General features: G+C 46.1%; 4 protein-coding genes across 4 annotated transcripts; 2 read left to right on the forward strand and 2 right to left on the reverse strand.

Moving 5' to 3' along the window:
* Positions 1-9,663: 9,663 nt before the first annotated feature.
* Positions 9,664-12,985, forward strand: T265_09138 (hypothetical protein; the record flags this gene model as incomplete). The annotated part of the gene is made up of 2 exons (XM_009175135.1): positions 9,664-9,726; positions 12,686-12,985. The coding sequence occupies 2 exons, from the start codon at positions 9,664-9,666 to the stop codon at positions 12,983-12,985; spliced, it is 363 nt and encodes a 120-aa protein (XP_009173399.1).
* T265_14768 (hypothetical protein) lies at positions 11,021-12,384 on the reverse strand (the record flags this gene model as incomplete). Its single annotated transcript, XM_009175143.1, has 3 exons — positions 11,021-11,228; positions 11,841-11,949; positions 12,353-12,384. 3 exons carry the CDS (start codon positions 12,382-12,384, stop codon positions 11,028-11,030), a joined length of 342 nt encoding a protein of 113 aa, XP_009173407.1.
* Positions 12,986-18,717: 5,732 nt separating the features above from the next.
* T265_14769 (hypothetical protein) lies at positions 18,718-60,435 on the reverse strand (the record flags this gene model as incomplete). The annotated part of the gene is made up of 12 exons (XM_009175144.1): positions 18,718-18,762; positions 23,526-23,939; positions 26,040-26,340; positions 47,158-47,523; positions 49,327-49,433; positions 49,762-50,013; positions 52,571-52,908; positions 53,180-53,292; positions 54,868-54,932; positions 58,684-58,785; positions 59,011-59,304; positions 60,291-60,435. The coding sequence occupies 12 exons, from the start codon at positions 60,417-60,419 to the stop codon at positions 18,718-18,720; spliced, it is 2,526 nt and encodes an 841-aa protein (XP_009173408.1).
* Positions 29,666-29,911, forward strand: T265_09139 (hypothetical protein; the record flags this gene model as incomplete). Its single annotated transcript, XM_009175136.1, has 1 exon — positions 29,666-29,911. The coding sequence occupies one exon, from the start codon at positions 29,666-29,668 to the stop codon at positions 29,909-29,911; it is 246 nt and encodes an 81-aa protein (XP_009173400.1).
* Positions 60,436-63,126: the final 2,691 nt, after the last annotated feature.

A 63,126-nucleotide genomic window follows, 5' to 3' on the forward strand; every position in this document is an offset into this window, starting at 1 on the left:
CTCAACTCAAAATCCTCAGGTTTTACATTACTTTTTTTCGAAATCATCACTAACGACATGTACTCGGATTTTCTCTGGCTCCTCTCGACAAACAGATACACAGGTGTTGTGATCCTGCTCAAGTGCAAATAAACTGGCTTGCTTTATTACAGCCATACCTGGTTTGCCATAACATTCTAAACCTTACGGTAGCCAGCCCCAACTCAAACACAAGCATCACAATAAAATAAACTACTATGAATCAGGAAGTGCATTCTCTCTCAATCTATATATAGAGTTTGTCCTGAAAGCTGTCCCAGAGCTGCTCCACCTTTAACCAGCTACCATGTTCGGTCCTACCGTGTATTATTAAATTGTTCAGGCTGTTCATTCACTTGACGAGTCTAAGCCTCTTCGGGCTTCGCTGGCCTTGATGCTATCGTGACATTATAGTGACATTATAGTTAAAAAACCCGAAGCTTGGTTAGGAACAACCCGATGAACCGAATTAAAGACGTTAAGCACGGTCCTATGAGGCCGAACCCCTCTTGGGACGGACTATGTAGCTAAACACAGTGGAGAGGTTTCAGCTAATTTCACTCACCCAATGATCCGCCTAGTGAGTTTGTTTACAAATAGTTCAAATGTGGTGCGGCATGGTACTTTGAGAAAACGTTTAAGAAGGGTCATCATACGAATATGACCTGCGCTTTGAGAATGTTCAGGTCTTTGTTGTAGTGATCCAGTTTTCCCGCCACAGCAGCACTTGGTCTGTTGATTACAAATGGGGGAATTCAGGATAAAGCCCGTCTTCGATTTCTAATTCAAACAGACCTTAAAGAGCAGATTGAATTCGATTGGTTCGTATGACCATTATTTTACGACAGGTAGATGAATAATTTGACTACACCATATGAATAAAAGCGATTTGTAGTGGCGCATACAAAATGTTAACACAACCATTCCGGTACTGACGGATTGCGGGCTAGAACTCACGAACTCTGAAATCATACTCGAGATGAGGACGAGGTATCTGAAAACAGTAGAGCCGCATCAAGCACTTCGAAGCTATGGGTAGGGGGGTGGGTATTACTTCAAAGTGCCAGTTTCTTATTATGTTTTGATTGCAAGCCAAATGTAGCTGAAAATGATGGGCATACCTAACAAAGACAGTGCTGATCAGTCAAAATTTGTGCAGTTATCACTTTTCTGTGCACTTCACACCAAAATAGATATACTAGCTAACATCTGTGTGTTCCTTGACTTCAAGGGTATGTACAATTCTGACGACAAATCAGTGGGTCTGACTACAGTTGCTGAGAAGTGGATGCTCCAGAAGATTGTGGATATAATGCGAGCCCTATATTCACGCAGTTCTGGGCACGTGTGTGATGAGTTCTCGAAAAGGTTCTCTGCAAAAAGTGGTGTCCAAAACGAATGTCCACTCTATCTTTTCTTGTTCAGGTTCTTCGTCAATCAACTAATGACGCAAACACCGGAAGGTCTTCAAAACTCCGGTGTCCAAATCACTGCTGGTGGATACCTTGTTGATCTGGAGTATGCAAACGACATCGTCCTCATCTTTAAAGACGAATAAACTGACCACCGTCATACCATCTTTCGGCATTCGCCTTGCACTTACAAAGTGCAGGACATTCAGGACATCTTCTCACTGAATCTGCCCCCAACAATTCAGGGAGAGGCACTGAAGTTTTGGAGAAATTTACATACCTCGGTAGCTGTACTACTGGCTCTAATGGGAGTGTCCGATGAAGTCAGTGCACGAATCCCAAATCATGTTTGCCAATTTGCGCCACTTGTGGCGTCAAAACGGCATACCACTGGGTCTTAAGAGTCGTGTGTACCAGGTCACAGTAAGGGCTGTATTATGGTATGTTCGCGAGAAATGGTATCCGCGACCAGATGATGTGAGGGGTTTTCAGCTTTTTTTTTACCACCGATGATTCAGACCAGCACCAGGTCCCATCCCCTTACCCTCTCTTCCCTTGGCTGTAGGGTTCAAGTAGAACATAAGGTTGACGGAAACTCGGGGACTGCGCCTACCTGATGAGCCCCAAGAAGGGCAGAACCGGTCGTGGGCTGTCAAAGGGTTTTCAGCAACCTTGTGAGTGGTTACTTTTATGAAAATAATTAGATAATATTTGTGTTCGTATGGAAGGGAGGCGTCCGTGTCAATGCTGACGTTGCTGTTTCCAATGGTGATGATGACTACCTAATCTAACGCAAAATCTCGGTCACTGTAACAGACGTCCGACAGGTACTTAAAAATAAGCGTTGGCTCATAGGTTCCCTAAACGCCTCAGTACAAATTTGTGCCTTAATATTTTATGTTTGACACAAACTAACTAATCTTTTGCATTTGAACACATAGACTAAACCCTCTAAAGGGGACATCCTGCAGGTTAAATGGGTTCTCGCCCGTTGGTGTCGCATTTTAGGGGGTTTCCTCTGAATTGCTACAGCCATACCGAATTGAGGGACATTGGATGGTTGAACAAAATAATGAATCATGTGATGGGTCGAACTGACCATTACTTGTGCTACAGGAATTATGTGACATGTCATTCAGTCACCTAATTCACAAATCCGACTGGTAGTGAACAACTCATAACTAGTCGGCTCGAATTGAATTACAACAAAGGCGATGCCAAATTCTACGATACTATCATAGGACATGCTACCAAACGATAGTAAAAAACAGGCTTCCAGCATGGGTCATCCGGGTGGAAAAAACGATGAACATGATGGGGAGTGAATAAAAGGAATTGCGAAAGAGCGTCCGAACACGAACGAATCGTTATGACGAAAAAAGACAAACTGGTAGCTGATTGGTTAGGGAAAAAAGGGACAAAAGGGAGAAACAGAGCCACACTGATCTGGCGGTTCGGTGGATGACATTCGCTAGGAGGAACGTGTCTGACAGGTCAAAAGATCCGATCGATACATGTTCTAAATCGAAGCCACAAGGCCAAAGTTTGGTTGGCAGTGAGATAAGGGACAAGGGGATAAACAGAATAAGGGTAATAAATGGATAAGAACGACTTGGAAGCACGTCCGAGGCGAATTTTCTATTTGCACACTGTGCGAAAAGAAAAAAGCTGGACGGAGATTGAAGTAGTTAGACGTAGTCTACCAACTGCTCCACCTTAAACATTATTTGTCATCTGGTCATCGGGCAAAAGCTTGGAAACCAAGCCCATTGAATCCAGCAGGCAGATGTGCCAGAGTGCTTAATTATCGGATGTAACGACACTTGATCACAATCACCACATTGCTAACGGATTGCCGGAGCTCAACAGTGCACTCACTCGTCAGAGCAATCGACATATTGTTTTATTAGTTCTATTTCTCCATAGTGACATTTTTCCATATAAGCTGTCGATCTGTTTGATCACGAATTTTGATCTTAGGATGTTCAGTTTCTGTTTCTCAAATTCCATCCTAATCGATCAGTTTGGTTGCATTTACATTATCGAGCGTATTTGGCCACAGTCGAACCAGGACATTAAATACACCACGAGCTGGTTCGGTGTCATAGTGTAATGGTGATACTACTGATGGGAAGGTATGCGAGTAGTACGTTTTCTCGTGAATCCGCTTTGCGTCTCTTGAAAAGTGAGATTTATTGAGGAATCTGTGGAGTCCCTTTGTAGCATTTTCTTGGACTTGAGCAACAGTCAATGAATGTCCAGGAAAGTTCAGAAAGATGCGTCCAAAGAGAAGATGGATATTCAGTTTTTATAAACAAGATGCACATGCTTCCCTGTCCAACGGTCTCTAAATGATCTCCGCAGCGAAGGCCGTCTTCCTTTCAATAGTAATACGAAAACGACACTGTAGCCGAACTTCACCAAAATAACTTTTCGTTGCTAGTGTGAGGAGATTTGGCAAGACCACTGGAGATCTCGTCGTGTCAGTGAAACGAATCTATGCTGAGGAGCATTCAAGCTCCTAGTTGAGAGGTCACCGTTTCGAAACTCCGAAGAAGATCTTCATGAGGTGCACACTGCTGGTGATTCCCAGTAATGATGAAACAACTGCACAGTGGTTCTTGGCTTGGATTCACTGAAAGGATGAAATCTCACATGACTATGAAACAGTAAACAACTCAAAGTAAGGGTAATTCCACTAGATGTGTGCAACTTCCCCTGGAGAAATCACCACTTGAGCAATCAGTCAATACGTGACCATATGGTGCCGTTTCCGTGATTGAAGGATGCGTGGCTCTATGCCCTATCTAAGTGAGGGCTAATTGCACAGCTGATCAGTCACTCGTGGCCAAACAGTTAAGTGTTCATTAACTGGCCGAAAGGTCACGGGTTCAAAGGTCTCCGATGTGCCGGTGATTCCCAGCAAGGATGGAAAAGCTGTACAGTGCTTCCCGGCTTTTCAGCACAGATTGGCCTCACTGACTGGACGAAAGAGCTATTGAATATATTCTTATGGCCCATCTATCACTGAGGGTGAACAAAAATGTTACTCAGTAAACCGAACATGCACATTCATTGCACAAGTAACCTGTATGACAAGCTGCACCGCATTGAACTGTGGTACACACTTATATCTTTTCGCTTTTTTTTACTTTTATTTTAGGAATGCTTGTAACAGTGATGAAACATTTGTAGTTTATATTCTTCCATTCTGTCAGTTCATACTTTCCGCCCCGCATACAGCCAACTAATTCAGTCCAATTAATACGATAAGGCGCACGTGTTAAAAGAGGGAGTGCTTCAAGAAAGCGTGAAAGACGTTCTCCCTGAAATTGACCTATTTTTCAGTATTTTGTCTACAAATCTTTTATTACTGGGTTTTAAAAACTGTCCACCGTGTTTATAAGGCTTTAAAAAGACCACCTGCGATTTTTTTTCACTTCTCTGAATGGTCGAATGGGCTTTCATTGTACCAACGAAATTTTTTCTCAGCGCCATTGAAGTTGCATAAGTAATAAGGGGGCAGTGAAATCATCTTCGGTTTGAAGTAAATATACCCTCGGTTGATGTTCACCTCTTCTTTCGGGGTTTTCGGATCTATCGAGCGTTCTGAAATCCTGATATCGTGCTAGTCAATTAGAGTATTTTCCTGTGTGCGTGGCATGCTCAGGAGACCGTCACCTATGCTATCAAGCCACCGTCGACTAACCGTATTTCACCTCGTTCGTCCGTCAGTCTCCAGAGTACCGATTGTTGAGCTCACGTGTAGTTCCATCGCGCCGTGCGCTTAACCGAATCTAATGCATAGAAGGGACTTTATCCAAAACACGGTTTTACAAGTAGGTTACTTCCACGTGGGTGATTGTGAGAATTAAGTTTCGTACGTATATCGGAATGACCAGACGAACTAGAAATCCAGAATTCAGCGAAGCGTAGCAACCAGCACGTATGTATTCGAACTGGCGAATATGTATAGCATAGGGAATATTAAAACAAGAGAATAATGAATAGAGCAATGAATAGAGTATCAGTCATCATCAGTTCATCACAGTGATGAACTTCGAGGTGGTTCAATCGTCACTTAAAGCTCACGAAGAAGTCAGCTGCCAAATCACATCTTTCATTGGTTCCATTGGACCGGGAAACTCGCCCGTGCACAGTCTTCAGGACTCTCCGTAGTTTGGGCCAATACATTGACAAACGTTACTGGGTGGTGTGCAAAGCTCAAGGTACGAGGACAACCATGGGACAAAATGGTCTAAAACGGCTGTCTCTGTGATACACCCGCTATAACACTTACCATATTTATTGTTTTCGGTTGGCTTCGTGAACTTCAGAGACAGAACAGGGATCGAATGGGATCCAGGTTCACACGCGAGTTGTGCAAAGCGACTAACACGAAATGATCACCAATGACATAGTTCACTTAAACTTTCAAAGACACCAAGCCAAGCATGATGCCTCTGGCTTAGATTTGAGTAGTTCCAGCCGTTACCGTTTTTCCGGTTGCTTTAGGAGGCCTCACCTCTGAGTCTTAGACTAACTTCCCCTCAAATTTGACTGACTGAAATCCAGCTAGGCACATGGATACAGCTATAGGATGGCTCAGGGACAGTAGACCCCCTCCCTATGTACATGTGTGATCCGAGAGTGTGACAGTAACATCGTGAGATGCATTCTAAATTCTTATACAAAGATCGAAAATCTCCCGTTTAAATCCAAAAAAAGGATAGCCCCATGCAATATTTTCCCTTGAATTCCAACAACCTAGCAATGATTGATAGATGTCAGACATGTTTTGATCCTTCAGTGAGGCCTTGGTGGAAATCAAATCATGTTGGAACGACGACCTGTACTGACCTCTCTGAACACAAGTTACTTGAAACGCCCTGTAGAGGACATGCCCCGGTCACCTCAGGGTTAGAAGCAGGATTCGACCAGCTACCGAGACCATGCATATATGGGAAAAAAGAATGGTACTTTTTTATACAAACCTCACTGTGCATTGTACAAGCCCACACCAGAAGTCGATACAAACAGACCGAGTAGAATAAAAGTCGTCTTTTTGGCCTGACGAGTCTTTGTGTCGTAAGCAGAATGTTTCCAAACAATAATTTCACCGATCGGACCTTTACGTAAAGAATATTCCATAGTCAGGATTCGGAACACTTGAATATATTCATGCTCTAGCAATTGAAATTGTTAATCGCAAACGTGTAGACGGGTCCCAAAAAATCAGCCACAAGAGAGGGGACTTTCAGTAAACTGGCTACTTCTCAGGATGGCGTCCCGACCAAATACACACACACAGCTGAAGACCTTGACTGCATGTGTGATCCCTAGTCCCTGCCCGATGACCACGAAGAACTAGGCGTCTTGTTCGACTGAATATATCAAGATTCGAAAGCTCTGAGCCGATCGTTCGCTAATTATCAGGTCTTTCGCGACAGTCATCCGTGCAGATTGTGATCTGCAGTTCATGATGCAGAACTTTGACTAGAGTAAAACCAATAAGCAAAACTCAATTAGTAAGGTTCTATGAGCGTCCTCAATCAGGGAACTGTGTTTCAGACAGTGTGTCAAGTGCCAAAAAACCTGGTCAAAAGTGATCAGACTACGCGATCTCATGATTGTTGTTGACCACGCAACACATGAATTTTCTGCACGGAGCAGATCTGTCAAATCCCAACGGATGAAACTGTCCAGTCTTCGCCTCTTGTGTGGCGATAGTACACGATACATCATCTCTCTTGACCTCTCATGATCCGAACAATAAGGTGTACGTTAGATCACCTGAGTAACACGCAGTCTTTCCTACCTTGTTTTGCTATAGTTGGTTCAACTTTATTACGTCTCATCGTACGTGAGATCTGTATTCACCAGAAAATAAACCCATGAAAACGTGTTCACCTAGTGTAACCCTTTCCAATATCCTATAAGCGTTTGATCCACAACACAAAAACCTATGATCGTCTAAAGTAGCTGCGCAGTTGGATCTCAGCTAGACAGATGGAACTCCAGAAAAACTGTAAAGAACCACCAAAGTGAAAGGAAAGCGAGTCGCTGGTGAGGGCTAGCTTAGTGTTTCATGTTTATCAATATGAAAAGTGGAAGTTAGCCTGCAATCTTGAGACGGCTGTTTCGCTGTCGACTATGCAGTCAACAAATGCATGCTCTTTTGGACGAGCAGAAATCACAATGCAGCCTGGAAACATCACAAACGAGAGATTCAGCTGGATTCCAGGTGACAGTGTCGCTTCACATTGTCCGTCGGGAAGATCGATTTATTCCTACATCACATACATATGTGTCGCTGGACATCGGGACCCCACTCAACCGGGTGTTAGCTTGGCGTCAGCCGGTGAACAGTGTACCTTTCACACAGTGTTGGTCATTTTCGAACCTCAGAACACACGTCAAACGTGTTGCTAATTTCTCAGAATCGGGATCACCATACACTACTAACGGGATATCAGTAGCCGGTTGGATTTTCTACTTTCACAGAATACAACGAAATCCCCCCCACCGATGCAGTACAGCTAGATAAATAGAGCGGTACGGATACTTTATAATCTCCTCGTGGACTTAGAGTCGAAATTCTCATAAGTTTTATGAGAATTACTCTAGAAGGAAATCGTGTTTCTATCAGGCGTATCTTACTTGATGTCCCTTGCAATATGATTCGCGTTGCGATTTTTTATACTGCCAAGTCGCCCGAGCCTAGAAAGGGGAAGTAGAGTGGCGCGTCATTCAATTGAATGTCTCCATGTCAAACACCCCATATTCCAATTCAGAGAAAACCGTTCAGCTGTAGCACTTTTTCGGTTCTTAGCTGCCATGCTCGAGATAGCCGTAGATCAGGCACCAGCTAACGGACCGGAAGGACCGTGGTTCGAATCCAACCTCAGAAACTTGACTGATTCTGTCTAGGTATGAGCAACCTGGTAGTATCCCAGCTTTTGTGCCTCTTTTCCGCTGGAATGGCAGCAAGGCACCGAAAAGGTGTTGTAGCTGAACGATTTTTCCACAGATTATTCCGACACAATGCAGCTGGAAACATCACAAACGAGAGATTCAGCTGGATTCCAGGTGACAGTGTCGCTTCACATTGTCCGTCGGGAAGATCGATTTATTCCTACATCACATACATATGTGTCGCTGGACATCGGGACCCCACTCAACCGGGTGTTAGCTTGGCGTCAGCCGGTGAACAGTGTACCTTTCACACAGTGTTGGTCATTTTCGAACCTCAGAACACACGTCAAACGTGTTGCTAATTTCTCAGAATCGGGATCACCATACACTACTAACGGGATATCAGTAGCCGGTTGGATTTTCTACTTTCACAGAATACAACGAAATCCCCCCCACCGATGCAGTACAGCTAGATAAATAGAGCGGTACGGATACTTTATAATCTCCTCGTGGACTTAGAGTCGAAATTCTCATAAGTTTTATGAGAATTACTCTAGAAGGAAATCGTGTTTCTATCAGGCGTATCTTACTTGATGTCCCTTGCAATATGATTCGCGTTGCGATTTTTTATACTGCCAAGTCGCCCGAGCCTAGAAAGGGGAAGTAGAGTGGCGCGTCATTCAATTGAATGTCTCCATGTCAAACACCCCATATTCCAATTCAGAGAAAACCGTTCAGCTGTAGCACTTTTTCGGTTCTTAGCTGCCATGCTCGAGATAGCCGTAGATCAGGCACCAGCTAACGGACCGGAAGGACCGTGGTTCGAATCCAACCTCAGAAACTTGACTGATTCTGTCTAGGTATGAGCAACCTGGTAGTATCCCAGCTTTTGTGCCTCTTTTCCGCTGGAATGGCAGCAAGGCACCGAAAAGGTGTTGTAGTTGAACGATTTTTCCACAGATTATTCCGAGGGCGTAAAAGAGAGCCGGCATGGCCAACAACGGGCAATAATCTCCTTGCAAAACCGCTCAGTCACGCGGAGGTTGCGTAACGAACTTCTATAAACCGAGTTGAAAAAAACTAACAACCCATCCAGAGGTTGTAGAGATACAAGGTCTTGGAAACCCCGACTGTCAATATTGCCCATTGTCACGTATTTAATTTATCAATAAAATTATGCTGCCAGTAGCAAAAACCGGCCTAAATTGGGAAATATATGCAACTTTTTCTGGTATTCAGAGCAGGGCGTATCAGAATGAATAGGAGTAAATACAGTTAACTTCAACATATCAGCTATAAACCGTGTACCGTGGATACAATGGTCCTAGCTGCTACAGTTTCGATCATCGCTGACCTTCCTGGCATGGTTGAACCTTTAGAAGTGAGTTCCAGCAAGTATGGTCCACAGGATCATTGCAGCACACCGGCCCAACCACCGAGACAAGGTCAAGAAATAGAAGTATATACGTACCATTCTGGTGCACAAAAGTACACTTGGATTTAAGCAACTGAACAATAACCACAAGCCACACATGGGATCCAAGCCACATGGGAAACACTTTTAACTCTTGAAACCCATACGTTTCAACCAACCCCCAACAATTGTGTTTAAACTATCGCGCGAGTGATAGGAATATAAGCAAGGTGTTACACAAACTTTGAGCACCACGACGGTTTACGCTCTCTGGAGAGTTAGCCCAAAATTTACGACTTCATTGACAGCCAATTACGTCCATGCACTTGTGATTTTGCAGCGTTTCTTTCCGTTCTGCTGTCGACAGTAGTAAGTCGGAGGGGCGAGTCATTCCGATGTCAATCAATACGACCATATCGATTCCCAAACAAACCTTGCCACTCGTGGCTGTCAAATGCAGGCTCACGTTTTACCCACCCTTCTGACTGAGGACGTTGAAGCAATGAGAGAGCCTCAACGAGACATTCTGAGGAACAACTCGACCCAGGTCAGCTATATAGTTTCCTAAACTAAACTACGATGTAGGTACAGTTGCGAAATACTGAAATGGGACAGTGGTCCTATCGGTGATATGAACGGAAACTCGTTTGACGGCGGTAATCGACAATGAGGAAAAGAGTTAGATTATCGTCTGAAAAGCAAAAGGAGACATGCACACCGTGAAATCATTAGTTGGAAGCTGATGGTACCTACATTCTAAAACAACACAACGTGACTGGTCAGCTGTCAGCACATATTCCAAATACGTACGCGATTCCTGAAATCCGAGGACCAATCACTCCAATGAAGAGTCAACAAAAACCACGAAGTATGCGACCCCACCCACCGCCAAGAAATGCCATCCTCAGGAAAGGCTAAATAACTACTTGCCCTGTGGCGATCATTGTTCACAAGGGTGAGTGCACATTTTACACTATATTTTACCCGATCAGCAAGCCCTCTAAAAGGGCAATAACACCCAATGGATATGTGAAGACGTTGCAACAAGCTATATCCAGTTATATACTTCAGGATACTTTCTTATTAGGGAGCGACCACGCAAATGCTGGTGTTCTGCTGAAGCGATTATTACCTGAGGAACAGAGGAAAGTTTTACCAAGGCACATATATCTCCACCGGGCTTCTCGGCAGGCTCAAGAAAGCGTGATTGAAAACCAAAAGTAACATGGTAAAAGTGCAATCAAAATATATTCCAGTGAGAAAAAAAACTACCGAATGAACCAACTAGGGAGCTTCTTATGACTGATTGGGGGCTTTGTTTCTGAAGGCGAGGAGGTAACTGTGTCCGAGTCAGTCGAAGATTTAGATGTTGTGTCATCTGTAGCTCCTGTGGATCCAACGACATCCATGACAGAAGAGGGTCTTTTGGTCTTGAACAAATTCGGAAATTCAAACGTGGTCCCTGGGGGCTGGAAAGTAGAGCAGAGAGGGGGTAACCCGGGTTACAAGGACAGTTTAACTTTCCGCAATCAATTAAACAGAAGGTACTCAGACTGGTACAGAACGACCAGCTTACAGAGTTCAAGGCACGGGTTATAACGAACAAAGATGCAAAATATACACTCACAAGCCGGACGTATGCCAGTTTTTCATAGCGTTCTGGCTTCGGTGGTAGTAAAAAAGGGTCTAATGCACGTCGGAACATCTTTATTGGCGACTGATCCGTGGGTTCCACTGCCAAAGTAGGTAAAACGAATGTTAGTCAGCTTACAATCGTGATAACACATTTTCAATCGAACGTGGAGGACAGAAGTGTTGTAAATCTTTTCCAAATACTGTTGCACATCGGATGCCGTCATCCTTATGGGCTAAGTCACTGATGATTCGAAAGGTAACCTACTGCGGATGAACTTTAAAGATCACTTGGTCCGTGGGGTTGTTGGGACCAGGGTAGATCATCTTCATCCAGAATGGGGTGAGGAAACATCGGATGGGAGGATCTCCAGGAGTAAATTTCGGGTATTCTATGTGGCGCTGCCACAGTGGGCTGAGCGACTCTCGACACAGGAATGGGAACTTACACGTAGTGCGGTGTTTTTGGGAGATAAATAGGTCGGATGAAAATCACCGGTCGCATTTTGATCTCTGCATTCAATTAGTAGAACATAACAGGATCGGTTTACGGAAATGCTGAAAACAGGATAAAAAAAGTTGGCATTAGGTTATCTGAGCAGGATAAAGCGTGTTGTGCAAGGCAAGCATAACCAAATACAGTCGTGAAGTGAAACAGCGAATAAACTTTATTGCAGAGAGTGATCTTATCAGATCTGCCACAACAACCCACACAGTCATTCTTCGCCACAGTGCCTGGCTAAGTATATGCAACCACCTACTGAGTGCCCACAAACAAAAAGGGTAACCAGTGAAGATCGACACTGGCGTTGCTGACAATGCGGAAGGTAAGGCGACGTACTGATTTACGATCTTGGAATCTGGAGGATCAGTACTACCTTTATTCCACCAGGGTGCCAATATGACGTATATTGATTAGGGCAGAACCAAATGAATGTGACATTATATTGTTTGAACGTACAATAGACTAGACAGCAGGCTGTACGTTAACATAACAGAAAGCTATCAGAAATGGGAATGTCAAAAGAATGCCTCAAGTGTCCAGAGAAACCAATAAGGTTCACTATTTGGACCATGAACGTGGTTGTGCTGTACTAGGCAGACATTTTTACATTATTAACCTGCAGTCATCATCATCATCGACAGCATGACACCAGTGTTCAACACCGATGCTTCGCTGCCGTAGAACCAAGATTTGTTTGAAAGCCTTATTGTAAAGAAAAGAATAAAGGTGGACGGGAAAGGGACGTGCTGCTAGCATACCACAATCGTTCCGAAGTGCCTACACTTCCAGACATTCACTCAGGCAATCTGGATAGAAACTGACAACAAGAACGCCACTGACATCGGCTGGCAGCCATATCCTGTAGTGTCTTCAACCAGGCGCAGTGGGATCACGCGGTTCCCATCCTGGAAGCGAGTAGCACCGACAGCACCCAAGCATTTCGTGACCTACTTCATACTCCCCGCCAAGTCAACCCGCAGTGGTACGTTCCAAGAACAAATTCTGCGTATGGGACAGTTATCTCCATTGAACAAACCTGAATGCATAGGAAGAGACAAAATCTACGACGGCAGCACTCGAAAACCTTAATGAAATGTTTTTGTGACCCACTGCGACTGGAGTGACCAAAGGTGGGAAGTTGGACCTTAGAGAAACCACGGGTTAGACACAAGGGAACGACAAAACTCTACGGTGTGCGCTTTTCAGAAATACGGACGAAACAGGAGCACTCGTGTGACTATTCGCATCCAAATCATCATCGTCATGGACAGCCTGACATCAGTGTTCAACACTGGTGTCAGAGGATTCTATCGGACCAGAAGTTCGGTGGTGCATGAAACAGCGTGTGCAGTCACAAACCTCGGAGGCAGTAGGGGGTTCCACATTCACCCTTTAGGTTTCTACGTTAGCTGTGGGCTCCATACGAGCGGCAGCTGATGACCACGATAACTGCTGTCTGAAGTATTCGGCCCAACGGTCGAGGCGTTCTTTATTCGATATGGTCGCTTTATGCTAATCCTTGATGGTTTCGCCCACACGTGGTTTTAGGGGATCAGTCGAACGGACCAACTTAAATAAGCTTCGGGCATTTCCGGCTTTCTGGCTTCTACCAGACTTCATGGTCAGCTAGCACACTCACTTTGACGTGATGCCTGATAATTCCTCGGGTCGAAAGATATATGGGAATGGATGGGATATTTTTTCGAGATCCAAGCACTAGCACCGTTCGGTCTGATATCGAGTGGCTGAGAGGGGCGGGCAACGCCGTGTTATGGGCAAAACTCCCAGTGCTGTGCAAAGAGGTGGCGATCTCGTCCCAGTATGAATTCACATCTGATAGTGGAGCAGTTGGCAGAATCCAGATGATTCTGGTAAATCCGTCAACTATCCGGATCTGCAAGTCCATCAGTTGCCAAACAATTTGTTCTCAACTTACTCAGCCCCAGATAACGAAGGGAATAGCGAACGTGGACGAATGGTCGGAATCCACAATGTGTTCGAAAACGACCGGCAGTCAGTTGTTGATTCGGGCCATCGGTAACTGATGGCAATGTGATCAAGTTGAGCTCGTAGCTGGCAAACCGTTGAAGGGCATGCGGCCAGAAGACTTTGGCTATTTCGGAAGCTAGTACGGCATGAAAACAGCCTGCAGTCAACACACACTTGAAGCAATCGTTCAACATTGTCCGTAGTACCTTGTCTAATCCATGTCGACCACCTAAGTGAGTCTCAGATGCGCTAAGCCTGCCACTTACGCATTCAGATCTCCGGCAACCAAACGATATCTTAAGTTCTAGCTCACCACGATTGGGCACTCCGGGTGTCTTACGCAGTTCATCTGGACCCAAAAATTTGCTACGATTGGGTCTCTTATCTTTGTGTGTCATTCGAGGGGTCTGTTAAGTTGAAGGTTAAAAGGGATCAAGTGGACCCCCGACCACAACGCTGCACCTACAAAAAGGTAGAAAACATGGCAACCATTTTAGTACTATCCGGGTTCGTCAAAGTCTCACCCACAATCAAGCCTTGGACTAGATGCATTTGAAGTATTTCTCAGGTTCCGCCTTTATTTTTTCTGACTACCTGGTTTCAACGATCGTTTCTATCGCCTTTCTGACTCGATCTGTATTTGTGAGCTTACTTATAGTGAAGAAATCTGCTAATTCATCTGGCATCCCCTAAAAGTGTAGCATTTTTCATTGTGGGCTCAGCAACCCTCTAAACTACACCAAAAGACTCATTTGCTTTCAGGTCATCATCATGAAAGACAACATCAGCGTCGACATTGATGCTTCACTGCCGTACAACCACAAGGTTTGTCTGAATACATTTGAAGCCTGGGTGAAAACCGGATTATGTTATGGAGGGGACCTATTACTGGTCAGTGTCGAGCATTTTGAGGTGTCTACACCTCTACATCACTCAATCAAACAACCTGGGAAACAACTAATAGCAATAACACCATTGCCAGCGACCAGTCGCTATTTCTTGCAATGTCTCCAGGCAGGCGTAGGAGGAGGTAACGGGGACCGCACCAACAACACCCAAACTCTCCGTACTCTCTTTGACATCCCTTTGCTAAGTCATACGCTGTTCACCTCGCGGCTTGCATCATTCTGAAGGAGGCACGGAGAAGACTCACCTCGGTAGACGGTGCCTGAAATTGATAAAGATTAAAGCCAATCATTCGGCAATCCTCGTTCTCATTCGAGTGCGCAACAATTTAATCTTCTATCAAAATACAATGGAACGATTGTTTCGACCAGATCGGTTTGACGCCGACCCCCAATCCTCTTCTGCTTCAGAACAATGGATCCATTGGCACGAAACGTTTACGAACTTCCTCTCATGCATCGAACTCCCAAACGTTGACAAAAGAAAACTTTTGGTAAATTTCCTTTCTCCGTCCGTCTATCAACATGTTTGTGATTGTACTACTTACGAAGACGCCATCCAGACGCTCGAAAAGATGTACATTAAACCCAAAAATGAAGTGTTTTCCCGCCACGTGCTGGCTACTACCAAACAAGAACCGGGCCAATTAGTCGACGCGTTCCTGCAAAAATTACGTTACCTTGCCAAGGACTGCAATTTTCGTGCGGTTTCTGCCGATGAACATCGGGATGAGGCTATTCGAGACGCTTTTATCACAGGCTTGCAGTCTAATTCCGTTCGCCAACGACTACTAGAAAAACACACTCTTAAGCTTCAACAAGCTTTTGACGAGGCACGTCTGCTTGAACATGCTCAACAACAGTCACTCTCATACGACTCGTCTTCTCATGTTCCCTGTGGCGCCGCATCTATCAAAACTGATAAGCCTCTTACTCCTGTTCGTGATGCTTTTATCTCTCAGATGGAATCTAGTGACACGATTGCAAGCACATCCTTATCTTGCTTCTTCTGTGGCAACGGTAAGCACATTCGTTCAAAATGCCCGGCTCGTGAGTCTTTCTGTCATTCTTGCGGCAAGAAAGGTCATTTCCAAAAAGTTTGTCGATCCAAACTGGGTTCAAGCCGTATCACATCGACGGTGAACCCTGGTGTCTCATCCATTTTCAACATCTCTTCATCCATGGGACTTTCCAAATCAATCGTTGATGTTATAGTGAATAATATCCCACTTCACGCACTTATCGATACTGGTAGTTGCGAAAGTTATATTTCTTCTGACATCGCACTAAAGCATGGTTGGACAATAACATCCTCTAAGAGCGCTATCTCGATGGCTTCAACGAACTTATCGTGTGTTACTAGCGGTCATCTTTATGCTACCGTTCTGTACAAAAGCACACTATACGAAAGTGTCAAACTCTCGCTCTTATCCAATTTGTGTTCAGACGTCATCCTTGGCTTGGATTTCCTCAGTCAACACCAAAGTGTCATCATACCATTCACGGGTAAGCGGCCCCCATTCGCCATATGCACATTGAAAGCAGCGAGAGTTAACGCCCCCTCTTTGTTTGATAATCTCGCCCCTGGATGTACTCCAATTGCCACTAAATCTCGTCGTTTCTCTCGCACGGATACGGTATTTATCGAGACGGAGGTTCGGAAGTTACTAGCTGACAAAATTATTGAGCCGTCTAACTCTCCTTGGCGCGCTCAGGTTCTCGTTACTACGAATGACAGGCATAAGAAGCGCATGGTCATCGATTACAGTCAAACCATAAATCGCTTCACTTACCTTGATGCGTATCCTCTGCCGAAGGTGGACGAACTTGTAGAGAAGGTTTCCCATTACACGGTGTTTAGCACACTAGACCTTCAAAGTGCGTACCACCAGATCCCCATTCTCGACAAAGACAAGCCATATACTGCATTCGAGGCATGTGGTAAACTCTTTCAATTTCGCCGCATTCCGTTCGGAGTTACTAATGGTGTGGCCTGCTTTCAACGCACCATAGACAACATCATACGCGAGGAAAATCTGCTCGATACATTCGCATATGTTGACAATGTTACCGTGTGTGGTCGCGATGCCCAGGAACATGATCGAAATTTGAAGAAATTCTTAGAGGCCTCAAAACGTCACGGTATTACATTTAACCAGAAAAAGAGCATCATAGCTACTGCGAAAGTACTATTACTGGGATACGAAATATCTCATGGTATGATAAAACCGGATCCTGAACGTTTTCGAGCCCTACGGGAGTTGCCTCATCCATGTGACATCCGTTCACAACGAAGATTGGTCGGAATGCTGGCATACTACGCACACTGGATCCCATGTTTCTCAGATAAGATTCATCAAATCGTCCGCAATCAGATCTTCCCGATTCCAGATAGCGTACAAGCGGCACTGAATAAGCTCAAACACGATTTGGAAAAGGCAGCCGTTTTCACCATAGACTACACTCGTCCACTCGTTGTGGAAACTGATGCTTCCGACATAGCCATTGCGGCCACTCTCAATCAAGACGGGCGCCCGGTAGCTTTCTTTTCACGCACTCTGTCACACAGTGAGCGGCATCATTCAGCAATCGAAAAAGAAGCGTACGCGATTGTTGAAGCTCTGAGAAAGTGGAGACACTACCTGATCGGCAATCACTTCACACTTGTCACGGACCAACGATCAGTCGCCTTTATGTACGACAAACAACACAAAGGCAAAGTAAAAAACGACAAAATCCAGAGATGGAGACTTGAACTGTCCTGTTTTCATTACGATGTCCAGTACCGTCCAGGTAATCAGAATAAAGCCGCTGACGCACTATCGCGGACTGATTACGTATCTGCGATGTCACAGGTGGATCTCAAACATCTTCATAATACATTATGTCACCCCGGTATCACGCGGATGCTTCATTTCGTTCGCTCAAAAAATTTGCCGTTTTCGACCGAGGATGTTAAGGCGATTACAAATCAGTGTAGTATTTGTTCGGAATTGAAGCCTCGTTTCCTCAATCACCCTTTTGGCAATCTTATTAAAGCTACACAGCCGTTTGAACGCGTCAGCATAGATTTTAAAGGCCCACTTCCATCGACCTCCCACAACAAATACCTTCTAACAATGATCGACGAGTACTCTCGTTTCCCATTCGCCTTCGCGTGTACGGATGTGTCCTCATCCACCGTGATCAAGTGTTTTAATCAGTTGTTCTCTTTGTTCGGAATGCCCTCATACGTCCATTCTGATCGTGGTGGAGCTTTCATGTCAGGTGAAGTACAAACGTTTCTTCACGACAGGGGTGTAGCAACCAGTCGAACTACCCCATACAATCCGCGCGGTAACGGACAAGTCGAACGGCTTAATGGTACTCTTTGGAAGTCTATCACTCTGGCGTTGAAGACCCAACAACGGGACATTACCGAGTGGGAATGTGTGCTTCTAGATGCTTTGCACTCTGTTCGCTCCTTATTGTGCACCGCTACTAACACGACACCACATGAAAGATTCCTTAACTTCCACCGGAAGTCAACGTACGGCACCTCTCTTCCGACTTGGTTATCGACTCCAGGCCCCGTTCTGTTAAAAAGGATGACACGTTCTTCCAAATACGATCCGTTAGTGGAAGAGGTGGAACTTGTTAATTGTAACCCGCAGTATGCCTGCGTTCGTTTCCCGAACGGAAAGGAAGAAACTGTTTCTCTTAGACATCTGGCACCCAAAGCACAGACAATATCAGATGTCTATTTATCTGAATCAATCGAAAGTGCAGCGGCTCCTCCAGACGAGACTCAATCACACTCGCTTGATCCTCCTGGAGGCGAAACGGCACCACCAGAACAACCCAGTGAGGTTCCAGGGAATGTCCTACAGTACATCACAGACCAACAACGTGTTCGACCGTATAATCTTCGAAACCGCGAAGCCTAATTTATATTTTCCTGACAATCCCTCCGGCGGGGAAGAATGTTATATACTGACGTTGTGTTTAACTTTTTACTCGCTATTCGTTGAGCTAATTGTTTCCTAATGTTTTAGCTGATGTACTGAAATTGATAGAAGATTAAAGCCAATCATTCGGAAATCCTCATTCTCTGTTTCTGGCACAATCATTCGAGTGCGCAACACTGGGCGATTGAGGTATCTGCCGCACAACCAAATACGTTTTCTAATTACCTCGTTAATAATCTATTAAAGCCATCCGATACCAACAGCGCTTCTGAGGCATCGGTTGCCAAAAACCTGTAGGCGCTTTACATCACCTGTCCTTATAGGCGACCTTTCACAATCATACAAGAAAACAACCCTGGTACACGCAACCCCTGAGACCCAATGATATGTCTTTTGGACTCCACAGGTGACGCGAGTTAGGAAAGGTTATTCGGGCCTTCCAGATTCGTCAGACATTTCCATCAGAGCTAATACAACTACCAAGGTATGAAAAATTCTCCACATTCAGTCAGTCCCCTTGAATTGTAAGGGGTATGTTCAGAAACTGCACTTTCTGAAGCACAACTTCGCAATTTGAAGGTGAAAGGCACATGCCGAAAGATAGTATGACGATGGATGCACTAGTCAACAGGGCTTGTACTTCGCCTTGGTCCTCAAAGATGAGGGCGATGCCATCTGCGTACTCAAGACTGACAACGTTCTCACCAGCAATAATTTGAAAAGAGAGATTTCGAAGACGTCCTAGCGTTCGCCTCATTATTTCATCAATGGCGAAAAAACAAAACAAAAATGGAGTGTACACCGTTTTCGGACACCATTCTTTGTAGGAAGGCTTTGGAGAGCTCACCATAGACTCACACGCCTAGAAGTGTGTAAATATAGGGATCAGATTATTTTCAAACTTCTTGCGTATACCCCGCTGAACAAGTCTAGTCAACAGCATTGACCAATCGACAAAATCAAACGCACCCTTGAAGTAAAAAAAACACCAACATTGTGGGTCCTCTGTACATGTGGCGTTGCTCTAACACCCAACGGAATGTGGAGTTGTGGTCAACACAGCCTCCATCCGGTTAAAATCCCAATTGATTCTAATGAGTCAAGGTTTTGTATGCCACCGTAAGACGACGAAGAATCAATGACGCCAGAAGCCTTCTCACGATAACAGTGAAACTAACACCCCTGTCGCTCCTACATTCGCTGCAAGTACCCTTTTCGAAAATGGTCACTATTATCATTTCCCAGATAGACCCAAGTAGGCTAGACAAACACTGACTGAGAAACCCATTGCCATCCTTGAACAGAGCAGGAAGGTCATCGGGACCAAAAACACGATGACGCTTCAGTAGAGATATGCACTCAGGCACTTCTGAGGTTGAAGACGGTTCTATATTCACAGTTCACTTTCTGTCGAAGGCCTGGATTCCGGAGTGGAGGCAGCAAGTGTCCAACTATATCACTGTTCAAAGTGCTCTGCCCAGAGGGGCGAGATGGCCCGAGTGGTCAGAGCACGAATTTACTGACCGGAAGGTCCGTGGTTAGAACCCGACCTCTGTCTCTCGACTTCCCCTGTCTAGGCTTGGGTAATCTGGAAGCATCTCAGCCCTCGTACAACCTTCGGGTGGCATGACAGTTAGGCACCGAAAGAGTGCCACAGTCGAACGAGTTTTTTCTGCCCAGGGGTTCGACCCCTTTCTTTTGCTGTATATCAGGGAGCTATTGTGGGTCCTGATAATGTCACTGACAAGAGGCTTCTGAGGACCAGTCCAATGAATCAAGTGGGACAGCTTCCGGACGTTTTTAGCATTTTCGCATCTTCCATTCCTTCGGTCTTTCGGATCTACCAGGCTTCACAATCTGCATGAACTATCAGTTTCACCTGCCATCGGACGACGCGTCGAGTGGAGATGGGGTTACGGCAAGGGGGAATACCTCGCCGATCCTCAGCATAGACAGGGTATTATCAGATATCCAATGTTTGGATGAGGTTGGCTACGTCATGAACTATTTCACCTGCCATCGGACGACGCGTCGAGTGGAGATGGGGTTACGGCAAGGGGGAATACCTCGCCGATCCTCAGCATAGACAGACAATTATCAGATATCCAATGTTTGGATGAGGTTGGCTACGTTGTGCCACAAACGGAAGTTCCGGTTCTGAGGGCGCTTTGGATATCTTTCCCAAGTGGCCGCTAGGATCCGAAATCAGACAGTCCGACAGGCGCTCGAGGAGCCGGTTCTGATGTATTTTTTGACTTCTGCGTCCCCTGGCTTCTCAGTGGCTAACTGAAGTGTGCGCGTTTTGCGTACATCTAAAAACCGCAATGAAAAGCAGCCGCGTACAAGTGCATGCTCGGAGTCCACGCTGGTGTTCCAGAATGAGCGGCAGGCGGTGATCGACCCTCACTACCGATAACTGACAGTGATGTGGTTTATTTGGATTCGGGACTGGTCTGTTGGTTGCGCAACACTGGGCGATTGAGGTATCTGCCGCACAACCAAATACGTTTTCTAATTACCTCGTTAATAATCTATTAAAGCCATCCGATACCAACAGCGCTTCTGAGGCATCGGTTGCCAAAAACCTGTAGGCGCTTTACATCACCTGTCCTTATAGGCGACCTTTCACAATCATACAAGAAAACAACCCTGGTACACGCAACCCCTGAGACCCAATGATATGTCTTTTGGACTCCACAGGTGACGCGAGTTAGGAAAGGTTATTCGGGCCTTCCAGATTCGTCAGACATTTCCATCAGAGCTAATACAACTACCAAGGTATGAAAAATTCTCCACATTCAGTCAGTCCCCTTGAATTGTAAGGGGTATGTTCAGAAACTGCACTTTCTGAAGCACAACTTCGCAATTTGAAGGTGAAAGGCACATGCCGAAAGATAGTATGACGATGGATGCACTAGTCAACAGGGCTTGTACTTCGCCTTGGTCCTCAAAGATGAGGGCGATGCCATCTGCGTACTCAAGACTGACAACGTTCTCACCAGCAATAATTTGAAAAGAGAGATTTCGAAGACGTCCTAGCGTTCGCCTCATTATTTCATCAATGGCGAAAAAACAAAACAAAAATGGAGTGTACACCGTTTTCGGACACCATTCTTTGTAGGAAGGCTTTGGAGAGCTCACCATAGACTCACACGCCTAGAAGTGTGTAAATATAGGGATCAGATTATTTTCAAACTTCTTGCGTATACCCCGCTGAACAAGTCTAGTCAACAGCATTGACCAATCGACAAAATCAAACGCACCCTTGAAGTAAAAAAAACACCAACATTGTGGGTCCTCTGTACATGTGGCGTTGCTCTAACACCCAACGGAATGTGGAGTTGTGGTCAACACAGCCTCCATCCGGTTAAAATCCCAATTGATTCTAATGAGTCAAGGTTTTGTATGCCACCGTAAGACGACGAAGAATCAATGACGCCAGAAGCCTTCTCACGATAACAGTGAAACTAACACCCCTGTCGCTCCTACATTCGCTGCAAGTACCCTTTTCGAAAATGGTCACTATTATCATTTCCCAGATAGACCCAAGTAGGCTAGACAAACACTGACTGAGAAACCCATTGCCATCCTTGAACAGAGCAGGAAGGTCATCGGGACCAAAAACACGATGACGCTTCAGTAGAGATATGCACTCAGGCACTTCTGAGGTTGAAGACGGTTCTATATTCACAGTTCACTTTCTGTCGAAGGCCTGGATTCCGGAGTGGAGGCAGCAAGTGTCCAACTATATCACTGTTCAAAGTGCTCTGCCCAGAGGGGCGAGATGGCCCGAGTGGTCAGAGCACGAATTTACTGACCGGAAGGTCCGTGGTTAGAACCCGACCTCTGTCTCTCGACTTCCCCTGTCTAGGCTTGGGTAATCTGGAAGCATCTCAGCCCTCGTACAACCTTCGGGTGGCATGACAGTTAGGCACCGAAAGAGTGCCACAGTCGAACGAGTTTTTTCTGCCCAGGGGTTCGACCCCTTTCTTTTGCTGTATATCAGGGAGCTATTGTGGGTCCTGATAATGTCACTGACAAGAGGCTTCTGAGGACCAGTCCAATGAATCAAGTGGGACAGCTTCCGGACGTTTTTAGCATTTTCGCATCTTCCATTCCTTCGGTCTTTCGGATCTACCAGGCTTCACAATCTGCATGAACTATCAGTTTCACCTGGCATCGGACGACGTGTCGAGTGGAGAGGGGGTTACGGCAAGGGGGAATACCTCGCCGATCCTCAGCATAGACAGGGTATTATCAGATATCCAATGTTTGGATGAGGTTGGCTACGTTGTGCCACAAACGGAAGTTCCGGTTCTGAGGGCGCTTTGGATATCTTTCCCAAGTGGCCGCTAGGATCCGAAATCAGACAGTCCGACAGGCGCTCGAGGAGCCGGTTCTGATGTATTTTTTGACTTCTGCGTCCCCTGGCTTCTCAGTGGCTAACTGAAGTGTGCGCGTTTTGCGTACATCTAAAAACCGCAATGAAAAGCAGCCGCGTACAAGTGCATGCTCGGAGTCCACGCTGGTGTTCCAGAATGAGCGGCAGGCGGTGATCGACCCTCACTACCGATAACTGACAGTGATGTGGTTTATTTGGATTCGGGACTGGTCTGTTGGTGGGCATCACGCTGTCAAGTAATTGCCGCTGTTCCGGAAATTCGTACTCCAAATGAACAGTTTGTGATCGGCAGACACCTGAAGTAAGCGGTATCCGTTGTTCGTGCGTATCGTGTCCAATCCAAGAGGACCGCCCAGTCAGGCCTCAGCAGCGCTTAGTCTACCTACCTGGACGTTTATGTCACTAGCAACCATAATGGTATCTGAGCTTTTAGTCTGCTGTAGAAGGGCACCTAGAGCGTCATAGAAACTGTCCTTGGCAGCTTCAGAGCTACAGTCAGTTGAGGCGTAAGCAGACAGATTGAACAGGGTGTGATGAACCTCACTTTCTCTGGGTTCTCTCACAGATGTTTCCAAAGAAACCGCACAAAGGCGACTGTCAAGCCGAGTCGCTTCCGCTCGTTCGCTCAATACAATACCCACTCCAGCATATCCAGCCTGTGCATCACCAGAGGTGCGCAGCCGGAACCTGGAAGAGAGCGAGGGGGCAGTCAGTTCGATCACAGTACTTGCGTCATGCATCCCTGTTTCTGACAAACATACACCAATGCAGAGGGAATTCAGCGTACGCGCAAGATCCACCTATTGACCTGCTTGCTTCGCAGTCAGTTCACAGTACTTGCGTCATGCATCCCTGTTTCTGACAAACATACACCAATGCAGAGGGAATTCAGCGTACGCGCAAGATCCATCCACCGACCTGCTTGCTTCAGTGTGCGAAATGTTCAGAAACTGCACTTTCTGAAGCACAACTTCGCAATTTGAAGGTGAAAGGCACATGCCGAAAGATAGTATGACGATGGATGCACTAGTCAACAGGGCTTGTACTTCGCCTTGGTCCTCAAAGATGAGGGCGATGCCATCTGCGTACTCAAGACTGACAACGTTCTCACCAGCAATAATTTGAAAAGAGAGATTTCGAAGACGTCCTAGCGTTCGCCTCATTATTTCATCAATGGCGAAAAAACAAAACAAAAATGGAGTGTACACCGTTTTCGGACACCATTCTTTGTAGGAAGGCTTTGGAGAGCTCACCATAGACTCACACGCCTAGAAGTGTGTAAATATAGGGATCAGATTATTTTCAAACTTCTTGCGTATACCCCGCTGAACAAGTCTAGTCAACAGCATTGACCAATCGACAAAATCAAACGCACCCTTGAAGTAAAAAAAACACCAACATTGTGGGTCCTCTGTACATGTGGCGTTGCTCTAACACCCAACGGAATGTGGAGTTGTGGTCAACACAGCCTCCATCCGGTTAAAATCCCAATTGATTCTAATGAGTCAAGGTTTTGTATGCCACCGTAAGACGACGAAGAATCAATGACGCCAGAAGCCTTCTCACGATAACAGTGAAACTAACACCCCTGTCGCTCCTACATTCGCTGCAAGTACCCTTTTCGAAAATGGTCACTATTATCATTTCCCAGATAGACCCAAGTAGGCTAGACAAACACTGACTGAGAAACCCATTGCCATCCTTGAACAGAGCAGGAAGGTCATCGGGACCAAAAACACGATGACGCTTCAGTAGAGATATGCACTCAGGCACTTCTGAGGTTGAAGACGGTTCTATATTCACAGTTCACTTTCTGTCGAAGGCCTGGATTCCGGAGTGGAGGCAGCAAGTGTCCAACTATATCACTGTTCAAAGTGCTCTGCCCAGAGGGGCGAGATGGCCCGAGTGGTCAGAGCACGAATTTACTGACCGGAAGGTCCGTGGTTAGAACCCGACCTCTGTCTCTCGACTTCCCCTGTCTAGGCTTGGGTAATCTGGAAGCATCTCAGCCCTCGTACAACCTTCGGGTGGCATGACAGTTAGGCACCGAAAGAGTGCCACAGTCGAACGAGTTTTTTCTGCCCAGGGGTTCGACCCCTTTCTTTTGCTGTATATCAGGGAGCTATTGTGGGTCCTGATAATGTCACTGACAAGAGGCTTCTGAGGACCAGTCCAATGAATCAAGTGGGACAGCTTCCGGACGTTTTTAGCATTTTCGCATCTTCCATTCCTTCGGTCTTTCGGATCTACCAGGCTTCACAATCTGCATGAACTATCAGTTTCACCTGCCATCGGACGACGCGTCGAGTGGAGATGGGGTTACGGCAAGGGGGAATACCTCGCCGATCCTCAGCATAGACAGGGTATTATCAGATATCCAATGTTTGGATGAGGTTGGCTACGTTGTGCCACAAACGGAAGTTCCGGTTCTGAGGGCGCTTTGGATATCTTTCCCAAGTGGCCGCTAGGATCCGAAATCAGACAGTCCGACAGGCGCTCGAGGAGCCGGTTCTGATGTATTTTTTGACTTCTGCGTCCCCTGGCTTCTCAGTGGCTAACTGAAGTGTGCGCGTTTTGCGTACATCTAAAAACCGCAATGAAAAGCAGCCGCGTACAAGTGCATGCTCGGAGTCCACGCTGGTGTTCCAGAATGAGCGGCAGGCGGTGATCGACCCTCACTACCGATAACTGACAGTGATGTGGTTTATTTGGATTCGGGACTGGTCTGTTGGTAGGCATCACGCTGTCAAGTAACTTCCGCTGTTCCGGAAATTCGTACTGCAAATGAACAGTTTGTGATCGGCAGACATCTGAAGTAAGCGGTATCCGTTGTTCGTGCGTATCGTGTCCAATCCAAGAGGACCGCCCAGTCAGGCCTCAGCAGCGCTTAGTCTACCTACCTGGACGTTTATGTCACTAGCAACCATAATGGTATCTGAGCTTTTAGTCTGCTGTAGAAGGGCACCTAGAGCGTCATAGAAACTGTCCTTGGCAGCTTCAGAGCTACAGTCAGTTGAGGCGTAAGCAGACAGATTGAACAGGGTGTGATGAATCTCACTTTCTCTGGGTTCTCTCACAGATGTTTCCAAAGAAACCGCACAAAGGCGACTGTCAAGCCGAGTCGCTTCCGCTCGTTCGCTCAATACAATACCCACTCCAGCATATCCAGCCTGTGCATCACCAGAGGTGCGCAGCCGGAACCTGGAAGAGAGCGAGGGGGCAGTCAGTTCGATCACAGTACTTGCGTCATGCATCCCTGTTTCTGACAAACATACACCAATGCAGAGGGAATTCAGCGTACGCGCAAGATCCACCTATTGACCTGCTTGCTTCAGTGTGCGAACATTAAAGGCTGCTGAGTAGACAGGCTTCCGGGGTTTGAAAACAGACTTCGAGGTGTTTAGGGTTGTTACTAAAGTTGGACGTACAGAAGATGCGAAGCGAACGAAACGGTCAATCCTAGTGCTGGGACCTGCAGTGAGTATTCAAAGTTGAGTGGAAAAATTGGAAGCGTAAGAAGGGAGGCGCCAGCAGTAACCCGCTGAATGTAGCATATAAAGCAACCCGACTAATGGTACCACGCGACGGCCGATGTGGTATGAGTCTATTTGTGTGTACAATTCATGGTTGCATGTGGGCTGGGATACTGGCAGGGCGCCCACACCTAGATAGGAGGACGGTTGTGGTCCCAAACCACAGTCTCTGGTTCAAAAAAACTGACCACGAGGCAGCGAAGTTTGGCAAGAAATGCAAGCACATTTCCATTTTTGCAGAACAAGTCACCACGCATGATCTAATGCTGATCAGGAGGGACAGATGTTGGTCAGACCTCTAACCACTAATCAACCTGGTATGAGACTCTGTCAGTACTGCACGGAGACTACCAAGTATAGCTGAATGGGTCACGGAGATACATGAACCGCCACACTACGGTTAGGCTGTCTCTTCGCGACGGTTGCAATGTTCCAGCTATCATAGTTCCGGATCCTGTAATACCTCTGTCCAAATTTCAGCAGTTCATTACAGTGCCAGCAGATTGAACCTGTGCTATAGATGGGTAAACTTGAGTGGTACCTTCAAACGGTCACTATTTCGAAGAGGAGCGTCCACAATCAGTTCACTGGGGTCATTCGGAAACTATGGAAGCACTGGGTCCAGGATAAGGAGCGTACTAATTCTTTCGGCTGTCTCTATCACGCAGGGGGCGAGATGGTCCAAGGGGGTCAGAGCGCGAATTTACTGACCGGAAGGTCCGTTGTTCGAACCCGACCTCTGCCTCTCGACTTACCCTGTCTAGGCTTGGGCAACCTGACAGTATCCAAGCCCTCGTGCTTCCTTCGGGTGGCATGGTAGCTAGGCACCGGAAGGATGTTGCTGCTGAAAGCCTTTTTTCTACCAGGCAGGTTGAAGCTTCCTCCAGATGATTACATTGAACTCTCGAAGGAGCATTACTCTAGTCTTTTTGAGAGACAGTAAGGTCGCCTACCGTTACAATTTTGCCTTTGCGCAATGAAACCGACCTCCCAGCTATCACTCCATGGACTGCGATACATGCGTAAGAATGAACAACCTAATGCTGTACACAGTACAGTTCACAACAGCTGGATGTCGAAAATAGATTCCGTTAAACCTTTTGTGCGGGCAGTGGTAACTGATGACCACAAGGAACCCTCCGTTTACTAGTCCTCCTCCCATAGATAGAGCTTACTGCTGGCGTCGCTACCAATCCTGACTGCACCCACTTCACCCGAAAGTGGTAGTTAAGTCAAATTGTGGCGAATGTTCTAGGTACAAGTGTCATCATCATCATCATCATCATCATCATCATCATCGACAGCATGACATCAGTGTTCAACGCCGATGCTTCACTGCCGCACAAGTGCAAAACACTCATACTCCCTTCTAACTCTCAGACTAATGTTGGCGGCCAGAGTCTATAGATTCGAGCAAAACAGGGTGGACCTCATCGGCGGACACATCGGTAATGCATACTAGCACGCAACCGCCATACAACCATGAGGGGAGACAGCCTCATTATATAGTGGAAGGGGGGAAGAAAGGGTAACTAAATAGTGTGATGTCATATGTTCTGAAAGAAAGAGATCAAGAATGATGTGCTTACATCTTCGATTAGCATTACAATAAACACATCTGAGCATCATATCAAAGTGAGACGCAATAAGCAGGATTGTCGCAACTTCCTTTGCGAACATCATCAAATAAAACCCCAACTTACGATAGGCAAAAACTAGGTTGGCAGCCCGATCAAGAAACGATAGCGTGTGTATCCCAGCGGTCTCGGGTGGGTTGTGTACCATATGCCGCAAAGTTCCTCATCACCTAAAAGAAGGACTGCGCGCGTCCCAGGCTGAAAGGTCCCACAGCACTCCGTGGGGTCACAGTCTTTAACCACTACCATTTGACGCTGATACCTCATGACCTATCCACTGGAAAAATTTCATGAACAACGGTTTGAAACGAAAAACAACGCTTTTTGGGTGGACAGTGGTTTGGTACACGCAATATGCTCACTAACCAACATCGAACTAATATGTTTAATATGTTGCGCCAACGACTTTATCACCAAGTAATCAAGTGCAAATCACTTGAGTACTAGTGCTAGGCGGAATTACCTAACATACCGCTTTACCGCTCGCAGCTAGGCGCTGCTACGGCTAAGAAGTCCATCTCGCACGTGAATTACTGAGAGATCGGCCCACTCGCCAGCCCGGCACCAATGTGAACTCTGATTGGTCGGAAGCCTGGACCCATCAGCCAATCATGATGCGGGAGCCGCCGAATGTTGGTTGCCAACTTCGCATCCAGAAGGCGCCGGGGGTTCCAGAACGTTGTCTTCACACATACTTCATATACGAGCCACTGTATATATGTTTTGGACTTGGTTTTGAGTGTTAATACACGTTGCACACCTCTGGTGGATGATTTGACGAGATTGTTTTAGACAGCTAGTTGCTCACGGATCGGAAGCTCCGTGGTTCAAACGCAATATCAGCATCTCCTCTGCTCCTGTATAGGTTCGGGCGATCTAGCAGTATGCCAGCACTGGTGCCCTCTTCCGTTGGTACCGCATCTAGGCAGCTGGACGATTCCTTTGATGGGAACGATAGTTTTCAAGGCTCACCTTAACACATGCGGCCTTACTCTCACCATGAGTGAAATCTTAATGTCGAAGGAATATATTGTGTCAATAATAATGTTGGAGTAAACCCGCTAAGAACCACTACTGGTGTATTCTTGAACGCCGTTTGTGACATCATTTGACGGATAAAGGACATCACGTGGATAGAGGCTATCAAAACATATTGCACTAGGGTCCTTGGGTATGCCAATTACTTTCATTAAATGAAGTCATAGAGGTTTCTATAAATGCCTCATTGGTGGTTGCTTTCATTCTCGCTATTGTTTGCAGATAACGGGCCAGAGAGGTGCATCCATAAGTTGAGCCTGAACATCTGAATAAGGCAGTTACTCACGTCAAACTGATAGCTCTTGTCCAGAAAACAAGATGCGCCGCACATCCAGAGCGAAGCGGCCGCAGAAACCAACCAACGGTATAACTTCTAAGCCCCAACAACTGGAGACACAAGAACCACCCGATGGTACTAGCCGAAGTATGAATGGTGCATGTGTCTACTTGGATTCTGCGCCATCTGTACTAAGACTGGATTCCAGAGGGTCTCAGCCCAACTCGCAAGTTAAGGAGAAAGATGGTTACAAGCCTTGGTATAAGACTAAAGGCTGGTGTCGGTGAGATTGAATAAACTATATCCAAGGTTTCTGAGGTGACCGACGCTTGGCATGGTCTAGTATCTCTGGCTGCAGTTCCGTCAGTTACCCAACTGAGGTAGTCCTCCTTCAGCATGAAAAGAAAAATTGCTTGACACTTCCACTTGCACACCAAGAATATCGGTTTTACGGGACAGAAGTTGTAGCGCTCGTGACAGTGGCAGGAGAGGAGGAAAGCCATGAACAAGGATTGATTTGTGAAGCAAGCTGAAGTGTCTCAGCCAAGCTGAAACAGCTCATTTCACAATGGATGGAGGCAGTCAGCAGGTTTGAGGAGCGGAATGGTCTGAACGCAGAGGATCCTCTTATTCTGCAAAAGGTGACAAACTTATAGTGTTTCACCACCGGCGGCATCAACACCACCTTGCGACTGTCTCACTACAATACTTTGGAGGGCAGTCTGGTCTTGTTGCGGTTCCCGATACGGAGAGCCGTGGGCTAGACGCACACTCAAAATTTCTCTGAAACCGTGGTTCGAAAGAGGGAAACTGTAACATAAGTTTTTAACATTTGATGGTAATTTTTCGGGCGTATGAGATCTGCCCAAACGGCCGCAGTTTTGTTGAAAGTTGTTCAAATCTACTCAACACCCACGATATTCAAGGCCCGCGATATTCATATTTTAAGTGGCTGCTACTGCTGAGCACGTGAATGCGTAGAATGATTTTGTGGAGAATTTAGCTCAAAGTTTTTTCTCATTCAATGCATTTCAATTCGCTTTGAAAGAGTAGCAGACGAAACATTTTGTTGTTTTCGTCCGTATAAACTCCAAAAAGAGCAGCAATTCGCTACTTTTGTATGAAAAAGCCTTCTACCGTTGCAGCAGACATCCCTGCAGACGAAGCAGAAGCCGTGGAATTCGTCGCACCTAGTAAGTTGTGTGTAAGTTGTAGCACACGTCATACTGATTGTCCGGCAAGGTTCAGCGTTCGCCGGTACCATGACTGCCTGAGGGCTACTTCCTACTACCTGGAGCACAACTATCCACACAGCAAATTTAATTTTGACAGGCTCCCCATCAACCGGCGACTGACAAATGATGAATTAATGGAGTGTTCTTTTGAAATACGGTGCCCCGTCATCGGAGATTCGGCATACGTCGCCGACCACTTTGGAAAGGTACTCACTATCAAGGATGTGCGTAACTATCGCGTCAAATGTTGACCTCCATTGTTAAGTAGGTCGTTGGTTACCTTTCAGTCGATTTCTTAGATGACATGTCGTCCATCATAACCAAGTTTCGAGACTGCGGTCGCGTGCTGCTGGTGGAATCGGAGGGTGGCAGATATAGTCACCTGTGCTTTTCTCAAACGCAGCAGATAGCACTCTTTAGACGTTTCCCGGACGTCTGCACAAGCAGCTTGATCGGTTGGTTGGCAAACTGAAGCTGCTGAAACTGCGTAATGCTGCTGTGTGCGTGAAGCGTCTGACTGTCCCAAGCCAGCTGATGTTGCGTCAAAATGCAATTAGTGCACAGGACAACCAGCCTCTGGTGTTAGATGGCGACCGCAACCAACCGCGGTGGCGTTCGATATCAAACGACGCTGTTCCCTGTGGTCTCTGTGGCCAGCCAACTGACCCTGCTGATTGATGGTGTCAACGTGATCGACTTCCATATCACCATTATTGCTGCGGCAATGAGCCCTGCCCGCTGTGTGGAGATAATCTTCGGGCGCGTCCACCAAGTGAGTGCACATGTACAAATTAAACTATTCCCATTAGTTGCCGATCAGTCTACCTACCGTTCAGCTAAAAGAGCTTGCTTTGATGTTGATCTTGATCGTTCCATGGAGGACGAGCGGAGTCTGCCCCGTAAGAAAGTCGCAATAAAACTGTTTTGTCCAATTTCGGAGTTGATGGAGACCGGTAATTTGAGGCCTAATTTCTTAGCATACGCTTTGTAGACCTCGCTTTCGAATCCCGTGATGACGAGGAATTCATGTGATTGTAACTCGAAGGCCTCAAATGCCGAATCAATGAACCCATGGCAATCCGCAACGACTATACATTTATCCCTCATCACGGTAATGGGAATTATGAACCACTAGGTAAGCAAACAAATAAAATTCCATTACATCCAGATGCTTAAGTGCTGTTCCAGAAGGTTAATTGCTTGCCCATTTTCCGTTTCAGAATCCTTGTCCCGTGAAGTGGATCTTAAGAACATGAAAAATGGAGCGACTACCAATTAAGCTTGTATCAGTGATGCCAATGAATAAAATGCAATTCGCCAATGGTGTTTTCGTAAATTCATGGCGGGCGCATTATCAACGCGTGGAGTTATGAGTATGGAGCGCCGTCGTTGGCGATTGTATTACGTTGCTGTGCATAGGTGAGGCCCCATTATCTGGGTCGCGAATAGCAGTTACGCTAAGTAGCCGAGGTGAACGACAGCTCATTGTTTCGGGTAATGGAGGGAGTGGTTGAGGGGGCACAATCAAGAGTAGGATTTGGGAGCGCGCCATCAAAATGGGTGGTGATTGCAGTTTGACAGGCGATGACCACCGTTGATCGTTGGGTTAGTCTATTATGTGTTGCCGGTGCATTATGGTTAGCTACGAGCATGTGTGCGGGCCTGGCAGTTACTATAGGTAGTCAAGTAGGTTACGTGGACTACAGTTGCGATGTTTACTTAAGGTAGCAAATATAAGCGGCATCGAGTAAGTATGAGTATGACGATAAATAGCCAAGTTAGGTAACTTCGAGTACAGTTGTGAGTATAACAGGCTGTCAGATTATGCTATCACCCGTAGTTGAGTCCTTGTTTTTACTGGTCGGCATATATATTGGATTGATATCTACCGTAGGTAGCGAAGATAAGCGGCGTCGCGTATAGTATGAAAGACCGTCAGCTTTAAACTAAGCGTTGCACAAAGACTCAGGTGTTGCAATTACGATAAGCAGCCAAGGTAGGCGATATCAACTGCGGTTACGAGTATGATGGGCAGCCGTTGGTCGTTAAGATGTCACGCATAGTTGGAACCTGGTTTCTATCGGCCCGCATAGATACTGGTTTGGTGATTACTGTAGGTAGCAGGCAGGTACGTCAATGAAGATCGGTGTTTAACACTGATTGCATGCTCTCTACGATTATATAAGCAGCAGACATAAGCGAGAGCGCGCACATTTATGCGTGTGACGGGTCATCGTTGGCAGTTAAATCAGGATACATCGCATAGCCGAGGCCTACTAAACAGCGTTGCATATAGGCACTGGCCTAGCAGTTTCAATAAGTAGTCAAGGTAGGCGGTACCGCGTACAGTTTTGAGTATTAGGTTAATCGGTCGCCATTAGATTAGGTATGTATGCACAAGGACATCGACGCAACAGGTACGATCAGTAGCCAAGTTAGATGACCTCGAGTACAGTTGTGGGTACAACAGGCTGTCAAATGTGGCTATCACGCATAGCTGCGGCCTTATTTTTACCGGTCGACATACAGAGTGCAATGATGTTTACTGTAGCTAGCGAGGACAAGTGGGATCGCGTATAGTTAACCGTACACAAGACCGTCATTGACCATCACATTATGTCACTGTGCATAGGTGCAGTCTCATTATCAACGTTGCACATAAACGCGGGCCTAGCGGTTACAACAAGTATTCGAGATGAGTGAAAACTAGTAGAGATACGAGTACAAGGGGCGGTCGTTGCTCATTGGGTTGGGCTACCGAGCATATGTGTGGAACCTTAATTAGCGTCGCACACAGACACGGATCCAGCAGCTGCAACAGATAGTCGAGGTGAGTGACAACGGCTACCGTCATCGTGGTGACCGCTTCATGGTTGGTGGTCACCACATATAGAACTTCATAGTTATAATAGGAAAGATGCCCACAGCTATCTGGTAACACCGTATTATCTACAAGCTAGCTATGCATATCTGGGAAAGGGAATCATCCACAGATGTCCCTCGCACTGCCACTTGAAGTTTGTGCTGCAATCTAACTTTATTGCACTTAATGGAATATGAGACCCATGGTGAAAATGCGTTGTGAGCAGGTTCACCAAACGAAAATATCCCATTTGTTAAATCTGAGGTGTCTAAAGCAAACAAACGCCTGCGACTCATCCTATAGGGAAGATTTGCATTAAATACTCTTAAGATGTTTCTTCTTCTTTAGGAACACCGAAGAACGCCATAATATGCTAAAGTGCGATATCGTGTTCAATGTCGCGTAAACCGACAAAATATCCAAATCGGCGATGGTCAATGACCTTGACATTTCGCTCACTTTAACAAAATGCTACATGCAGGATGTCACGGGAAGGTGCTAATTGAGTAGTCTAACTTCCCACTAAAATAGCAACTTCGAAAACCCTATAGTTTTGGCGAACTCAATTCGGGTGTTTCAATGGTCTGCGGCACACGGAACTTTGAGTGACGCGTAGGTTTGACAATCCCGAATATCAAGAGGAAGAATTGGGTTCGTAATTCTACGGTACTATTTGCACAAGGGTAAGCAAACGTGCACAACAAACCTTAATTGTTCACGTTCGTAGCGTCAACAAGTTCACAGGTCTGTCACTGACCGGAAGAGGGCAGTGTCAACGTCCACACACCAAACAACGGCGGGCGGAATGATGGCTCAGTAGCGTGGGTTGCGGTCGTTCCTTCCGACGACGGTCTCGTGATTCTCATTGGACGTGCGATAACACGGAACTCGTGAAAAAACTAGCCAAGGCAGGCTCAGCAAACGAGGCATGAACGCACATGGGTAAGTAGGTCAGCAGCGCGCATTTACACACAGACACAAATGTCACTCCACAAGTGTNTGGCGGATACGAATAAACAAAACAAGGAGATCAAAAGCACATAGGCGGAGTAAGCAGATGAATGGGGGAATTATCATAAGGTCAACTTAGATTCAACAGGTCTATCATATGCACCACGCGGACTGTACGACAACTTACCCTCAACACAAAGACTAGAACTGTCGTTACTCTTGTCTCGAAGGAGTTTGCAAGGTCAAATGCCCGGAAAATAATAATTAAAATGTAAAAATTGCAACGCGAATAAATGGGTACCAATTTTGGCCCCTATTTCTACGTTCGAGAACAGGAGTAGCAACAACACAATAGGTAATAGTTTGCAGGGAGTTCGAAGACATCAGCGCCTTATTGGGTTACCTTGTGTGAAGTAAGCCTTCTGATTTTTGCTGTCGCGCAACGTTAAAATGCAAAAAGGTTTGACATCCGGGAATTTCATTCATAAATCCAGTAGCAGCAATTTAGAATCAAAATCCGTTAAATTCGGGAAAAATCTATTATTGTTTGCGTTTGCGTACTCCTTTAAGGTGACCCAAGAAACAACTTGACGCACCGATCACATAACAGATTCTGAAAGGTCGGGCAATCCAGCAAACCGCTGACGCGCGACAGAAGCGAAGGCGCATTGCTCAAGCATGGCGTGGGTATTGGTTACCGTGCTACCAAGCAAATAGTTCTCTATCTCCGTCAATTAGTTTTGACGCAGTCAAAACGCATGGAGTTAGGGAGTGCTTTGTCACACTACACACAGGCACTTAAAATTTGGTGTGAAACTTGAGTCCCAACAGGACGCTATGCTTTACGGTCTGACGGACGGGCCGACGAAGAAACTAACGGACCAAAAATGTTCAGAAAACAGGCAAGTATAAAAATTAATCCAGATTAGGGGGCGATCGTTAGGCTAAAATCCATTATTATTTGCGACAAAAATGTACTTTCCGGTTAGCTCAGATATCTTCCACATGGTATTGCGTGTGCTGATTGTTGATAGTATACGAATTGAGTGTTTCCAAATAAACCCTCATCGAAACCCTACTACATTATAAGCGGTTTAATCATCACGGTTCAAGTCGAACAACAAAGCGCCTGTTTAACAACCATTGGATATTTTTGAGGAAAGAAAAACTTATTGCTCGATTCTATTTAGAGACAAAGTGGTAGTCGCCTCCGTACTTCCCTGCAGAAAACACCGTATAATGACCATAGATTTTATGGTACTTGATGAGAAATCATAGCAGAACTCCCACCCGCCGACAGTTATGCTAATATGGGGATCGGATTATGTTTGCAAGCTTCTGAGGCATACCCTGTCGAGCGATTGTACTTAACAGCGCTGACCGATCGACAGAAACAAGCGCACCCTTAAAGTCAAGGAATACCCAGATTTTTGGTCGTTTGTAAATACTGCGCTGCTCTAACAGCTGACGGAGTGCGAAGATCTGGTCAATGAAGCCTCTACTCAGTAAAAAATTCGCTTGCTTCTCATGAGTGGGGGCGAGATGGCTCAGTGGTTGGAGTGCGAATTTACTGATAGAAAAGATTGTGGTTCGAACCAAGCCTCTGCCTCCCGACTTCCACTGTCTAAGCTTGGGCAGCCTGAAGGTACCTAAGCCCTTGTGCATCTTTTTGGTGGCACAGCAGCTAGGCACGGAAAAAGGTTACAACTAAACGATTGCTCTAGTGTTGTATGATTCTCACGAGTCAAGGCTACCGAAAGACGACGAAGACGATGACAGTCATGACATTTACAGTTCGAAGCTGGAGATTTAATCTCGCGATATCCAGACAAAGGTGCTGGAACTATGTCGCTATGTAAGGTAGTAAAAGAGATGCATGCAAATACCGTCGAACGGTTTGAGATCATCTTTGGCGCTATGTGGACTAGCCTCAGAGAGCAGTCGGGTTGAGAATGGGGTCACTTGGATTCCAGCCACCTATTTTGGTGAACTGAAACGGCAGATGATGGGGAGTCATGGTTCGTCAACCGCTTGGAGAAACCAGGAAATAGATGTGCCTCAGCAGTGACGCTCTTTTTCACGACGTGTCGAAGGTTATTTTTTCGTGGGGATCAGTCCTGATGGTTTTCATGTTCAGGTAGTTCAGGCAGGGCCATTGAGGTAAAGATAAACCATGAGGAGTTGGGGTAAACGACATGTTAAATGGGAACCTCGTCGTGCTGCGACATGGAAGAGTGTAAAGTGGTAGCTTGGAGAAGAGCGGAACGCTGACCTATCAGATTGGAAGAGTGGTGGTAGCTTGGAGAAGAGCGGAACGCTGACCTATCAGATATGCCCAAACCTGTGCTTTGAATGCTTCCAAAATTATAACTAACTATTAAGGAATTATAACAGGACTGGTTTACAAACGCGCAAGCGAGAACTGATAATCAGTGCATGAGAAACGAACCCCCGGTTTAGGAGGGTGGTTGCTGCGGTTGAGTGAAGACTAGCGGCGGCCTTGATGGCGTCGGTAGATAAGGGGGCATGATAATCGGGAGGCCTAAGGAATGCGTAATTAGTATCGGGCGCTGTATTTAGAGGTAGACCCAAGACGGTTGATGCTGTGGGGTTTAAGCATTGAAAAAGCCTAGTTCAACAAGGGAGGGCAGAAGGCCGGGTAAGTGCAACAACACAGCATGCTAAATAAATCACTAATTGGTGTAAGACAGCTGGCGTGCATAAGGTAGGCCAGGAAACGCAGTGTTTGCAACACTTGGTGTTAACATCCAATGAAGTCGACCTATTTGAGTCAAATAGAAATATGCTGTTAACTTTAGTTGACGGTGAACAGACAAAACAGCGGCCGAACTCATGGAAAGAGGGAATTATTGTTTGCGTTTGCGTACTCCTTTAAGGTGACCCAAGAAACAACTTGACGCACCGATCACATAACAGATTCTGAAAGGTCGGGCGATCCAGCAAACCGCTGATGCGCGACAGAAGCGAAGGCGCATTGCTCAAGCATTGTATTTCGTAGTGGTGTGCAAAAATTGCCCATGCAACTCTATATGGCGTGGGTATTGGTTACCGTGCTACCAAGCAAATAGTTCTCTATCTCCGTCAATTAGTTTTGACGCAGTCAAAACGCATGGAGTTAGGGAGTGCTTTGTCACACTACACACAGGCACTTGAAATTTGGTGTGAAACTTGAGTCCCAACAGGACGCTATGCTTTACGGTCTGACGGACGGGCCGACGAAGAAACTAACGGACCAAAAATGTTCAGAAAACAGGCAAGTATAAAAATTAATCCAGATTAGGGGGCGATCGTTAGGCTAAAATCCATTATTATTTGCGACAAAAATGTACTTTCCGGTTAGCTCAGATATCTTCCACATGGTATTGCGTGTGCTGATTGTTGATAGTATACGAATTGAGTGTTTCCAAATAAACCCTCATCGAAACCCTACTACATTATAAGCGGTTTAATCATCACGGTTCAAGTCGAACAACAAAGCGCCTGTTTAACAACCATTGGATATTTTTGAGGAAAGAAAAACTTATTGCTCGATTCTATTTAGAGACAAAGTGGTAGTCGCCTCCGTACTTCCCTGCAGAAAACACCGTATAATGACCATAGATTTTATGGTACTTGATGAGAAGTCATAGCAGAACTCCCACCCGCCGACAGTTATGCTAATATGGGGATCGGATTATGTTTGCAAGCTTCTGAGGCATACCCTGTCGAGCGATTGTACTTAACAGCGCTGACCGATCGACAGAAACAAGCGCACCCTTAAAGTCAAGGAATACCCAGATTTTTGGTCGTTTGTAAATACTGCGCTGCTCTAACAGCTGACGGAGTGCGAAGATCTGGTCAATGAAGCCTCTACTCAGTAAAAAATTCGCTTGCTTCTCATGAGTGGGGGCGAGATGGCTCAGTTGTTGGAGTGCGAATTTACTGATAGAAAAGATTGTGGTTCGAACCAAGCCTCTGCCTCCCGACTTCCACTGTATAGGCTTGGGCAGCCTGAAGGTACCTAAGCCCTTGTGCATCTTTTTGGTGGCACAGCAGCTAGGCACGGAAAAAGGTTACAACTAAACGATTGCTCTAGTGTTGTATGATTCTCACGAGTCAAGGCTACCGAAAGACGACGAAGACGATGACAGTCATGACATTTACAGTTCGAAGCTGGAGATTTAATCTCGCGATATCCAGACAAAGGTGCTGGAACTATGTCGCTATGTAAGGTAGTAAAAGAGATGCATGCAAATACCGTCGAACGGTTTGAGATCATCTTTGGCGCTATGTGGACTAGCCTCAGAGAGCAGTCGGGTTGAGAATGGGGTCACTTGGATTCCAGCCACCTATTTTGGTGAACTGAAACGGCAGATGATGGGGAGTCATGGTTCGTCAACCGCTTGGAGAAACCAGGAAATAGATGTGCCTCAGCAGTGACGCTCTTTTTCACGACGTGTCGAAGGTTATTTTTTCGTGGGGATCAGTCCTGATGGTTTTCATGTTCAGGTAGTTCAGGCAGGGCCATTGAGGTAAAGATAAACCATGAGGAGTTGGGGTAAACGACATGTTAAATGGGAACCTCGTCGTGCTGCGAGGAGAAGAGCGGAACGCTGACCTATCAGATATGCCCAAACCTGTGCTTTGAATGTTTCCAAAATTATAACTGGATATTAAGGAATTATAACAGGACTGGTTTACAAACGCGCAAGCGAGAACTGATAATCAGTGCATGAGAAACGAACCCCCGGTTTAGGAGGGTGGTTGCTGCGGTTGAGTGAAGACTAGCGGCGGCCTTGATGGCGTCGGTAGATAAGGGGGCATGATAATCGGGAGGCCTAAGGAATGCGTAATTAGTATCGGGCGCTGTATTTAGAGGTAGACCCAAGACGGTTGATGCTGTGGGGTTTAAGCATTGAAAAAGCCTAGTTCAACAAGGGAGGGCAGAAGGCCGGGTAAGTGCAACAACACAGCATGCTAAATAAATCACTAATTGGTGTAAGACAGCTGGCGTGCATAAGGTAGGCCAGGAAACGCAGTGTTTGCAACACTTGGTGTTAACATCCAATGAAGTCGACCTATTTGAGTCAAATAGAAATATGCTGTTAACTTTAGTTGACGGTGAACAGAACAGACAGTGGCCAAACTCATGGAAAGTGAGTCAGGTTAACGAATTAAATTATTTGCGGTGGAGAAAAATAGCGGCTTATACCCTAAAAATATGGCTCCCAATGTAGCTCCAAAATAAGACGAATACACTTGTTTAATTGTTGGGGTAGAACCAGAGATAAAGTTTGGTTTGGGTGAGTGAGAAGGGTGCAGTGGGTCAAAAAGAAGCACTAGCTCCAGTGGAGAAGGAATTTAGTAAAGGATATTGTTCTTGGTTTCAAAAAAGGGGCTGAGGCAGTAAGGAAGATGAAAACATTTGTTGATATTGCATCAGACTAGGTATAGAGAGGGCTAAAAGGCTGTCTGGAAGGTTTTTTCTCAGAAATCCTTCCAAGCAACGGGCTTTGCATTATCTGTTCAGATAGACAATTCAGCCAATGATTTCAGTGTGAGAAAGTTACCACGCATCTACCGGTAAAGCCCTGCCAAGGTTGCCGGTCATATCGTCCAACAAACAATCGAAGTTTCTGAGGTGGTAGTTAGGCTGATAAGCTCAACTTCATGTTCCGATATTTGTTCACGATGAACGCTCCGAATGATCTTTAGGAGCAAGCACGTTGGAAATTTCATCCATGTCTCCGATGCAGCCCTTTGTCTGTAGCTTTGTCGACGTCCAGAAAACTGGAGTGACCTCAGTCTTCAGTTGCAGAAAGAACGAAGGTGACCGCAGTATTTGATACTCTGAGGTTAGAAGAGTGCAGGGTGTCTTCTAAGGTTGGTTCGTTACGATCAGTTGTAGGCGGATCGGTGAGTGCATCCGGTCGAAACTGCATATATCATCTAACGGGAGCCATGAGGGCACAAGGGGGTTGGGAAATGGATGGCGTCATACGGAATGGGCATTATCCGATGTAGGTATGTTGACCGCTAAACCAGCACGGGCAAGGTAGCACAGTTACTGTGCGCTTTTGGGTAGAATATCGTGCAAGATCGGATCGTTAGGGTTTGAAGGCGGTGGGCATAAAACAAGGAGAGACGGCAGAACAAGTGGCTTCCATGACAAGAAAGGTGTAACGGTTTAAAATGAGGAGCTAGAACATCAGATCCAGTGAAGCAGCAGAGTTGGCGCCATCCAACCGGTCATGTTGAACTAAAACCCAAAAGCACCGCTGAGGCCCCATGGCCTCGGACTGTTGGGCTCTTGGTCAGAGTCACAAAAAGCGTAAGTGGGGATAACGAAGTGTAGGGATTAGCAAAGCGGATAGATGGTAGCAGGAATCTAAGAAAGATGTTTTATGGTGAAGCTGCAGAGAATCACCGGGGTTATTTTTGGGAAGTCGGAGTGTGAGTTATCGAGCCAAACAGTGGCATACCGCGCTGTTGTGTGTGAGCTGAATGGGTTGCGAGGTGTATCATCCGTTCTCAGGTACGAGGACTTCTGACTTTTGATTGTTTTACGTTGGTTAGGGTTGGGCGAGATGATGCACCACTCGTTAAACGAAGCGGATAGAGTAGTCCAGGGCAGGGACCTAGCTGGGAGGAACATGGTATTAGTTGCCTTAAGTAGGTCAGAGATGCAGCGACGTAGGTTAATGGGGTGGCTTTCTTAAAATTTGTTTGTTTGTTCGAATATTTTTTCGTCTACTAAGTACACCTTCACCAAACTCAGGGGTGGTATGGAATTCGTCCTGGAAGTACACTTCAAATCAGCCCTTGAACTCATCTGATGTGTGGTATCAACAGTGTTTTGCCCTTCAGCGTTCATTATTGAATTCTTCGAAGAAAACCAGAGTTTTTCCGCCTGTTATCTCCTCCGCTTATTGTCCCGTACCTAGACTCGTCTCGGTGTCCAGTGTTCTCTCATTCCAGATAGGTACCGAATGCAGCAGTCTCTTCATATTCAATGGAACCTAACTATTGAATACTTTCATCACTTCGTGTAACCACCGACTACTTTACTGCTCCTGGGTAAAACCATCAAATTAGCACCATTTTCCATTACACCCTTGTGATTCAGTTAATAATTATAAAATCACACACAACCCGTGAACATGTCAAACGGCGATGGTCCCGGAGTCAAATACGATTGGTTGACTATTCACATTTCGGGTAGTAGCTTCCTCCGACGTTTGTCCACGCTCCTTCTAGAACCCAGTTTGAAGCACTGTTAGACACTTATTTATGCGAATCCTCGCGCTGGCAAGCAAACTGCCCCGCGCTGAGAAAATAAAGAGCAGTGCTGCACCCTTTTTTCACTTGTGCCTTTCGGGTGAACGAAAGCCATTGACCGACAAGAACAAAAGCGACCCGGGAAACTTGGGCGAAAGCCTCGATCCTGTGTATCAGTCCGTGAATCCGTGAAACTAACGGTTAGAATCATTAAATGTGGGCATATAGATGATTTACGGGTGCATTACAGCCTTACTCTATCTGCTGACATCAACAATGATTAAGAGGTTGTCTGATAGTTTCAGGAAGTGACCACCCAATACATTTCGGAAGATGAAATCTGCATCCAGCGGAGGAAGGACAGTGGCGGGGGTCGGAGAAGAAAGACTACCATTACTATGTATTAATGATTTCCGCGTTTTCCCACCTGTATATTTCAGACTGTATAGTGAAGCTCCAGACAGCTTGTCGTCTGCTCCTGCAATGGCATGCACCAAATGGCGCATACATATAAAAATTAGCGCCTCTGCTCCTGAAACACAACCAACTCCGTCTGGGAGGAGATCGTGTGGTAGATCATGTAACCGTGAATGCTACTGATGAAGCGTGCGAGTAAGTCTTCTAGTAAACCAGCTTCGCGTCTCCTGAAAAGTGAGATCTATTACGGAATTCGTGGAGTTGCTTTTTAGCATTCGTTAACATTTGAGTGATAGTCAAAGAGTACCCAGGATAGTTCAGAAAGACGCTTTTGAGAAGAAGACGGATATTCCGTTCTCATACACAAGACGTTCTGCTTCCCTGTCCAATATTCCTTTCGGTTGGTGTTTTCCGATGAATAACTCCTCAACGAAGGCATCCTTTTTTCTTTGGTGCTGTGTCCAGGATAAGGATGGAGTTCCCATGGCCACAACCCTTTAAGAATGGAGTGTTCGGATCTTTCTGGAGGACTTCCAAGTAGTTGCGGGGTCTGCTGGACGGGAGGCCAACCGAGGTAAGTTGGCGGCGCGGAAGACCCCCCTCAAAGGCCGGAAAAAGACAGCCCTGGATTAGGCCAGAAGGAGACCTCGGAAGATGGACTAAGCCACTGTAAAGGGAGCTCTCGCCGCAGCATTCGACAAACCGGCCGACCGCCAGGAGGCTATGGGTCAGTTCAAGCCAGGATGGAGCCGGGAGGTTACCCGACATCATTTTTTACCGGCATGCAGCAGTCGCTGGATCGAACCCTGCTGGGACTGGATGGAATGTCGCGCCAGCAGTTACTGTTTGGCCAGTTCGTCGAAGTTGTGAGGCCCACGCTTCGTGCCCAGTCGCGGTCGGCGAGAGCAACTGGCCGGTTGAGTGTAGAGCACCTGGTGCATCTGGCAGAGGAATTGCTTGAGGCACCATTAGCCACGTTGCCGTCGCAGGAGAACAGGGATGATTCAACAGTGGAGGACCTGCAGACAGAAATGGACTAACTCGCCGAACAGCTCGCAGCCATGAAGATGGAATCGCGGAGTGTGGCATGCCCGACCTTTGGAAGAATCAAAGCCATCATACATGACCACCCGTCCATAATAAAACTTTGGATTACTCCTCTTTTTTGGGTGGGTTGCAATTAGCAATGAACCAGGCTACCATACAGTCCGTTATCGAGATAGACGGGAGGAGGGAGTTGTGCAGTGGTATCGCTGAGGCAGAGAGGAAACCAAGCCAAATTCAGACCGTGCGCATTAGCCGTGAGAGCACTGGGTGGATATCGACTGAAAATTGGCAGATTGTCGATGAACTCAATACGGCGACAAGCCCATGCAGCACTTGCTCCCGATCGGCCCGGAAATGGAGCGGATAATATCGGGGGTAGATCTCAAGAGCACAGGCTCGGTGGCTGAACTAAAGCAGGGAAAACTGGTGAAAAGGTATGGCACAATCAGGTTTGAAGGTTACCTAAGCATTTCCGTGAGCATGCCGCATGCCCGGAAGCTTCCGTCTTGTAACGTGTCGTCAGTACAGTCCGTGGTCGAGGATTATTCCGAACTCTCCACGGGCGATCCGTTTGGCTTCTGCCGGTGGAATGAACACGAAATTCCGCTGTCGTCAGAACGCTTTCGACCTCACGGTTTCCGTCCACTGCCGCTCCATCTGCGGGAGGAGGCCCATAAACAGATTCAAGAGATGCTAAAAAATGGCACAACCGAGGAAGCCAAAATTGAGCATACGAATCCATGGTTGCGCTTGTAGGAAGGAAAACGGAAACTAAAGGTTCAGCGTGGATTTCCTTCGTTTGAATGAACTGAACGTAAATCGGGTTGTAGCTGTCCCTTCGGTTGCAGGGATTTTCGATTCCCTCCAGCATTCCAGTATTTCACGGTGTTCGACTTGTGAGCAGCCGTGCCAAATCAACGGGCGACGTCGACCAGCGGAGTGATAATGCATCGTATCGTGGCCAACAATTGGGTACCGAAAGTTATCCTATCCTATCAGGGGCCTTACTTTGAGAGCGAACAGTTTAGGAATTGCTTGCAGAATTTGGGTACCAGACGGCTGAGGACGGTACCCTACCACACGCAAACAAATCATTTAGCCGAACGTAACAACTGAACTATCAAGGAGTGGCTGGTGGCCAAAGGAGGTGACTAGAAAGTGAAACTGCCGATGGTGTTTCTAGCTCATCATGCTTCCATAAAGCCAACCACAGGCACGTCCCCGTTTATGCTGAAGAACAGTCGATATCCGCGCCTTCCGGTTGATCAGGAAATTGGGTTGTGACCGGCTTTTCCGGCTTATCTCCGGAGGAGCTAGAGGAAGAAAGGAGGAAAACTCGAGAAAACTTGGCCGCCGCTCAGGAAAGGACTAGAGAGAAAAAGCAGGTAGGAGGGCGTGGCCATAGACACCAAGGTCAACTGGAAGGATCATTAGAATCCTGGAAGGAGTGAACTGGGATCGCGGAAGCTGAGCCGTCGACGGCAAGGTCCATGTGTCGTTACCCCCGCCGGGAAAACGCCTATACAATTCAAGTCGGTCGGGGATCGAAAAGAGTAAATGATACTCAGCTTCGTAAGTGGCATGATGCACCCGAAGGGCGGGCGAACAGACCAGCTGCTGCGGCCGACCTGACGGAGGTAAACGAAAATCAGTGGCATGCGAACGACTTTCACAGATTGATACTACTGATGAGGCATGCGAGTAGTATGTTCTCTCGTAAACCCGCTCCACGTCTATTGAAAAGTGAGGTTTATCACGGAATTTGTGGGGTTGCTTTGTAGGCTTCGTTAACATTTGAGTGATAGTCAATGAGTATCCAGGAAAGATCGGGAAGACGCGTTGGAGAAGAAGACGGATACTCCGTTCTTATATGAGAGTTCTGCTTTCCCTGTCCAATAGTCCGTATCTGTTCAGTTGGTTTTTTTCCAATGAATAAGTTGGCAGCATAAACCTTTCCTCCACCATTACTATGCAATTATAGTTTACGCGTGTTCCCACTCCTATAGTTCAGCCCGGATAGTCAGGCCCCAGGCAACCTGTCGTCTGCTCCTGCCATGGTATGCGGCAAATGACATCCAAATTGAAGTAGCCCCTCTGTTCATGAAATAAAACCGACTATCTGGTGGTAGATCATGGAAGGAGCAACTGAGGGCGGTCTTGATCAAGGACACGATCTCGGTTTATTGTAAGCAATTGCTACGTCACCTGTGGGGTTTGGCCACCGGCATATTGGACGGATCACGGGGACAGCCGGCTAAAACAATCCGAGTAATGGATGCGCTCAGGGTAGATTGAGACAAGTGAATCAGTCACTGAGAGGAAATCTTGGAATAAAGGAAGTGAAGGTGATCTGTCCGGGTATATTGAGCTCGGTAGAAACCTGGTAAGAAATTCTCCTTGTGACTTGTAACCATGTGGTTTTACTTCAGAGGGAAGGTTTCACTGATATGATCCCTGTGTGGCCGAAACAACATCAGTCTATAAACTACACCTCGATCATTTAAATAATGGTATAAACAACATCATTAAACACTCGTTCGTGTCCGATGTGGGCAACGCGGAGCACGTGAGGTGTTCACTCCACCGAGTGTAGCAACTTAGTACAGACATCTACAAGTAGGTGGATGTGTATGGTACCCAAGTAGATTGATCGGTACAACCCACCCGAATATACTTAACTACCGGGTTGAGAATGACTGTGCGGCAGTGAAGCACTAGTATCAACAGAGATGTTGCCTTCCCTGATGATGATCTACAGGAAAACACTATCTACATTAACCTATTCTAGTATGTCAATGGACACCTCCGTGGTCACATGCCGCAAGTCCGCAGCAGGCCTTTTTCTGTCGGGAGTTCTGGGTCTCTTTCACAAGAAGTCCTAGCGAGCACCTCAGAACTATGCTCACTACTGCGTGTGGTAATTTCCCTGAGGGAGTCGTCATAATACCACTTGCGCTGCTCACGGAACGTAGCAAACACAAACTGCACTGAATGTCAACGGTTTGCAGCGGATCTTTTTCCAATATTACTATGGGCACCCACACAAACAGGCACTAGATGTCTGCTGGGAAACCATGAACTCATAAAAAGGTGCACGAATCACTGTTACGCTAGTCCAGCTATCAAAAACATGTATCACAAGTTTTGGACTTTATAGATCCGTTCGTTGATGGTAAAGACAGCGAGTGAATAATGAAGCCCTAACCAGGCCCGGTGAACTGTTGTCAACTAGTAATGCATTTGGGACTGTAGTCGTCTAAAGGCACATGACCCAACCGATGCTCCTACATCGATGACGATCCAGTAAGACATGAACCAGAACAAACGTGATCCGAAAACCAGAATACCAAACTGGTAGATCCGTGGAAGATTTGTCTTTCATGAAATCACACCGACCGACTGCTGACTGATCATGAAACCCAAGTGAATCACGAAATAAAACCCTCTTCGACTTCACCAACCAAAAAGTAGCAAGAACCGGAGCCATGATTTCTATTTTATCGAAAGAAACGAAATAAGAGTGCGTTTATTGCTACGCTTCCCGATTAACCAGAACCTTAAAGCGAAATATCACCGATGGGAAAGTAAGTTAGTGGACAGACTGGGTAAGTGGGTTGACCGTGAGAGATGATAGTCAGAACCGAGACCGGCTGGGAAAAAAGTGAGCCCGTTCAGGCTTGGGCCAGAAGATGATCAGCTGGGTGTAATTGCCATGTCTCCAAATTGTAGCAGAACCACCAACGAGATCTGGCTGATTTGATCCGTCGGACTAGAGCTCGCCGTTTGTGGTGTCGCGGCTTCTCCCGTGTCTTTACTGTCTTTCACCGAAGTAGAGGCCGTGACAGCGGCAGCAGCAGCGGCCGCCGCTGCAGCGGCTGCTCGTTGTTCAGACAGCAAGCTGGTTGTGACATTTTTGTAATCAAACTGTAGGCGAACAGCAGCCCGAAGCGGAACAAGCGAGTGTTCCGAAGAGATCGGTGGAGTGTCTTCTTGACCTTCCTCAAATACGGGGGCAAGTGAAAGCTTTGAACGAGGAAACCGCACATTACTCAGTGGAGTCATACCCACATGAATGCCGACCTTGTTACCACGACGAAATGCGACGACTCTGTGGAAAATGGAAAGTAAAGGAGACTCTGTGCACTACTCGAATAAGGAGAGTCGAAATGAAATGTCTGAGAAAGCACAATGCTTTGTTCCGATAGTGTGACTACAAAGTCTAACAGAAAGAAAAACAGGCTTAACAGACTGTGGGGAAGTACTGGTCGAAATGTCATTCAGCCACGCAATCAGAATGTCGTGGAGTAATTTAATGGTGTTTTGAAGCAAATAAGCACGAATCCATGGTTCAACATTCCCTCAATAGGGCAGTATCATGGAGTGGTCCTGTGTTTTTGTTCTATTTTCTATTGATTTTCGTCAGTCCCCTGGACACATATCTTCGTAAATGCCGTTTTTGATATTAACCATCAACTGCTGAGCCAGTCGTTCCATTCCGTTCATCAGCCGTGAAGTCACGATAAAACACACATGGACCCATGATTTATCGCGGTGTCAACACAGCTTTATTCCAAATCAGAGTGACACCGGAAGACTAAAGCACGACAAGCAGTATCGGAGTTCCTGACAGGAATTAGTGAACGATGAACACATGCAGTAGTCATAGGGCAAATGTAATGAAAAGGCAATAACGAAGGTTACGCTAAGTTGCCCATAAACGACAATGGAGAGGAAGATGGGAACTACTGAAACGTGAAACACGACTATGTGTAGTTGGGTTGTGTTCTTGTCACACAACGGATATGCTATGGTGTAAACTGATGGCCTCTGGTATCACTTAGTAGTCACAGATTGCTGTGACCCAATACGATAGTAAGAACACTGATGGAAGACAGAACACCGGCTAACCAGCGAACGACCAATAAATGGTGAAACTATACCCGCTTCAGTCAAGCACAATCAAGTGGAGGAAACTGCGAGATGGGCTAGATAAGTGGATGCTTGTGCAGTAGTATTATCCACTTATCTAATCGGCACACATGGGGATGAAATTCACAAGAGAACATATAGCAGTCCTCTTCTGTATACTGGGGGCAATATGGCTTAAGTGGTTAGAGCGTGGATTTACTGACCGGAAGGTCCGTGGTTCGAACCCAACTCCTGCCTCTCGACTTCCCCTGTCTAGGCTTGGGTAACCTGACAGTATCTCAGCCCTTGTGCTTCCTTCGGGTGGGATGGGCAGCTAAGCACCGGAAGAAGGTTACAGCTGGACAATTTATTTATTTATTTATTATGTATACGGGACAGATACTATGGTCCCCAAACTTGCGTACCGTTTGATGTTTAGCATTTCATTGTGCTCAAATTCAGGTGAAAAGTACTTAAAAGAATCTGAATTAGCTCCAATCGCCAAGTGTTCAATGAGTACACGATAGAGTCCCACAAAAGTAGGCTCAAGCCATCTAGACGAAGAAACTAATACTCAACCCCGGAGACCGTTTGGACGCAAACCCGAACAGCAGCTAGATAGCCATTCACTGGACATTGGAAAAGTGCGGGTCACTTGGACAGTGTCCATTTAGTTGGCCGTTGTGAGTACATCATCAGAGTTAGACGACACTCGTAACTTCACTAGAAGCTTAATTTTGGAAACACAATACTTGCGTAATGATCCGTCCTTGTAACACATGACAGTAACGCAAGAGAAAGTGGTAAACGTTAAGTTTTTCGCATTCACACAAAATCTTAGGCTTGGATCAGGCCTACGATATTGGACCAAAGCAGCCGTCTTTGCATACAGATCGATAGATCGATAATAAATAAAGAGCGCACACAAACAATACTAATCAACAAGTAACTAGGACTCACAGTTGCTATGTAATTTCGTTGAATTAATGATTTCACGACTTACTTGGGATCTGTCTGGCCTTCTACAGATAGACTGGCGGGCAAGTTTTCATCGTATTCTGCCATGGCGTTCCTGGCAGCTAGTTTGATTTCACCCGGCGGTAAGGTTAACTAAACAAGAGAGGCATAATATTAGTACACTCCAGAAATTTGTGATTTGCGATCCAGCATGAAAAACAAGCGTGGAATAAAAGGAAACACATAAAGAAGGAGAAAACTAGGGTGCACAGGGAAGGATTCAACAATGCCATCTTAGTAAGAAGTGTCTTGGCAGTCCGTGATGAAGTCTTGCTTGAGAAGAAATCCTAGATACTGAAAAACTCCGGGTGACAAATCTGTGGTAGCCTAAATCGGACTACTGGTATCTTGAGTAGTCGATTACAATCGGGAAGCTGTTGACAAAAAGGGGTCAATGAAAAAACCACCAGCGAGCACTAACCTTGACAGTCGAGAAACAAGGATCTTTGGGACCATCCAAATTCGTGTCACCAGCGGATCCGACCACTGGAGTGCTATCTTGTACACCCGCACCACACTCGTCTGATGCGGCCTTCGGAGACAGATCGGTACAATCGGATCCGAGGACCAGGTGCCCGAGACAACAAGCTTCTTCCTCAGGGGTCAACTGCTGCAGAGTCACTGTGGTGACCCGATGGGCCGGATTACAAATGGTCAGCGTGATTTGTTGGGTCTGAATGGAACAGTGCAGAGATGGGTACATGTATGAGTGTTAGAATGAAAATAATCCCAAGGTCAACGAGTACCTTCCCAATTGCACACAGAAATTAGTATACTACGAAGCAGTTTCGTTGGAACCAGTCTTGTGGCACGATTGAGAGGGCGGTTTCCGTAGACACACTAACGGAACTGTGTTTACTGAACTTAATCAACAGGCTATTACTCAAAGACAGTCTTTGAATAAGTTAGGTGGATTCGGTTAGAGATGAGAACGTGTCTAACATGATTAGCGCTAATCAGTCATCCACCTTTGTAAAGAAAAAGGTACCCGAACCGACTGTCCCAACAAAAAAAGGGTACCCGACCGACTGTCCCAACAAAAAAAGAGTTCCTAATGCGTCATAATACGGCGAAACTTGAGACGTCAAGCAGGATTCCGCCCGAGTAGGGGATGCACCGATCACACCTTTGCGTTACATCCAATGCTTGAGTAGAGCCATGAATGCCGTCGACCAACAACAGGTGTTTTCCTTGACTTCAAAAAGGACTTCGACTCTGTAGGTGGAACATCACTTTTAAACATAATCGTACAGAGAGGGATGACCTTCTTGCTCTCTATTCCAACACCTCTGGTTATGTTGGTGCTTACAATGAACTGTTCAAAATTATTCCCACAACTACCACTGATAACACCACAAGTTTGCTATCTTCCGTTCCATCGGCTTACATGACTTACCGTGTCATTGAACGACCGACACAATCGGAAGAAATATAGGCTCAGTGCTCAAAAGTGGTGAAGTTAGCATAAACGTTTACACAGCTTCCCAAGGATGTACCTCAAGGGTCCAAGACAGGCTGGAAAACAGAAACTCGCTGATTGAAGCCTCAAAGTCCGCTGTCGCGCAGACACACAGCAGGATATCCAGTCGAATGCAGCACGAAGAGGTCACACATCAGCAATTGGAACTACCCATGGCCAAGCAATTTTGTACTCCGGAGTGTTTCACTTAACTGTTACCGTAACAAAGAGTGGCTTTAAAGCCTCCGGGTGCTGGAGAAGATTTTGCACCAGATCATATGAGGCAAGCATGGAGATCACAGCTTATCAATGCATTAACTTAACTTAGTCTGCGGGGAATGAAATATGATACCTTGAAAGGACGTACCGGGATCTTTCCACGATGTTCCAGAGACATCAGAGGACTCTGAGACAGAAAACATATATTTGCTACCGAGGAGGCCATATTATAATAACATGTTCCCTCTGATATGGCCACAAAAAGGCCCGCGAACTTTGCCATTTTACATGTTAACATGAATAAAAGATTTCACTGTCCAGAACATTTTGCTTGACAATACTGTGGTAAAGGATAATAACAACGGAAAACGGAAGCTGGTGCCATTCATCCCCAGGTAGCAGCCAGGCGTAGTAAGTTTCAAAGCTATGATGACGCCTGAGTCGTTGGAGGAGGGCTCTGTTAAACCCACTGAAGAACTTCGTCCAGCTAGTGACCTTGCAACATGTTCACGGAACACCAAAATCGAGGGCCTCAAATAAGTTCTTAAGCCACATTTGAATCCTCCTATCCTGCATGACCACCCGAGTCCCCATATTACCCCAAAATCGCAACATTTATGAACGATAACTCTAAAACGCAGTCTGTCTTTTCGATGGCCTAAAAATACGGATAACTCAGTGAGCAAATGACAGTTGAACAAGATCCAAATTGGCTGGAACGACCGCAGGTGTTCATCGTCAGCAGTGAGATAACTGTGGGCGCACCAACAAACCCATTGCGTCCATCGCACGTACACAGGTTAGGATTAACCGAAAAAGCGATAACAGCCCATCTACATGATCTAATAAGTGGGCTCCATATCATTAAAAGTTTTACACCCTAGTCGATACATCTCGGAGATAACAGATTCCATTATTAAAAACCTTCAACTTTATTCGAAAGTTCACCTTCTCGTGCAGACAAAATCCCATGAAAAAGAGGGGGAGATGTTAGAATTCCGCACCCGGAGAGCACTTTGCTTCTGCTCTAGGAGAAGGGATAGAAAGTTCTGTGATAAATACATTTTGAAATTCACCACCAAAATTGCAGACTTGGCAGCCAGATCTTCAGATCACCAGCTCTATTCGGTGCAAGGCACCCGTCAAAGAAAATTTTACGAGTTGATCCGCACAACCGAATGTGAGCTGTGCGAAATTTCAGCTATGAACTTTTTTTCGGGATATATCGACGCACGTGTTGCTGGTAGTGCTTTTATTTACGTCCGTTCTTGACGTGTGCTGGTCCATCAACGCATGTTTTGCTTTGCACACTGACATCAGTGGTTTGTTTGAGTGGCAAACAGTTACACTGGGTCTATGTGCTGAGACTGTCCGACCGTTCTCCTAAAAGACCAAATGAGTGACACAGCAATGTAGACATTGGTCCGTTTGATACGGATGAATCAACGTGGATACTCATTGGAAGAATACTGCCAACACGATGAAATGAGATCTGGTCGATAGAACTGGGAGCTCAAAATTGTGCGGTCACCAAAACCGAAGAGTAACTCACCTTCCCGGGTGCATAATCATAATGCACCAAGCGACCAGAACTTAGCGCTGACCACGTGGAAGATGTACGGCGCTGTGGTGGTGGGACCGCCTGGACATCCGTAGCTCCTGTTGATGGAGGTGGAAGAATGAATCGCAACTCTGGCACATGGTACATTGCGCTTAGATTGATGCGAAACTTTATCGAACTCGGATTGAAATCCGCCTTGCTCAAGTTGTGCTCACACGTTCGGCATCGCATTGACCGTTTGACCACTAAACATTTGGGATGTGGTTGCAGTTGGGCTGTTAGTTTTGGTTGAACTTGTGGAGCAAGATGTCGTTGCCTTATCGTTGTGACTGACACGGAGAGGAGCAGACAGAGCGGAAATTGAAACTATCAGCACGCAATACATCGTTTTTAGAACACCCTCCCATAAGTAGAATACGGTAGTTCCCGTAAATACCCTGCGTAGTCATACGGCCAAATTAGAGATACGGGTCGTTACAGAGTTGTGTTGTATGAATAAAGTACGGTGTTGCCAACATCAACATCAACGAAATGAATTATTACTGAGGAAGGCAAAAAGCAAGCAATTACTGGCATCAGGTAGTGAAATACATGACTAACTTTTTTCCAACTGTAGTGGTTGATTGATGTAAGGATCCAGATCGAACGTCACAGGTCCTTCAGGGGCTTCTGCCGCAGGGATGTTGACTTTCTTGGCCGGCTCTGTTTCACGACTTAGAGAAGAGTGAAAATATACGGTTTTGTAAGGCTCAACCAAGAATGGCCATGCGACGATATACTTTCTCAACAAGTCTTCTTGGTCGGGCATGACTTAACCTTTGGGACAGGATAACTACTGACTGGTGGGCTCAGATGCTCAAGATTGTATACACACGCTGGATGAATCAGCCGTGGAATTCGCGGATACTGCTGAATGAAAAGCAATGTTATAACCGGGAGGAGTTCAACCTAACTGTTGTGTGTTTTTCAGCAAGACGATCTAATTAATGCATGCCGACACAGCATCAACGGCTTCCAGGGAAAACTGACAGAAATTATGATATTTAAGGATTTCGTTGCAGTCAACTGTGCAAGAATTTATCATCAAGGGGGATGAATAGCTCACTCCCAAGTAGTACCAGGTTGTCTTTGACGAAATTTCAACTTATACAAACGGTTACGCACGACCCACACGTTTCGTGAAACCGGCATCACGATAAGTTCGATCATTATGGTGAAATGAATCAACCAGTGACCTCTAGGATGTAGTTGCAAAGTGAGTAATGTCTATTGCGAGGGTAATTTTTCACCTAGTCCAAACAGCCTGGGGAAGCACTTTAACAGTCCACATCACCTAACTGTATGAAATAGGCGCGAGTAGCAAAGTGAACAATCAATCCTGGCCATTTTAACTTTCTGAGATTTCAGATCACAAACCCGGCCAACACATGATTGTAAATGAAAAAAGTATTTCTTGTGAAAGAGTTGCGATTAGGGTTCGGAACACGTGAAAAGTAGTCTTTCGGATCGTCTGGACTGTAAAAAAGACTTTAGTAGAAGTATTTATATATTACATTATGTTATATCACACTCATTCGTTTATCACTTTGGTCAAGCAGATGCCACTGTCACAGATGAGTAATCTGATGTCGCAAGGTAGTCACTCAAATTTATGGGGAGAGTACAAACCCACAAATACTGTTCTATCATTACTAGTGTGAAAGTTGGTAGATTTCCTAACTTTGGACATGTAATCACCAACAGTCGGTCTGTACTGGTTTGATCACGCCTCTCACCGAACAAGCACACTGAACCTGACCAAGCCAAACGGACATGATGACGTGTGTATGCGTGAGATGACAGATCTGTGTGATCTTTTGAAGAATATGCGCACAAGATGAACTTCATTGCTAAGCCGCCACTGATTTAAGTATGAATAATTGAAACCGTCATATTGATGTGATGACAGTGCGAATGGATTGATTTGTCGAAGGGTTAGGCTCAACCGTGGTTAGGCGGGTAAATATAACTGGCGTAACTTTCATGGCTGAAGACGCAAGCTTAAGGGATTAGACCAACTGTTGAGTGGAGGAACACCGAAACTTCAGGCTATCCATTCGTGATTTCAAGTGAAGAAAACAGGTTGAAAACAAAGTCCAGCAATAAGCCAAATCTATCATACTGGGGGCCTAATTTACCGGAAACTTCTCCAGAAAAAATTGATGGGGCCGTTGTAAGGAAATGAACACAATATGATGAGTAATGAGCATTCTGTATTCAGCATAAACCAAAAACGACAATCCACCTACTTTGGTGTCGTCCAGGAAGAGGAACAATAACGGCGTAAACGGGGATTCAAAACCGGATAGCGTTCCTGGAAAACCCAGATAGATAAAAATCATTCTGTATTGCCATGAAATGCACAGTAAAAGGAGGCAAGTCTCGTAGATTAGCGTAGAGGTTATTAAAACCAAAGCACAGCGAGCGTCTGGTATCATTTATTCTCACAACACCGTGTGTTTCAAGGGATAAGCATGCTCGCCAGGAGTATACACATCCGGAAAGTTAATAACTCAAAAGCTACCGACGTTGAAGCTAGTATGGACCACCCGAAATCCGGATATTGTAAAATTAAGGTCATTCCTAACCAGAACTGGAATCCTGAGCCCTACCAATGAGCGAATGCATGGATTTTCAAACTATAGGATATTTTTCTTCACGAGAGCCAGTAGATCAAACTCGAAGAAACAATGAGGACAGTGTGAATAGACGCACATGCCCGTCGAATTGCGGGCGGAGATCGCGTTGTTTGGGAAGTACGACGAGGTTCCTCATGCAGCAAGAATGGCATGTTGATAGTGTCTTCTTAAGAAAGTAAGCAGCGCGATTGACTCTTCCTTCGCGTAGAACCAGCCTCCATCACACGAGAGGGAGTATGCTGATTAGTGAATGGGGTACACCCAGTTTTAGAGTATGAGATTGAAGCCAATATATCGCGCGTCAGGTTGCTTGGACCACTGACCGGACGGCTGATATAAACAGACAGTTATCTGTTTGAAGCCGAGGAAAACAGTGATTGGTGGACAATATTATGTGTTGCGCTGTTCAAGCAATCGAGGTAATGTAAATAGGTGTTCGATCATCTCCTAACTAATGAGAACCATGCTTGGTGAACTCGATTTCCTATCTAACCGTATCAGTGAAACAAGTAGCCGCTTTACAACGGGTGTAGGGCTTAGAGCCCTATGATCGGAGCAGTCAGTTCGGAGTTTGAAAAAAAGTACGACGACTGATGACCCTAATTGGCTGGAACGAGTTTTTGTTAAAATGCTCAAACGACTGGTGGAAGCTGACCTCACAGTACAGTCCGACAGCGCTTCCATGCAAAAATCCACGGAGGTCTAACCGCATAGACCGCATAGATCCGAATGAAGCGAGTCGAATGAAGGAGGGGCGTAGAAGTCTATGACAAACCAAACTATTGATGAGATTATTGTGTCCAGGGATGTGGGTACCAGTAATCGTTATAAAAAGTAATTCCCACCAATGGAGAGCCACCTTCAGAAAGGAGGTTTTCTGTCCCCCATTGATAGGATAGTGTATGATACCGAACATCAGTGTACCGGGTAGTGGGGAAATCGCGAAAAGTTGATCGTTTTCTCCAGACAAAATGTGCAACAGTTATCGAATCTAATCTTCAATGCGTGTCGGTTTGGCAAGATACTACCACTGAGAATACCAGAAACGTTCCGCCAGTCCACCATTGGTTTTCCTCTTTAGAGTTCATTAGGTAGGTGTAGTCTCCGAATTTTCATCAAATTTGCTTCATACTCCGTAATCCAAATTACATGTATTAACTAATTAATTAATTGGAAAACTTAGATGGAACATGAAACCGTTTCGCGTTGTGGTGTATCCGGTTGGAGAATATCAAATGGGATGCTTGAATTCGGCTGTTGTGTCAAAACAAACTGTTCGAGTAAGTCTGGGAAGCGTTGGGAGGTGCAAGTTTCCCTCTCGCACATTCTGTTCTCTTTTTCTGAGACACCTTCATCAGAGTCCCCAGTAATACCCGACTTCATCTCAGTAAATGCAAATTCCTGCTCGAATATTGATGCCTACGGTATGCTTTGCGATAAGCTGGGACCCGAGAATCAACTTTCGTTTCAAGTTCACATTGTTTCAAGATCAAACTGTTGGTGCCTTGAAACACAAGTACCACGTACCTCCCCAGAATTTGTGTCCTATGTACAGTGGTAGAAAAGAGGTGCATCCGAAATCAATACTGACTTGAAAGATCATTTATTTGTGTTCTGCTTTTAAACATTTGATCACCAGTGCCATCATAGTGTAGCAGAATTCAGTTGACTTCAGTGTGTGTGCGACGAAATGATACGCAGCCAAAATCAGAATAACTGGGCTTATCAGTTTAAGGCCATCATGACGTGTACTGTACAAGCCCACTTGCGTCTGCTAAAGAAAGCACTGCTTTCGATTCTGAGTACTGGCCGGCAAAAGCTCCGCGGGGAAAAAGCCATGGTACGGTAAAGCGAAACAGAAGTGTTCACCATCAAACGGATTACTGTGAGACCTTTGCACCTTTTTGGTTGAGACGCACGTGGTTTTTCGTGCACGCAGTTGGAATTCCTACAAGACAGGAAACGCAATCAAGCTCAGAGGCAAGTATGCTGACAGTGACTACCGGATTACCAAGCTAACGCGCTGGGTTTGTGTTGGCTAAGGTTCGCAAAGGATGTTGGATTAGCTCCGTCTTACTCCGGAATAGTGCAAATATGGGTTTAGTCCAGGAGTATTCGAAGATATCAGTATGAAACACCCCATTGTTTTTCCTCAGGTCATCGGGTGTTTTGTACCGTATCCCAACCCTTTCCCTCTCCATTGTTTAGTAGGGCGGCGTCCTGTCCTCACTTCTGTCTGGTAGTTAGGCGCCACTAATGACCAATGGTGTATTGCTGACGATGACTGCGGCGGTGGCCGTCGTGCCTGGCTCTTTACTGCTAAGACTAATATCCTCCGAGGGAGTCACTTTCAGAGTTTTGCGCATTTAAGTTTGATTTGTAATTCACAAATCTTCACGACTGCCATATGGAAAATTGGTTACCTAGGTCTATTCAAGATGATCGAAGGAGTACATAATTTAGGTGTCGACAGTTGACAGCCAGGCCTTGTCACTAGTAGCTAATAACATGGGATCAATCTGAACCGATGGTTGTTGGGATGCCAAGTAATTCAACAGGACTCACAGCAGCGCTGCTGGAAAATAACTTGTGCGCGGTAAAGGGCTGAAAGATAGGTTCATCATTACCATTACGTTTTGCGCCTAAGCTGAACACGCTAGCAAATCATGCATTAGGCATATTGAGGCTTCGCGCTTGTGCAATGAGCCACAGCTGATTAGAGTAGAGAGCGATATGCCAGTTGAAAATAATGAGTACAAGCGTTTCGTCCAAGGGGGTCTCGTGTGAAAATTAGGATAGAAAATTAATAAAAAAGAGGGGCTGGCGATCCAGTAATCAGGAGATATACGCTCCACCCAGAAAAATCCTCCAATATAATTATTTTAATGTAATTTAGAGAGAGGTATTGAAAATCCGCTTAGGGGGATGAACTTTAACTTTAACGGTGAGTGTTTCACGATTGAAGGATGTTCATGAGATGTACTCTGTTCGGGCCCGATAGGCTGGATAGTACTTGCTGTGAAGAGATGTCTGGGACAGAGTGAATGAGTGATAGTAGGTTGAACAATGACTATCAATTCACCAGATTCACGGTGTACTGACAAAACAACAAGTTATACCTGATTAGCGTCAACATCTCGTTGTGAGCAATTGCATGCACTGCAGTAGTCATGGACTTATATTCCGGTTGATCACAAAAATTTGTGAATTCGATTCAGGCGCCTTTCGGTTTAAGGCAGGGGATGCAGTGTTAAAGAAACAATTAACAGAGGGGGGGGGGCGACCGCGAAAACGACAAAAAAATCTCAGAACGGGTTCAGGTTCACCTGGGATTCTTGGATATGGCGGTTTAGAAAGAAGCGCGATAAACTATTACCAGAAATCCGTCGCCACAATAAATGGGAAACACGAAAAACATGCACTCACAAGCAATATCATGTAGTTTCTTTTCCGAACAAATTTGCTCCACTCACGATCAGCTTTTTCCTTGACAGCAAGATGATGATAGCTATCGATCAGCTCGGCAATCTGAAGACATTAAGGGCACGAGAGCACAGTAATAAACAGATTTCGTGCGAAAAAAAACGTGGAAACAAAGACTCGTCAACACGGGGGAAACAGGAGACACAAGTAATAACGGTGAGCCATTTTGCAAAAAAGTATATGTGGAGAAACTCGCATTCCCTAAATTCAAGAAATAAAAAAATGCGGGAGCCTCAAGGATACTGGTTTAAGCAAAATACATCCACTAACGCGTTTCGCATGTGGACTAGGAGTTTCTTGCCAACCACCGGTTGACTGACGCTGATCTGGGATACCACTATCTCGTGTGCTCCACCGACAAAATGAACAGGTCAAGTAGTAGGCCTTTTGTGCCATTGTTTTACTTGGATCATCCGGCTTTGGTAACATCGTGGCGGTTGCGCGCGTAGATAAGGTGTGTCCACAGCTGGGGCAATCGAAACAGTTCCCACAACGATGTTTGCGTATCTTGGCCTCAGCGCTTGCCATGTTCTCCAAGCAATTCGGACAATAGTGTGAATCAACCTGTAGGGGAAACACATTCTGGATGATTTAGAGGCATTGGTGAGGCATATGAGAAAGTGAATTTGAGGAGGAAGATAAAAGGGTCAGCACTGGATTTTCGCAGGAGAGAGTGAACGAGGCACCGGTATGCCTTAACCACGGACAAACTATTCTATTTTCAAGAAACTATGAAGCATATCGAAGCATACATATCAGTGAATTCTACATTTGCCACCACCGCTACGTTGCTGGCACCTATCCGAACTAGCTTCTCGACATTGAGGGATTCACACCTAGACTCCTCATGGCTTCTGTTTCTGTCATGTATACCGTTTCAGAAATCGTTCAGAGTTAAGTACTCACAAAATTTCAAGATTGAATGGTTGATATGACGATATAACTAGTCCCGCTTACACCAGTCCTCCCTCTGAGAGGTATATCTGAAGTGACCGAATGACAAGGCTGAAAATGGCCCCTGCAGAAGGGGAAAAAGCAGTGAAAGCACAAAAACAAGCGTGGTACTAGAGCGGTTAGAATTTGGATCAACATATCCTCAGAAAGTAACCACAGGGGAAGGATACACTGAATCTTTTGAGGAATAACCTTCCCTGAAGATGTATATTTAGCTGCGGCCCCTGGAGAACGACGTCGTGGAGTTCCACGAAGGTGACCTCTCACAGGAAGGAACTGATAAGTTGCGTGAGTCAGCTAACCTGTCCGGTCAACAGTGAGCCAATCACATGCTGGTTGGTTCGCTGGGATAACGATAACACAACCGATAGTAATGGTTTGGTGGTGCGCTAAAAATTGGGAAGGTAATACGTTAAACCGACGGCCAATCATTTGCCGATTTTCGAACTCGTGAACATGATCGAGTTCAGAAGAACTGATCATTGCATTTGCAATATCTCGTGAAATACGAAAGACAAATAGGACATTCATGACAGCAGAATAGTGCTAAAGCAATATATGGTGGTAGAACAGAACTGAAGAATGAAATTACCCACCTCGTGTGACACACAGTTGGCGCACCGAATAGCAAGGCAGTGCCTGCAGAAGTACAGACGAAACAAGGAGCTGGTCCTTCGGCATGAACATAAAAATTGGCAACGATCTAACTCCATGTAGGTCGTCATGTTGTCAGTCGCCGCGTTACCTACAAGGTAAAAGTATTAGAGTAGCTTGTACAGTAGGGCCAAACAAGGAGGCTACATTCAGTGGCTTCTAAGATCAGAGCGTTGAAAATAAACGGATTGTTGGGTGACTCGTTTCTCACGGGACTGCAGCTGGCTAGCTGTACAAGAATGAACCCAATCCAGCGGTCAATCTGATGGCACTCCGCAGCCGCCTAGAGAAAGGGAACGAATCTTTCTAGTTTCAGAGGACGCAGTTTAGTTGGTGACCATCATTGACAGCTAAATCAGAGAACACTGGAACTTTACAGCCGTACGACCACGTCAGTTTAGCTCAACAAAGCCTCGTAGTAGACAGAAGATGGAACACGGAGGGGACTTGGGGCTAGCCTTCCATAAACGTCCGGGGTGAGCACATCACCACTCAGTCAGACGGTATGACAGCATGAACTCCAATGACGCCAGTTGGTCACCATATTGTTCGGTGTCATTGGGGTAACACAGGGAGGGTGACATGGACCCCATACCAGAGGACAAACAGTACCAACAACTTTCACGAATACTAGTCGCAGGAAGAGACTGGATCTTACCGGTGTGAGGATCTGTGCATCTTCATAACCTATTCGGCCACACTGGAGAGTGTACACGTGATACTCATAGAGCCTCTCCTATCAGGTTGATCATCGAATAGAGGTCTGGCTAACAGTTTTCCGATCCTCAGGCTGCGGATCGGGGCATGTGTAGCTACTTGCCCCTTAAAAATATGAACTGCTCCGACGGTCTTCAACCAAACATCGTTACCATTCAGTTGGGTTTTTAAGCCAGAGGCTTTGGGTGGGGACCAAATCATCCTCTTGTCCAGGTATGTGCGCCCTGGAAGTATCCCAGTCCACGTATAGCCAAGATACAACCAATAACACCCTCGTCCTACATCGACTACCAGGTGGTGTCACCAGCCGGGTTATATTACTTGCTGCACACAGCATGGCGGGCAAGCAAAAACAGGCTACTGCTGACACTACTCTCCTTTAAAGCATTCGCTCTTCTATCCTACCTCCATCTGAATGCATTCTCCGCATGCCCCAGCACTAATGCAGACCATTTTGTTCGCATGCATCGAGCTCAGCTGAAAAAAGACTCGTTCAGCTGTAGCACCCTTTCGGTGCTTAGCTGCCATGCCACGCGAAGGAGGTACGGGGGCTGGAACACTGCCAGGTTGCCCAAGCCTATACAGGGGAAGTCGAGAAGCAGAGGTCAGGTTCGAACCACGGACCTTCCGGTCCGTAAATTCGCGCTCTAACCCTTGGTCCATTTCGCCGCAGCTCAGCTGAAGCTTTTGGACATCCGACTTCAGTGACAATCCTAAATACTTCGAAGTTTGCCTCCAACTCCCGAAGCAGGTATACTTATCTGCCTTCAACGTTTGCACACTATGGCTGGAGGTCAGGGTAGGCGTTGTATTGAGCGATCAAGCGGAAGCGTGTCTACTTGATTGGATACCCGTTGATAGTCGCCTCTGCGCGGTTCGTTTGGCAACCACTGTGAAAGGATCGAGAGGAAGTGAGGTCCACAACGCCCTGTTTTTTATGTCTGCTTATACCCCAACTGTTTAGCTCTGAATCTGCGGCGCTCTATGTGCTCGTCTACAACGGACTAAATGCTCAGATATCGTTATGGTTGCTGGTGACATGGATGCTCAGGTAGGTTGACTAACTGCTGCTGATCCCGTTTGGATTGGATTGGATACGAGACACACAAACAATGAAGATAGCCTGCTTCAGGTATGTGCCGATCACATACTGTTCCTTTGAAGTACGAATTTCCTGAACAGCAGAAATCGCTTGACAACGTAGTGCCCACTAACCAACCAGCTCAGAATCTAAATAGACAACAGCACCATTAGTTATCGGTGGCGAGGCTCCATCACTACCTGCCGTTCCTTCTGGAACACCAGCGTGGGCTTCGACCATGCAGTTATGCGCTGCTGCTTTACACCGTACTTTTCAGGTCTACACAAAACGAACGGGCCTCGCTTAGGCGTTGAGAATCTAATGAACCCAGAAATTTTCAGAAACAACTCCCTAATTGTCTGCCTGGCCGTACTATGTCGGATATTACTGACCACCGTCACGAAGAGACTGGACCTTACCGTGGTGTGACGGTTTTCGCACCTCAGCGATCCATTGAGCTATACCGGAGAGTGTCCCGCGATACTCACAGAGTCTCTCATACCAGGTTGGTCAATGGTTAGAAGTCTGACGAACACAGTCTCCTGGCCCTCCAGGTTGGGGTTTGGAACATGTGGCGACCTGTTCTGTAGAAATGGTAATGCATTTGCATTTCCCGCCAAACACCGCTGCCTTGCGGTTAGGCTTTTGAGCCAAAGTCTTTGGTTGAGGACCCTAATCGTCCTCCTGTCTAGGTGTGGGCGCCCTGGCAGTATCCCAGCGCACGTACAACCATGAATTGCACATACACAAATAAACTCATGCCACATCGGCCGTCTCGTGGTGCCATCAGCCGGGTCGCCTTACTTGCTGCATACAGTAGGGCGGGTAAGCGAAAACAGGCTACTGCTGCCGCCCCCTTCTTTCTCCTTCACATGCTTTTTCTTCTCCCCTCCCCTCCCCACCTCATTAATAACTGTCTCCTTGTAGGCCCAGCACTTAGGACTGATGACTCCGTTCGTCATGCATCGGTTTTGCGTGCA

Source organism: Opisthorchis viverrini (assembly GCF_000715545.1).
Source record: "Opisthorchis viverrini unplaced genomic scaffold opera_v5_259, whole genome shotgun sequence".
NCBI lineage: Eukaryota > Metazoa > Platyhelminthes > Trematoda > Opisthorchiida > Opisthorchiidae > Opisthorchis > Opisthorchis viverrini.